The following is a 72,089-nucleotide window of genomic DNA, read 5'->3' as shown; positions in this document are numbered from 1 at the left end:
TGATTTTGATCAGCAATCTGGTTAAGAGACCTTGGCTGAGGGGGCAGGTCAGGACCACAGGAGTTTCCTGATCCAGGGAGGAAAGACAGCTACTATTTTTTTTTTTAAATATATTTTATTGATATTTTTACAGAGAGGAAGGGAGAGAGATAGAGAGTTAGAAACATCGATGAGAGAGAAACATCGATCAGCTGCCTCCTGCACATCTCCCACTGGGGATGTGCCCGCAACCCAGGTACATGCCCTTGACCGGAATCGAACCTGGGACCTTTCAGTCCGCAAGCCGATGCTCTATCCACTGAGCCAAACCGGTTTCAGCAACAGCTACTATTTAATGGAGCATATTGCTTACAGGGGACTAGCTCCAGGTTCTTCATGTTACTAGCTGGATTTACTCTTCATGACAACCCTGATGGTAAGATATCACTATCCTCTCCTGAGCACACACTTGGATGGCAAAGAGTTTGACTGCTCCCCGTGCCACTGGCAGAGCCAGGGATGGAAACTGGCAACCTGGGCACCTTTAGTTACTGGTGGCAGAACTTTAGCAAAGGGACAGAACATGTACTGCTGAAGTGGTTAATCTCTGCTCTCCCCATGTTTACCCTCCCTGCAGCAGGGAGCCAGGCCCAGTGCCTCTTCCCCCTGCCTCAGAGGAGGTTGGGGAGGGAGCTGGAAGCAGAAGCTGTCTGAATCCTGTGTTTTTTCCATCCTCTGTGAAGACTTAAACTTATGGAAATGTACCTGGTAGGGAGGAAAGGGCCTCTGAGGACAGAGAGATGGAAGGAAGATTTCTTCCAGACAGGGATGAGGTTGGAAGTCTACAGGTCTGTTCAAGAGTAGCGACCTGAGTACTATTCCATATCAACACTTAGGTGGATCCATGGATGGTTCATCGAGGCTGGGCATCCAGTCATGACAGATTTTTTTGTGTGTGGATCCAGGGATAGATGGAGCAGGAATACGATTCCAGCGTTTGCCTTAATTACAATATAGCGTGCATTCTCAACAAAGGTGACATCACCCCAAAGGGATTCTTGAGGGCAGGGTTTCCACAGATATTACAATAGTCTGCGAACCTCCAAAGGGCCACAGTATATAAATAGATAAACTATATCTGTGACATTAAAAATTTCACATTTATCTGGGGGATTGGGGATAGGGTGTTTAGGCAAAAAAAAGTCTGAAAAGGCTCCTGGGATTTGATAATGAAAGAAGTTTAACCTACACTTATACTAGTATAAACAGTGACCTCTCATGTAGATGAGGGGCCACCGGTAGTTAGGGACAGGTCATTTAAACTTACTCATGGTTACTTATTTAACAAACACTCTTGGTGTTGGCAATGGTGATGATGATCGAAATGAAATCCTGCCCCTCCCCCTCACTGGCGTCAAGAGAATTTGGTCTAGGGATTATGTGAATTGACTGGTTTTTAAGATGGTAGATAGAAAGGGATCAGTCAGAACAGGTGTTTTCTCTGAGAAAGATAATATGGAGGATAGAAAATTAATGTTTACAAAATTAATCTACACAACTGGTACCCTAAATTATATCTCCCTTAAGCTTAACAATTATTCAAGTTACCTATTTAATCCTATAATTCAGACCAGGGTAGGATGTGAGGCGAGGTTAAGTAAGGGAAATTGCTTTCAATACCTGCTCAGTAGTGAGACTTGATATTGATCTAAAGCTTTTCCCATTGTGTCCTGGAGTCACCAGTAATCTCAATGCTCTAATCTCTCTGGACACTGCCATTTGATACCCCCAGGGTATTGTTTAATTATTAATAATGACCTATATTACTTTTAAAGTAGAATATTAGTCCAAATTTTAAGATACTATGCATGGCAAAATTTCATTCCCACTGTTTCCTAACCCCAATTTGAGACACATGGAGATCTAGGGAGGAAGTAAATATGAAGACACATCTGAATGGGTTTCTAGAAGCATGGCAGATACTGGAAAAATCACAGCAAAATATAACATTGACTGGTGGAGCTTTCACTAATGTAGGTATAGTAGATATCTATGTAGATTATATGTCAAGGAAGACATTAATACATAAAGCAAATATAGCATAAGGGAAGAGAGAAGACCTGTTAAGGTGAGGTTTCTATATATCCACTGAAGTGGTCAAGTACTGATTCTAAATACATAGATTGTGAAAAGTAAGCAGATAGTTTGTAATCCATAGAGCAAAAATGTTATACAAAGAGATATATTCAAAATCACAATACAAAAAGAAAAATGGAGTACTAAAAACCATTCAAAAAAGCCAAAGGAAGGCAAGAAAGGGGAAACAGGATAATGAAAAACAGAGGGGACAAACAAAAAATAAATAATAAAGTGGTAGGTCTAAGTCAAAGCATATCAATAATTACATTAATTATTAGTGGCTTAAATACATAACCAAATGACTGAGATGGTAAGAATAAATGTAAAAAAAAACAACAAAAATAAAAAAATAGTCCAACTATATGTTGTCTATAAGAAACTCATTTCAAATATAGTGATATGGATAACTAGAAAGTAAAAGGATGGATGAAAATATACCATGCAAACACTGATCAAGTGAATGTGGGAGTGCCTTTATTATCAGACAATGTAAACTCAAACACAATTACCAGAGATAGAATCAGTCAACTCACCAACCTTAACAACCCTTAACAAATTTAAAGAATTGAAATCAAACAGGATATGTTATCTGACAAGGAATAAAATTAGAAATCAATAATAGAAAGATAACAGTAAAACCTCTAAGAACTTGAAAACTACACACAAATCTAATTAATTCATAAGTCAAAGAGGAAGTCTCAAGAGAAATTAAAATAGAACAAAATTAAAATGAAAATACCAAATGAAAATCTACAGCTATCAAAATTTGGGGGTCAGAAAATAAATAGGCCATTGTCAGGGTTGGGGTAGAGAGAATGGGTTGACTACAACAGAACACAGAAGAATTTTTAGGCATGGTATCTCAATTGTGGTGATGACTACCCACTCTATGCAGTTCTCAAAACTCAGAACTGTATACTAAAAGGAATGAATTTTATTTTCTCTAAATCACACCTTAATGAAAATAATTTTAAAAGCATGTAGTTTAAGAGAAAAACATAAGTACCAAATCAGTATTATTCTGTAATTCCAAATCCTATCTAATAAAAGAGAAACATGGTAATTGGTGTACGACCGCTACCCTTCCCATTGGCTAATCAGGGAGATATGCAAATTAACTGCCAGCCAAGATGGCGGCCGGCAGCCAGGCAGCTTAAACTGAACATGAGGCTTGCTTGCTTCAGTGACGGAGGACTCCAACGTTCCCCGCCTGCCTTGCCGGCCTCTGAGCTTGCAGTTTAAGAAACATTGTAACAAATATAGAAGCTAAACAAAACCCCAGAAACCATCTTTCAGCCGGCTGGGATCTCAGAGTTGGAGTTGATACAGAGTTTCGATTATAGAACCTAAACAAACCAGATACCTACTTTCAGCAGCTGAGGCCTCAGAGCTGGAGGCAAGCCTCAGAGCTAAAGCTGGCCCAGAATTAAAAAAGAAAAAAAAAAGAAGAAAAGGAGCAGTTGGGAGCTTCAGTCTCAGCCTGAAAACAGCCCTCAGCTCCTCACCCAGACTGGCCAGGCACCCCAGTGGGGACCCCCACCCTGAAGGGGGTGTGACCAGCTGCAAACAGCCATCATCCCCTCACCCAGGCTGGCCAGGCACCCCAGTGGGGACCCCCACCCTGATCCAGGACACCCTTCAGGGCAAACCAGCCGGCCCCCACCCGTGCACCAGGCCTCTATTCTATATAGTAAAAGGGTAATATGCCTCCCAGCACCGGGATCAGCGTGACAGGGGGCAGCGCCCAAACCCCCTGATTGCCCTGCAGCTGTGTGTGACGGGGGCGGGGCCACAACCTCCCTATTGGCCCTGCTCTGTTCGTGACAGGGCAAGGCGCCCCAACCCCCTGATCGGCCCAGCTCTGTGCCTGATAGGGGGGAGCTCCCCAACCCCCTGATCACCCTGCGGCTCTGTGTGTGACAGGGTGCGGCACCCCAATCCCCCCACCCCACGGGCCCTGCTCTGTGTGTGACGGGGTAGAGCCATAACCTCCCCATCGGCCCTGCCCTGAGTGTGAGAGTGGCGGCGCCCCAACCCCCTGATCGGCCCTGCTCTGTGGGTGATAGAGGGTGGCGCCCCAACCCCCCTCCCACGGGCCCTGCTCTGTGTGTGATGGGGTAGAGCCATAACCTCCCCATCGCCCCTGCCCTGAGTGTGAGAGTGGTGGCGCCCCAACCCCCTGATCGGCCCTGCTCTGTGTGTGACAAGGGGGAGCTCCCCAACCCCCTGATTGATCCTGCTCTGTGCGTGACAGGGGTGAGCTCCCCAACCCCCTGATCGGCCCTGCTCTGTGCGTGACAGGGGGCAGTGCCCCAACCCCCTGATTGGCCCTGCTCTGTGCGTGACAGGGGGTGATGCCGCAACCTCCCCATCGACCCTGCCTTGAGTGTGACGGGGTGGTGCCCAACCCCCCAATCGGCCCTACCCTGAGCGTGACTGAGGGTGGTATCGCAACCTACCAATCCGCCCTGCTCTTTGCATGACAGGGGGCGGCGCCCCAACTCCCCAATCGGCCGTGCTCCGAGCCCGATCAGGGGCTGCACCTAAGGATTGGGCCTGCCCTCTGCCACCCGGGAGCAGGCCTAAGCCAGTAGGTCGTTATCTCCCAAGGGGTCCCAGACTGCAAGAGGGCACAGGCCGGGCTGAGGGGACCTCCCCCCCCCCCCGAGTGCACAAATTTTTGTGCACCAGGCCTCTAGTTTGTATATAAAAAGAAATAAACCATTTCACAAATAGACCAATGTATCCATTCATGTATATGTATTTCTATATGCATAGAAAAATGTACTCCAAGTAGAAATCAAATGATGGCAGTGGTTCCCTCTGAGGCATGGGATGGGGGAATATTGTTTAGGAAAGAGCCATTTACTTTCTCTGGCTGTGAGGCATTTTAAACCACACATGAATTATTTATATTTACAATCCATTATGAGAGAAGATATATGGAAGATATTCTGATAAGCAGGAAGGGTACTGAGGGGAATAAAAATCATATTCAATATACACTTAAAAAACATTTGTCTAACTCTTTGTCCCACTAATATTAATGTGGAAATGATAATTAGCTCTATGTGGTTTATGATCTAAAAATGCAATAAATAAAATCATGTTCAGTGGATACAGTTAAAAATCCAAATAAATGTAATCTGTGTTCTTTCTGAATTATAGTTCATTAAGGGAAAATGTTATGTCCTGAGTATCTTTTAAAGAATATCAAATATTGCCCGGCCAGCATAGCTCAGTGGTTGAGTGTTGACCTATGAACCAGGAGGTCACGGTTAGATTCTGGTCAAGGGCACCTGCCCAGATTCCAGGCTTGATCCACAGTGTGGGGTGTGCAGAAGGCAGCCACTCAATGATTCTCTCTCATCATTGCTGTTTCTATGTCTCTCCCTCTCCCTTCCTCTCTGAAATTAATAAAAGCATATTTTTTTAAAAAGCAAAACAAACCAAGAAGGAAGGAAGGAAGGAAGGAAGGAAGGAAGGAAGGAAGGAAGGAAGGAGAAGGAAGGAGGGAGGGAGGGAGGGAGGGAGGGAGGGAGGGAGGGGGGGGGGGGGGGGGGGGGGGGGGGGGGGGAGGGAGGGAGGAGGAAGGAAGGAAGGAAGGAAGGAAGGAAGGAAGGAAGGAAGGAAGGAAGGAAGGAAGGAAGGAAGGGGAGAGGCGAGGAGACACGGAGACACCATTGCCCTTGGCCCCGCCCTGGTGACTCGCCAAGAAGAGAGGTGTGGAGTCTCGCGCCAGGCTGGCTGCAACTGGATGCGCGGTTTTTTTCAATCAGAAGGGGATGCAGACTCTCAAATCCACTGAGCTTGTTTGGGGCGGGATCCTGAGGTCGCAGATCCCTACAAAGAGAGGCAGGATGGCCTAGCAACGGGCCAGAGAGCGAGAGTGGCTGTCTCGCGGAGCTGCTCATCGGCACTCGGGGATGCAGAGATGTGGAGTCTCGGAGAGGTGAGGAGTCGTGGAGACACCATTGCCCCTTGCTCCACCCTGGTGATTCCCAGGGGACCCTGCCCTACTCAATTAACATCCCCACCCAAGCTGTGCTAGTAGCACAAAGAGAACCACCGGTGCTTTTGCAGCCCAGCCCAGCCCAGCAGAATGCAGATTTCAACTCCTCGCATACATAAGGGACACACTCAAGAAGCAGAATCAGGTTCAGAGGAAGCTGGAGCTGGATCCGGCTGGGCCGGCGATGTGGAATCACTGTACCAGCAAACACACAGGCAGGTCCACCAGATCCAGTCTCACATGGGACGCTGGGAGACAGCAGACAGGCAGTCTGTGCACTTGGTAGAAAATGAAATCCAAGCAAGCATACCAGATATTCAGCCACCAGGAACGCCTGGTGATTTTGTCCAGCAAGGAGCCGCCCAACAAAGGACAGAATGCCAAACTTCGAGTTGCTGAGACGGCCCCCGTGAGGCCGAGATGGCCCCTGTGAGGCCTAGGCGGGCCCCATAGGGCCAAGGCAGTCCCGGTGGGGCTGGGACGGCCCCTGAGAGGCTGGGATGGCCCCGGTGGGGGTGGGATGACCCCGGTGGGGTTGAGACGGCCCTGGTGAGGCTGAGACAACCCCTGTGAGGCTGAGATGGCCCCAGTAAAGCTGGGACAGCCCCAGTGAGGTTGAATCAGCCCCAGTGAGGTCGAGACGGCCCCGGTGAGGTTGAAACGATCCCGGTGAGGCTGAAATGGCCCCGGTGAGGTTGAAACGGCCTCAGTGAGGGTGAAACGGCCTCAGTGAGGCTGAAACAGCCCATGTGAAGTTGAGACGGCTCTTGTGAGGTTGAGATAGCCCATGTGAGGCTGAGACGGCCCTGGTGAGGTTGAAACGGCACTAGTAAGGTCGAGACGGCCCCAGTGAGGTTGAATTGGCCCCGGTGAGGCTGAAATGGCCCCGGTGAGGCTGAGACGGCCCCAGTGAGGTTGAGACGGCCCCTGTTAGGCTGAGACGGCCCCTGTGAGGCTGGGACAGCCCCGGTGAGGCTGAGACGGCCCCGGTGAAGCTGAAACGGCCCTGGTGAAGCTGAAACGGCCCTGGTGAGGTTGAATCGGCCCCGGTGAGGTTGAGACGGCCCCGGTGAGTTTGCGACGGCCCCGGCGAGGTTGAAACGGCCCCTCTGAGTTGGAGGTGGCCCCTGTTAGGCTGAGACGGCCCCTGTGAGGCTGGGACGGCCCTTGTGAGGCTTGGACGGCCCCTGTGAGGCTGAGATGGTCCCTGTGAGACTGAGACGGCCCCTGGGAAGCTGAGAAAAATACCACATGAACTCACTCTTTTATGGAGAATAAGGACCATTATAGACTGATGTACAAAAATGGATACAGAGGCAGAGCAGCATTGAGCAGAATGTCAAACTACAGTGGGAACATTGGGGAGGGTTGGGGGTGGGTAGGAGATCAACCAAAGGACTTATATGCATGCATATGAGAATAACTAATGGATACAAGACACTGGGGGTGGGGGAAGCTGGGGGAATGTCAAGCGGGGGATAAAAGGAGGCATGTGTAATACTCTTTGTAATACTTTAAGAAATAAAAAAAGGAGAAATGCAAGTAAAGCAGATGGCACAGTACCTCGAACATTGCACATATTCATTCCTGGTACAATACCCTCATGGATCTGGCTCTCTGGTGAAATTCTCTTGGTAGCTGAGGAGAGGAGAGAGAAAATTACCATATTTTCCATGTATAAGACACTATTTTTTTCTAAAATCATTAGACTGAAAATCGAGGGGCGTCTTATACACAGAAGTCAGTTGAGGAAGGAACCCTTGGGTGCATAGCTGCCCATACCTTGTCAAACAGGCTTCCTCCAATCATGAGCCTTATTGTTATTGCCATCAGCTGATGCCGTAATTGAAGGTGGAGGTGGAGAGTGTGTAGATGCAACAGGGACCAGAGCATTCTGAGCCCATAAAGATGTCAAAAAATCCTATCTAATAAATAGGTAATATGCAAATGGACCATCACTCCAACACACAAGATGGTCACCCCCATGTGGACACAAGATGGCCACCACAAGATGGCCAGCAGGGGAGGGCAGTTGTGGGCAATCAGGCCATCAGGGGAAGGCAGTTCAAAGGGACCAGGCCTGCAGGGGAGGGCAGTTGGGGGGGACCAGGCCTGCAAGGGAGGGCAGCTGGTGGCAACCAGACCTGCAAGGGAGGACAGTAACGGGAGACCAGGCTGGCAGAGAAAGGCATTTGGGGAGACCAGGCTGGCAGGGGAGGGCAGTTAGGGGCAATTGGGCCAGCAGGGGAGCAGTTAGGAGTTGAATAGGCTGGCAGAGGAGTGGTTATGGGGTGATCAGGCTGGCAGGCAGAAACGATTAGGGGCAATCAGGCAGGTAGGCAGGTGAGCAGTTGTGAGCCTGCAGTCTTGGATTGTGAGAGGGATGTCCCAGATTGGAGAGGGTGCAGGCTAGGCTGAGGGACACACACACACACACACACACACACACACACACACACACCATGCACAAATTTCGTGCACTGGGCCTCTAGTAAAAATATAAGTACCGGTAAGCAATTGTCTTACTCTGCAAAATTCAAACTGAATATAATCAGCTGTGCAAAAGAGCATGGAAACAGAGCTGCAGAGAGACAATTTGGACCTCCTCCCACTGAGTGTATGATCAGACAGTGGAGAAAACAGGATGAATAACTCCTTAAGGTGCCAAAAAAGAAGAAGGCCTTAAGAGGAAAACCGGCAAAATGGCAAACTTGGAGCAGAGGCTTAAGACTTGGATTATGGAGCAACACCAGAGTGGCTTATGTGTGTCAACCGAGCTTATTCAATGTCAGGCAAGAATGTTTGCAAGCAAAATGAACATTGTTGATTTCACAGGAAAGGCATGGTGCTTCAATTTCATGAGGTGAGAAGAGTTGGCCATGAGAACACAAACAAAGTTAGCTCAGAAAAATGCCACCAGCTTATGAGGATGATCTCACATATATAGACAGTGACTCAGAAGATAGCAGTGATAGAATAGAAGTTGAAGAAATTGACATGTCTGGAACTAACAGTGATGAAGAAGAGAGCAATGATGCAACAGAGGCTGAATAAGTGATATGCTACATACTATCATAGGACTGGTGTGTAAACATTACCTGTGGTAATCCTATGTAATAAAAGCCTAATATGCTAAGTGTCCAGTCATCCAGTCATCCGTTCAACCAATCAAAGCGTAATATACTAGTGATATGCTAAGACCGTTCAACCGCTCACTATGACATGCACTGACCACGAGGGAGCAGATACTCTGACTGGTAGGTTAGCTTGCTGCTGGGGTCCGGATGATCAGGACTGAGCAAGATGGGCCAGACATGCCCTAGAGCTTTCCTGCAGTCCTTCCCAGGCTGGCCAACCTCCTGTGTCCCTCCCCAGCCCTGATTTTGCACCTGTTGGGTCCCTCAGCCTGGCCTGCACCCTCTTGCAATCCGGAATCCCTCGGGGAATGTCAGAGAGCCAGTTTCATCCCAATCCTGCATGCCAGGTCGAGGGACCCCACTGGTGCATGAATTCATGTACCAGGCCTCTAGTTACTAAATAAAAATGTGTTCTGTTTTATGTTTAAAACTAGTGGCACAGTGCACGAAATTCGTGCACAGGGAGGATGTCCCTGAGCCCAGCCTGCACCCTCTCCAATCTGGGACCCCTTGGGGGATCAGGCCTAAATTGGCAGTTGGACATCCCTCTCGCAATCCTGGACCGCTGGCTCATAACCGCTCACCTGCCTGCCTGCCTGATAGTCCCTAACCACTCTGCCTGCTGGCCTGCTTGCCCCCATCTGCCCCACCCCCCACCCCCCACCGGTCTTCTCACTCCCAACTGCCCCCTTTGCTGGCCTGCTTGCCCCCAACTGCCCCCCCACCTGCCTGATCACCCCCAACTCCCCCCCTGCCAGCCTGGTCACCCCCAACTGGCCTCCCCTCCTGGCCTGATCTCCCCTAACCACCTCTGCCTCAGCCCTGCCACCATGGCTTTGTCCCGAAGGACATCTGGAAGGTCTCCCGAAAAGTCTCCCAGTCTAATTAGCATATTACCCTTTTATTAGTATAGATATTGATTTCTTAATTTGGGGTTGGAAAAGTGGGGGCATCTTATACATGGGGGCATCTTATATATGAAAAAATACAGTACTCATCCAAGGTCCTGTCAACAGTGAAGCTCAGGCACTGAGACTCAGGCAGTGCTTCTGACTCTCACTCTAGTGTCCCTCCCTGCCAATCATGCCTCATCTTTCTGGAGCTCCAAGAAGAGCCCAAACTCCCAGCTCATTAGGTATAGGTAAATTGAACCTACTGGACCCAAAGAGGCCAGAACAAAGGCATAGTCATTCAGGAAAGACTGTTTTTCTCTCACCTCACTCCAACACACAACTCATTTTTGTGATAGCATTCTTTATTACAGAAATAGTCCTAAATCTGTTCCATAATATACATGAGTGTGTTGTCCTTTTTCTCTTAACATTCCCCAAATTTTCTCTAAGACATAGTGATAATTTTAAGGTTAAAACAAAAATCACTCTTAAAGAGGGGGAAAGATGGAATGGGAAGGAAACAAACATTTGTTGCTGGTCTATATGTTCTATATACTCTGTTATCAGGATATCCTTTTACAGACTATAAGAGTAAGGCTCAGAGAGGTTAAGGGTTGCACAGCTAAGAGAAAGAGCTGCTATCATAATCCTCTTGTGCTTGACTCAAAGGCCTGTGTTTGAAAGGAGGCACTCAGTCTCCTCCTTAGATGGACAATGTAGGACAATGGGAACCTCCATACACAACTAGTTGGATTGTGTCCTGGTACATCAACTTTGCAGAGCAATTTGGTCATATATAGCAGATTGCACCTATCTGATGACACCTTAAATGGATCCACAAGTATATACTCAGACCCCTGGCAGGTGTTCTCAGAGAGACCTATATAAGAAAGGTCTTTGCACTACTCTTTTTAAAAACACAAATTTAAAAAAAAACACAAACATCCATCAACAGATTGTTCTGGATAAGTAAATCATAGTACCATCACACAGCAAAAAAACAATATACCAGTCAAAATGCATAAACTAGGGCTATAGCAACTAGAATATAGATGAAGCTCTGAAACAAAATGTGTGATGAAAATTGCAAATTACACAATGACACTAGTTAAATCCATGTATACATACTGGCAAAGACTTTCCTATAAAGTTTTATTAAAATACAGATGTTTAGGACCTACTCTTGTTAACATAAGAAACATTCAAACCTGTAAAGAATTTTTGAGAGTTTATTTGAGCCAAGCTGTTGGCAATTTCCAGGAAGCGGAATCTCAACACATTGAAACAATGCTCCTGAGAATGGTGGTTTTTCACCTATTTTTATAAATTACCATCAAAGAGGAGACATTATTGGGTTACATGAAAACCATTGGTGACAGATTAAGGAGGTGGGAGAAAGCAAAGTGTGTGTGGGGGAAACCTCTGGGATTGGATAAAAAGTAAAATGATAGACATGCTTCTTTTACATAGGTGGGTATAGGATGGTTAACAGTCAACAACTAACATGATAACAATAACAATGAGGGAATTTGTGGTCTGTGCCCCAGAGGTCTGTGCCTTGCAGGGTCTGGAAAAATAACGGAAGTTACAAGTTACCTTGACATTCCACAGGTAGGTTATCTTAGATGCAAAAAGACAGTAGGCTCAGTAAAGATTGAAGTTGACCTTCGTCAGGGAAGATACTGGCCTAGGATGTGACTACCTACTATCAACTGCTTTTTAATTAAAAGGTTTTAATTTCAGACCATCCTTGTGGTTACTTTAGGTCTGAGTTTGCAAGACCGCCACGCAGGCCCTCCCTGAGTTAGTCAGGTTAGCATGTGGCCCCTTTTTGTCCTCACTCCAGACTTAATAAATCTCTTTGACTTTATTTTGGTATAGATTCTTACTGAATGCTTGGTATATTCATGGTATATTATGTACATTATATGCCTGGATTTTTCTATGTTATATTTTGGGATTTTTTTCCTTCATAAAAATTGTTCATGTATTTTTTTGTAATTGAACAATGGGCCTTGAAAGGACTGGCTCCATCCTGTCCCTTGCCCTCCATCTGAACCATAGGCACTCCATCTTGTTCCCGTAAACTCCATTTTGTAAGAACTGCCATTTAAAATTTTCTACTAAACACAGGTGGTCCTTTGTTCTGTTAATTCCAGGAAGTAACTAAACCAGATAGCCTCCCTGATAGAAGTAACTCTGTTATTTCTAGCTTCTGTAAGCACACTTGCTAGAATAATGGGGAAAACAAGACATTTTTGGGGAAGGGCTAGCAATCTGAATCTGTGTCAGTAACCTAATGTACATTCTTATCAGCCTAGTCACTGTCTCCTCTTAATTATCTGGTCCTACAAGCTGCTCTGCAGGCTTGGGGGTCTGGTCAGTCCTTGGTTCCTCCCATGCCAGGTGTCTTCTGGTTATCTGAGCTGTGCTCAAGGCTGCAAGCTTTCTGCAAGGTATCTGCTAAGAACACTGCCCCCATCCCGGCACATGGTTTTTTTTTGCCTTTATAAGCTAACCCATAAGTTCATTCGGGGCTGTGAGAATTTGAGAGACCCAAGTACTCCCACGGCCTCCGGCTTTTGAAATAAAGACTCCAAATTTGGCTCTTTGATTATGGCGCCTTCTGTTTAGCTTGCTGAATTTCCAATATAGCATAATCAAATATAACATTTATTGTCTTTGTAGAAAATAGGCATAATAATAATCCTAATACATTTTCTATTGATTAAGTTATTACATATGTGTCCTTATCCCCACATTACCTCCATCCCCCCCACTCATGCCCTCACCCCCCTGTTGTCTGTGTCCATTGGTTAGGCCTATACGCTTGCATATAAGTCCTTTGGTTGCTCTCTCCCCCTTCCCTGCACCTGCCCCTACCTTCTCTCTGAGGTTTGACGGTCTGATCGATGCTTCCCTGTCTCTGGATCTGTTTTTGTTCATCAGTTTATGTTGTTCATTATATTCCATAAATGAGTGAGATCATGTGATATTTATCTTTCTCTGACTGGCTTATTTCATTTAGCATAATGCTCTCCAGTTCTATCTATGCCAGTGGTTGGCAAACTGCAGCCCCTTGAGTGTGGCTCTTCCACAAAATACCACATGCAGGCACACACGTACAATGCGATTGAAACTTCGTGGCCACACTCAAGGGGCCAAAGAGCCACATGTGGCTCGCAAGCCGCAGTTTGCCGACCACTGATCTATGCTGTTGCAAATGGTAAGAACTCCTTCTTCTAATACATATTTTTGTCTAAAACTTTATGAATTGGTTTTATTATCATTGTATTATCATGCCACAGAAAGAACAAAATTTCCTTGCCAGTTATTCTTTTTATAAGCTCATCAGCTCTTTCACTTCAGAAATTACCATCAATAAATTAAACACAGCCATTTTAAGCCTATGTCATCTTCTCCAATCTGACACTAATTCCGAAGTATTTTTTTCCATACCACCCAGCAAGTCTCTGACACAAGCTAGTTATCCTAGAGTTCAACTCAATTATGACACTGTTTATCTGGACATAGTGTCAGATACCACAGGTTAAGTAAGCACTCAGTCCTACAATACTCTTCTCACCAATTGAAAGTCCTGTGCTTCTGACCCATCAGTTATAGATATAAGCGTTCTGTAACTGGACAGCCAAGGGGTCTGGGCTGCCTACGACTACTTGTGCCAATTAAGCAGAGACAGGGTTGAACTGCATGGGAGAGCAGCAGGTCATCCACACACACACACACACAAAAAAAAAAACAACAAACAAAACTGGTCTGCTTCTCCTGATAAGCCAGCTGCTTATATTGGGTAGAAGGACAAAGATTACATGGGAAAGTAAGAATTACAGGCATGGGGAGATAGGCACGGGATAATCATTACAGGTTACAAGTCATGTGGCCTGGAGGGGTTGCAGAAGGCAGGCACCTCTGGGACTAGATTATTTCAGCCACGAGGTTGTAAATCTTTCCATAATGATAGGCAGTTTTGGGGACAGGAGGATGGACTGTGTTCTGTCCGATGTTAGCTCCCATGTCCCCGGGCGTACAACTCTCAGCCAGGTTAGAATGTGCTTTCTCTAATCAGAATAAAACCATCACAGTTAACAGAGCATGGTTAATATTTCTTATCATTGTAGCTGGTCCCCAATATTCTATTTCTGCCTCTAACTGTTCCAATGACCCCAACTTAGGTTAGATTAATTTGCTATGGTGGCTCACAGAATTCAGAGAAACATTTTCTTACTACCTCCTGGTTTATTTAAAAGGCTGTAACTCTCAAACAGCTAGATGGAAGAGATGCATAGTGCAAGGTATGTGGGAAGGGGCACGGAGCTTCCTTGCCCTCTACAGGTACACCACTCTCCCCGAATCCTCACGTGTTCACCAATCTGGAAGCTCTCTGGCCCCATCCTTTTGAATTTTTATAGAGGCTTCAGCACGCACAACCCCCCACTGCCCAAGGCGCATGATTGATTAATCCATTAGCTATTGGTGCTTGAATTCAATCTCTAGCCCCTCGCCCCTCTCCGCAGATGGGGGGAGTGGGTGGGACTGAAAGGTCCAACCCTCTAAACCAGTGGTTCTCAACCTTCTGGCCCTTTAAATACAGTTCCTCATGTTGTGACCCAACCATAAAATTATTTCCGTTGCTATTTCATAACTGTAATGTTGCTACTGTTATGAATCGTAATGTAAATATATGATATGAAGGATGGTCTTAGGCGACCCCTGTGAAAGGGTTGTTCGACCGCCAAAGGGGTCGCGACCCACAGGTTGAAAACCGCTTCTCTAAACACTGGGCTGGTTCCTCTGGCAACTAGCTCATCCCTGTTACCTAGAGGCATCCCAATCCAACCCACTAACATAACAAAAGCCACCTTTTTTTGGGGGGGGGGGCTGTCATCACTTAGGAAATTTCAAGGGTTTTAGGAGCTTTGTGCCAGGAACCAAATACATATATTTCTAATTATAAATCCCAATATCACATCTACGAATTGTTTTTGTTTTACTCTGGTGCTTGCCTAAAGACTTGAAATCATCCGCAGGCCAGAGATTGTATTTTCAAGAAAGAACTGTCTCAGAGTCCCTTGGAAATGGATGTCAACACATAGACAAGATGATAGATTTGGTTAGTAAAGAAAACAATGAGCCCTTTTCAGATTCAGACAGTGCATTACATAGACATTAGAAGGATGAGTAGCCAAAGGTAGTTCCCTTGTCCCTAGTAATGGGAAAAACAAAAGGGGCCAGATGACTGCAGAATGGATAATAGGACATTCTGTTTCTGAGGTGTCAATGCTGTCCTGCAGCTGAAGTTGTGTAGCCTACAACTGTGTCTCTAAGGAGAGAGGTAGAAAGTCACATCCCATCAGAATCCAGGAGGCAACAAAGAAGAAACTCTCTGGGTAACTTCCTGCTAGATAGGCAAGCGGGTGGTGAGTGTGAAATGTTGTGGTGGTAACAGCTGCTCAGAAGCCTTGCTTGCTCTCATGCTCTGGGAAGACCAAAAGCATTCTTCTGTTGTAGGTGGCAGGAACTGTACCAGATGTCTGACCGGTGGGGTCAGACCAGATCTGGGTTCAGCAACCTTGGTACTTGGGTTCTGACTAGGAAAGAATTCAGAGCCAAGACCCAAACTGTAAGAGAACATTTATTTAGTAAATCATAGAGGTAGAAGTAATTTCTAGAAGAAATGGACTCAGGAAACAAGTTATAGAGGTAAAGGAAAGGCCTTTGGAGCTTGAGAGTGAGGAAGCTAAACGTAATGTGCCTGGGACAGGGAGGAAGAAGGGAAAGGGAAATTCATGGGCATGCTCTCCGGAGGGAGAGCCCAGTGGTTCTCAACCTTGGCTACACATTAGAATCACCTGGGTATCTTCTTAAAATCCTGATTTCTGGGCCTCATCCTCCGGAAATTCTGTTTCTTTGTTATGGGGTGAGGCCACAACATTAGTAAAAAAGAAACAGAATTTCCGGAGGATGAGGCCCAGAAATCAGGATTTTAAAAAGATTCCCAGATGATTCTAATGTGCAGCCAAGGTTGAGAACCACTGGCCCAGAGGGACCTCAGCATTAAGGGTTTTAAGGGTGGAGATTTTAGGGGAGGTCCCAAGGGAAGATCTAATAGCATATTCAGCAGTTTTCCAGGTGTGTCCTTTCAGGGTTATGGTCTCCACTGATTGATTGGCCAGCACTGAGGCAGGGGGTCATTATTCAATGCAGCTGGTCCTGAGGTCAGCTTTGGCTAGTTCTGTTGCTTATGTGGGCCTGGAGCTGAAATACAATTGAGGTCTAAATGTTATTTCTAGGAAAGAAATATCAGGGGGTCCAAACAGCATGACCAGGGATATGCTAATGTTGTAACGTACCCCGTGAATCGCACAAAGGACGCCTCAGGTCAAGAAGTCGAATTAAGGAGTCATTTATTCAAAAGCCGGCAGCTATGAGGGGGCTTTAGCTCTCCAAATCTCACAGCCCCAAATGGCAGGAGTATTAGGCTTATAAAGGCAAAACTCACAAAGGCAGCAATTACGTCCCTAGCATTGGAATGAGGAACTATTTTGGTACAGAAGCTAAATTGAGCAAAGTTAGTTATCTAAAGATTAATTACAGTTCTTGGAGTCACTGAGTCAACGGAAAACATTCCCGGAGCCATTGAAGCAATTAAAACAATTTTTGCGGTTCTGGTTCTCAGGTACAGAAGAATGTCTTTTGTAAAGACCACAATGGGGTATACAACTGAATGGAGTGATTTACATGAGTTCCAGGAGATCAAAATAACCTCTCTATTATTTAAGCAAGCAAATGATTACAGAAGCCAGAATAGCAGGGTTAAAATTTAAACAGCAGTTTTTACCCGAGATGAATGCTACTATGCTTCACTAGGAGAGGAAAAGTCACCCTAGTGGGGAAGTTCCACCCTACAATTGATTGTCCATTGCTAGGCAGCTGGGGCTTTTTACCCTGGTGACCTTCTGTACCTGGCCCATTGTCCTTGTTCTGCTCATGTCTAACTGCCTACCACACTTCCATTACTTAGATGAGCAATGGTTCAACCTTTGCCTATATGGCCAACATGAATACATGCAAAAATGTTAGGGTGCTGGAAATATGCCATTATTACTGATTCAAGATGTTTTAGTGATTAGGATGCAAGGGTGATTTCTTTCCTGGGTTCTTGTCCAGATGGATTTGAAGAATGAAGCCACAGACAAAAGGTGGTAGGTGAAAAGTACAGAAACTTTATTGCAAATACTACCTCTAAAACCTTACTTCTAAATTCTAAGCTTAAGACTCTGTCCCCCTTGGCACAGGGGGTCAGAGGGGTCACCTAAGAAAGGTGTGCTCTAAGTTCCTAATCCTCAGACTCTGTCCCTCCTGGATGGACAAAGGGTCCCCTAAGAAAGGTGACCGCTGTTTTCTTTGTCTGGAAGCATTAAACAGGCTAGAGACCCTCCTTTTCTACTGTGGGACCTTAGCCCTGTAATTAGCTCCCATGACCCCCACATCCATACTTTTCCTCATTTGGTCATTTTATCTGTTTAGGTTGGAGTCACTTTTGATTTTATCGATGGCTTTCTCCCAGTTGTGCTGGCCTGGTGATGCTTTATCTTATAGCTCTCCCAGCTGATCAGATCAGGGCTACTTTTGATCTAACTTACGGTCACTTTGATTGCTCAGGCCAGAAATATCCCTGTCCTTGGTTTATGGCTATTTTAATTGCTCAGCCATAAATATTTCCATCTACCTGAACCCCTCCCTCCTAGGGCATTTCTCTATCCTCTGTACAAGTAAGATAAACACCCTGGCATCTTCAAGTCCCATCTATGCATTCCTCTCCTATGGGCCCTCTTTATTCCCTAAACCTTCCTAATTAAGCTAACTAGCTAGCCCTTTCATTACTGAGCAATGGCCTGCTGTCTGATGGGCAAAGGAGCCAAAAGTAAGACACAGGCCTCTGAGAAAAGAGATATTTATTTATTGCTGAGTCAGGAAACAGGGGATACTGCTCAAATCTGTCTTGCTGATTTGGGGTCTGGACAAATTTTAAGGGTTAGGGAGAACAGAGTGGCATGAGGTAATGCTGGTGGGTGAAGTTTTGATTAAAGCATTTTGGAACTTGGCCAGTTATGGTGTAGGGTCCAGGTGCAAGAGAAGGCACAAAGGAATTTCAATCTGTCTGGGTTTAATTGGTCAGTTCTGCATTTGTCCATATTTGGTCTAGGCACCAGATCTTTCCATTATTTTTCACTTAAGACAAAGAATACTTTATTTAAAACCATCAAAGAAATGGACAGGTTAGGTCTGTAACCAAATTTCATGCTTTAAAGCATAGGCCAATAATTGTATATGAGAGTATACACTGCTACATAGAAATTAACTGATCAGACCACAACTTTTCAATGTTTAAAACAGAATAAGCTTCTCTGTAAAAAGCAACATCATTGTGACATTTTAACTTTAGTATTCCTCTTCTTTCTCACCCTCTTTGTCAACAGAATCTACACCAACATCCTCATACTCCTTCTCAAGGGCAGCCATGTCCTCAAAGGCCTCAGAACACTCTTCTTCCTCCATGCCCTCACCCAAATACTAGTGGACAGAGGCATGCTTTGCATGTATCAGTTCAAACCAGTGGTCCGGTAGAGCTCAGGCCTCAGCAATAGTTGAAGTGTTGTTCAACATGCACACAGCTCACTGTGCTTTGACCAGGTCTCCATCAGGTACCACAGTGGGAGGCTGGTAATTAATGCCAACTCTGAAGCCAAGGGGGCATCAGTTCACAAACTAGATGATGTACTTGGTCTTGATAGTGGCAATGGCAGCATTGACATCCTTGGGGACCATATCACCATGGTACAACAGGCAGTAAGCCATGTATTTACCATGGCAAGGGTCACATTTCACCATCTTGTTGGCTGGTTCAAAGCACACACTGGTGAGCTCCACTACAGAAAGCTGTTCATGGTAGGCTTTCTCAGCAGAGATGACAGGGGCATATGTGGACAGAGGGAAGTGGATATGGGGATAGGGCACCAGGTTGGTCTGAAATTGGGTCAGATCAACATTCAGGGCTCCATCCAATCTTATGGAAGCAGTGATGGAGGACACAATTTTACTTAACAACCTATTCAGATTAGTATAGGTTGGGCTCTCAATATCCAGGTTTATATGACATATGTCATATATGGTCTCGTTGTCAACCATGAAGGCACAATAAGAGTGCTACAGGGTGGTGTGGGTGGTGAGGATGGAGCTGTAGGATTTAACTACAGCTGTGGAAACCTGGGCAGCTGGGTAAATGGAGAACTCTAGCTTGGACTTCTTGCCATATTGACAGAGAGATGTTCCATCACCAGAGAAATGAACCCAGAACCACTACCCCCCAAAGCTGTGGAAAAACAAGAATCCCTGAAGACCTGTACACTGGTCAGCCAGTTTCTGAATTCAGTCCAAGATAAGGTCAATGATCTCCTTGCCAATGGTGTAGTATCCAAGGGCATAGTTATTGGCAGCATCTTCCTTGACTGTGATGAGCTGCTCAGGGTGGAAGAACTTCAGACTTTGCTAAAATCTCTCAAACAAGCTGCAGCTGGTGACAGCATGCCCCAAACCTATCAATAAAAGGCCCAAGACTTGGCACTAGCGCCAGCCTGCCTTGCTTCACAGCTGGGCCTTGCCTCCTACATAGCAGCTCTCCCACTGCAATCACAGCCAATTGGCCTGGAGGTCAACTCCTCCCAGAGATGTTAACAGCAACCAAGGCTCAACTATAAGACTGTGCACACAGCCCACACAGGCTGCATGTAGAGTGCCCAGCTCAGGTAACTAGGGAGGTTGAGTCACTGGACCCTACAGGACACCTACTACCCAAAGCCACAATACCAATTCCAGGAGACATAGTAGCTCTACCTAATACATAGAAACAAACACAGGGAAGCGGCCAAAATGCAGAGACAAAGAAACATGTCACAAATGAAAGAAATGGAAGCAAGAAAACTACTGGATACAGAGTTCAAAACTATGGTTACAAGGTTACTCAAGGATCTTCATGAGAGCTTCAAGGGACTTAGTGAGACTTTCAAGGACCTTAGTGAGAATTTCAATGACATGAAATAGAATGTCAGAAATTAAGCATACACTACCTGAAATAAAGAACAATTTACAAGGACTCAACAGTAGAGTAGAGGATTCTGAGAATCAAGTCAACGATTTGGAATATGAGGAAACCAAAACAAAACAAAAGAAAAAAACAACACCTAATCAGAAGAGCAAAAAGATAAAAGAATCCAAAAATATGTAGATGGTGTAAGGAGCCTCTGGGACAACTTCAGGCATACCAACATAGGCATTATGGGGGTGCCAGAAGAATAAGAGAGAGAGCAAGAAATTGAAAACCTATTTGAAGAAATAATGACAGAAAACTTCCCAGACCTGGTGAAAGAAATAGACTTACAAATCCAGGGAGCACAAAGAGTCCCAAACAAGAGGAACCCAAAGTGGCCCACACAAGACACATCATAATTAAAATGCCAAGGGTTAAAGACAAAGAGAGAATCTTAAAAGCAGCAAGAGAAAAGCAGTTAGTTACTGACAAGGGATCACCCATAAAACTGTCAGCTGACTTCTCAACCGAAACTTTGCAGGCCAAAAGGGAGTGGCAAGAAACATTCCAAATGATGAATAGTAAGGACCTACAACCAAGATTACTCTATCCAGCAAAGCTCTCATTTAGAATTGAAGGTCAGATAAAGAGCTTCATAGAAAAAGGAGTTCATCACCACCAAACCAGTATTATATGAAATGTTGAAGGATATAGAAGAAGAAAAAGAAGAAGAGATAAAAATATGAACAATAAAATGGCAATAAATACATATCTATCAACAATCAAATCTAAAAATCAAAATAAATCAATAAGAAATCTAATGAACAAAATAAACTGGTGAATAGAACAAAATCAGAGGCATGGAAGCATGGAACAGACTGATCAATCTCAGAAGGAAGGGGGAAGAAATTAACCAAAGATCTTACCTATGGACACAGACAGTAGGGTAGTGAAGGCCTGGGGCTGGGCAGGAACCGGGTGGAGGGGACAATGTGGGGAGGCACATCTGCAATAGTCTCAACAATAAAGATTTTTTAAAAAAGAAAGAAATATGAGTTCCCACCCAGCAAGTGTGGCTCAGTGGTTGAGAGTCAACTTTTAACCAGAAGGTCACTGTTTGATTCCCAATCAGGGCACATGCCCTGGTTGCTGGCTCGATCGTCAGTGGAGGCATGCAGGAGGCAGCCAATCAATGATTCTCTCTCATTGTTAATGTTCCTATCTGTCTCTGTCTCTCCCTCTCCCTTCCTCTCTGAAGTCAATAAAAATATATTTATAAAAAGAAATATGAGTTCCTCAATCAGGTATAAATGAAATCCATATCAGATAAGATCAGGTAGTTAGCACAGTGCCTGGCACATAGGTGGCATTCTCTAGAGGACAATACCACATCCTGTGGTATATGTTGTGTCCCACTACCCAGAGTAATATGGGATTATGACAGTTAATAATTATATTTACTGTGTATTGAGCACCCAACATAAAAAATAATTATTTTTCTAAACCAAGTATCCAAAGATACCCAAGGTAAACAAATGTACTAAGAAGATTATTTAACTAAATCTGTTCTGATGGACAATTTTGATGTTCCATTTCCCCCTATTGTAAACAAAGCCTACAGAATCACTCATGAAGCCTTAGTTTTAGCAAAGAATAAATGTATAAAAAACAATTGTTATGGGAATTTTAAAACATAAAATATTTTAAAACATAAGATTATATTTTAATGCATTATTAATTATCTCCCTGGAAAAATATTGGAAGTGGAATTACTGAACCAAAATATCAAATATTTTTATTTTGTTAATCCTCACCTGAGGGTATTTTTCCATTGATTTTTAGGGAGAGTGGAAGAGAGAGGGAAGGACAGAGAGAAACATTGATGTGAAAGAAACACATTGATTGGTTGCCTCCTGTAAGCCCTGGACCAGGGCCGGGGCTGGGGAGAAGCCTGCAACCGAGGTATGTGTGCCCTTTGTTCTGCAGGCCAATGCTCTATCCACTGAGACAAACTGGCTAGAGCAAATATTTTTGTTTTAAAACAATATAGAAAACTAGAGGCCCAGTGCACGAAATTTGTGCACGGGGAGGGGGGGCGGAGAAGAGTGTCCCTCAGCCCAGCCTGCACCCTCTCCAATCTGGGACCCCTTGGGGGATGTCTGACTGCCAGTTTAGGCCTGATTCCTAAAGGGGCAGTCGGACATCCCTCTCACAGTCCAGGACTGCTGGCTCCCAACTGCTCACCTGCCTGCCTGCCTGACTGTCTCTAACCGCTTCTGCCTGCCAGCTTGATCACCCCCTAACCACTCCCCTGCCAGCCTGATCGACGCCTAACTGCTCCCCTGCTGGCCCAATTGCCCCCAACTGCCCTCCCCTGCTGGCCTGATTGCCCCCAACTGCCTTCCCTTGCCAGCCTGATCGCCCCCAACTGTCCTGCCCTGCTGGCCTGGTACCCCCAAGTAACCTCCCCAGCAGCATGGTTGTCCTCAACTGCCTTCCCTTGCCACCCCGATCGCCTCCAACTGCCCTCCCCTGCCAGCCTGGTCCCCCCCAACTGCCCTCCCCTGCTGGCCTGGTCCCCCCCAACTGCCCGCCCCTGCTGGCCTGGTCCCCCTAACTGCCCTCCTGTGCCAGCCTGGTTCCCCCCAACTGCCCTCCCCTGCCGGCGTGGTCGCCCCCAGCTGCCCTCCCCTGCAGGCCTGGTCACCCACAACTGCCCTCCCCTGCAGGCCTGGTCCCCCCCCAACTGCCCTCCCCTGCAGGCCTGGTCCCCCCAACTGCCCTCCCCTTCAGGCCTGATCACCCCCAACTGCCCTCCCCTTCAGGCCTGATCACCCCCAACTGCCCTCCCCTGCAGGCCTGGTCCCCCACAACTGCCCTCCCCTTCAGGCCTGATCACCCCCAACTGCCCTCCCCTTCAGGCCTGAACACCCCCAACTGCCCTCCCCTGCCGGCCCAGTTACCCCCAACTGCCCTCCCCTGCCGGCCATCTTGTGGCTACATGGGTGCAGCCATCCTGTTACCACATGAGGGTGGCCATCTTGTGCTAGGGTGTGATGGTCAATTTGCATATCACCTCTTTATTATGTAGGATTGCCCTTCAGAAAAATTTTACCAACACACTCAACAAGGGCAGGGAAAAGTGCATGTGTTCCCTAATCCCTCAACAAATCTATTACACAGTTTCTTGTAATCAAACCTATCACTGTTGTCCTTTTTTTTTTATCCCTCACCCAGAGGATATTTTTCCATTGATTTTAGAGAGAGTGGAAGAGAGAAGGAAAGCCAGAGAGAAATATCGATGCCGGCTAGGGCACTGTTTTCCTTAAGTGTTCATCTCTGTTATATTTTTAAAAGCCTTCCACACAAAAAACTTATGTGGAAATGGTGGCTACTTATTCTGATCTTGTTATAACAAGAGAGTCGGGCACTTTCACTTGTGTTTGGCAAACTTAAAGGCAGGCAGGGGAATAGGAAAGCTTTAGAGTGGAAACAGGGAAGGCTTCAGGTATTCTGATTAGAGGTCATTGGCATGGGGAACCTGGAGGAACTTAACTAGAAGCAAGGCATTTTTTATGACTGGGTTGGCTGCAGTCATTGTTCAAGTCCTGAAGTTTGAAGCAGAGGCTATTTGGCTTCCTGGGCTGCTTGCTGTAGAGGTTGCGGATCACAGTTCTATTGTCATATATGGTCTTGTCATTGTCTGTGTTATATTCAATCATTGTTTTATTCTGCTTCAAGTATAATTCCATTTAGATTTAAATACCAATTCATTAGAAATTTTATGTTTGTGCATGTAAGGAAAAAAGGAACATTTCAGCCGAAACCAGTTTGGCTCAGTGGATAGAGCGTCTGCCTGTGGACTGAAGGGTCCCGGGTTCGATTCCGGTCAAGGGCATGTACCTGGGATGCAGGCACATCCCCAGTGGGAGATGTGCAGGAGGCAGCTGATCAATGTTTCTCTCTCATCGATGTTTCTAACTCTCTATCTCTCTCCCTTCCTCTCTGTAAAAAATCAATAAAATATATTTTTTTAAAAAAGGAACATTTCATTTTGAGGGAAATATTGTTCCTATTTTTTTCTAAATGCAACATTATGCTCTTTGTACAACATTAAAGTTCACATTCTTACCATTTTATGGGGGTTGATCTTCGTTCTTTCAATGGAATTGAAGAGCAACATTCTTAAGACTCTTTCCCTGGACCGCCCAACTCACTGAAGAAAAAAAAGTCTCTGCGGTTTTCATTAAAATTCTTTCTTTGACAAACTTCTCAAGAAGAGGTAAAAGACAAAAGGGCCCAGGGAGGTAAAGGGGGACCTGCGGGAAAGAGGCGGTGTGTGGCTGGCAGTCCTGGCTAGTGGGCGGGGCTCGGGGGACGCACGCTCACGTGATCTGCCGGGCGCAGCTGTGGGCACCAGTCCGGGTGCCCGCCTTCCTTCCCTGCGGTCCGACCCGAGCTGCTTGCGAACTGCTAATTGTTGCTCCAGGTTCTTTCAGGTCAGTGCGAGGGCCTTCCTCGCTGCCCGCGGAATACTGGAATGGGCGAGGAGGAATGGGCACGGAAAGGAAAAAGGTTGGGGATGGGGTCTGGGTGGAGGGAAGCCGGCCTGACTATAGATAGAGATGGCGGTGGGGAAATGACTAAGAGGGAGCGAGCGGCCGATGGGTGGAGGGTGGGGAAGGCGGACACCCCCAAGTACCCATACCCCCTTTCTCTGCACCCCCTTCTCGCTGCCCTCCGTCCATTTTGGAGCCGGAGATGGTGAACTGGGGGACACCCCAGCAGTGAGACAGTGGAGATTAACCCCCTCGTCTACTCTGTGCCTAGAGAAAAAAGTTGACCTTCATGGTGGGGAGGCGAGTTGCCTCAGGGAGAGAAGGACGCAGGGATCCAAAATTAGGGTGGAAAACGTCCTGATCTGGCGCCCCAGGCGTGAAAAGAAATGGCGTCTGGGGTGTGGGGAGCGGAGGAGATCGGGGAGGAAAACGTTGGGTGACTAGGGCCAGGATTCAGGAAAGGGATCGGAGTCCCTGTGCAACCACCGAACGCCCAGCTACTGTCTCCCCTGTTTGTCTGCAGGTCTGCGTGTCTGTTGTTCTCAGCACTTGGCTAGGCTAGAAAAGGAAGGAACCTATCCAGAATTCCCGCAGGTCAGTTAAAGGAGGGGTGTCCCAAAGGGGCGGGGAGTGTGGGCGGCACGTCCCAAGCAGAATTTGGGGCCCCGCTGTCCTCCTCCAACACATTTACACACACACTGCGCCGAGCAAATGTAGAGAAAATGGCAGGGCCTGCCAGAGAAATGGTTGGCTCACGTGTGTGGAAGGAATGGTGAGGAAAGGGTGGCAGAAGGAGGGCGGGGCCCGGTTAGGGGAACTCTGAGAAGGGGCAAGATGCCAGTACTATCCAGACCTGCATTCCACCCCGAAGTCCTCAGTCTCCCTTGTCTCCTCTGTGTCTCCTTTTTCCCCCACCCCACCCCCAGGACAGGAAAAGGAGGGGACATCTCAACATGGAAAAACTCTGCAGTGTAAATGAAGGAATGCCTGAGAATCAAGGAAAGATGGAAAATGAACAGCCTCAGAATGCTGCAACGCCAGAAGTAGCTCATACTCTGGAAGACAAGGAAAAGTCAGAAAATGAAGGAAAGATAGAAAACAGGGGAGAGACAGAAAATGAGGAAATACTAGAGGATAAAGAGAAGCCAGAGAAGGAGGGAAAGCCAGTGATAGAGGGAAAGTCAGAGAGCCAGGGAAAATCAAAAGAAGAAGGAAAACCAGAGAGTGAGGGAAAGCCAAATGAAGAAGGAAAACCAGCCATGGAACCAAGGGCTGCAGGAAAGCGCCCAGCTGGGGATGATGTACCTAGAAAAGCCAAAAGAAAAACCAACAAGGGGCTGGCTCAGTGCCTCAAGGAATACAAAGAGGCCATACACGATATGCATTTGAGCAATGAGGAGATGATAAGAGAATTTGATGAGATGGCTAGGGTAGAGGATGAGGTGAAGAAAACCAGACAGAAATTGGGGGGGTTTATGTGGATGCAAAAAAGTTTACAGGACCCCTTCCACCCCAGAGGCCCTAGGGAACTCAGGGGTGGCTGTAGGGCCCCACAAAGGGGCTTTGAAGACATTCCTTTTGTGTAGTGCCCATGGCAGGCATTTGCCAGGCCCAGGGCTTTAAGCTTATGCTAATGTTTTGCTTTAGTTGTCACTCTGTTATCCAGCTGCAGCCCTCTATGTTTCAGTAGCAGATTTTTGTCCATTGCATGGAATAATGTTTATGATGCATTGTAAAATTAAAAAGAAAAGTTTGCAGAACCATATATATGGCATCAGTCCATTTTTGTAAAACTGCAAAGATATTTACTAATGATCTATGTACAGGAAGAAAAAAACTCTGAAAGCTGAGTCTACTAAAAGCTTAATAGTGGTTATCTGTGGGTAATTTTTTTGTTCATATTACTTTCATCATAAAAATAATGAAAGATAAAAAATAGGAAAACAATACCAAGCAATCAAAAGAACAGTTCAGTGCTTATGGAAAACCTGGGGACACTTAAAATTCTTATCAGCATGCAAAATGGTAAGTAAAACATTACTTCTGGGACTCAAAAGTTGTGGAGGAATCAACCTCATAGTTACATATGCATTGTTGCAAGGGATAGTCTTGTCATCTGTGAATTGGGGATAAAACGTGCCTTCCAGGACTGTGGAGAAGATCAGATGAGATACTGTATTGGGCTAGCTACTTCCCTCTCCCCTGCACTAGCAGAACCAGAGCCCCTGAATTTTCCCTGTTTTTGATGTTTGGGAGAGGATTAAGGGAGGTTCCACTTGTGTCCAGGAATAAGTCCAGGTAGCTAAGAGGTAGTTGCCACTCTCTCCTGATTACTGCCATGTCTCTTGGGCATTGTGCCTCGTCTCATGGGTCCTGCACCCTCCTAAGGCCCCTATTGCTAGTGGGCCGGAGATCATGATGGACTAAAGCAGTACAGTATCTCAACAGAAGGGTGGAGAATTCTCTGTCTACAATAGAGTTAACCCTAACTCAGGTGGGTAGTACCCATTTGTCACTTGGACCTTAATATTTTAAAAAGTTCCCAGAAAACACTCCTTTCCAATTTTTTTGTTGGTTTGTGTGTGTTTTTGCATACAGCAATCTTCACTGGATTTAGATACTGGAGATTGAACCAAGAGAAAAATCTGACTGACCAGATGCTGTGCTATTCTCACCTGTTAATCTCTTGTCTACTGACTCTTTTTTTCTTCGAAGGAATTGTCTCCCAGGAAATTTCTGTTAAGCCCCGCCTTACCATTTTAACAGGCCCATGTGGTCCCCCCACCCACCCTGGTTCTTAGCCTTTTGTTGGTTTTTATTGTTTTTAAAATAAAGTTATTTTAAGGCAGTCATAGATTTTTACAGAATTATTTCGAAGATGGTAGAGTTCTGTGTACCCCATACTCAATATCCCCTATTTTAAAATTGATTTTTAGAGAGAGAGAGAGAAAACATTGATGTGAGAGGGAAACATGATCAGCTGTCTCCTGCAGGACCCCTACTGGGGATTAAGCCAGGAAAGTCGGGCATGTGTCCTGGCTGGAATCAAATCAGCAACCTTTCAGTGCACAGGACAATGGCTAACCAACCTAGCCACACCCACCAGACTCAATATCCCTTATTATTAACATTTAAATAGTATGGCATATTTGCCACAATGAACCAATATTGATACATTATTATTTACCAAAGTATACATTGTATTCATATTCCTCAATTTTTCCCTAATGTCCTTTTTCTGTTCCAGGATCCCATCCAGGATAGATACCACCTTACATTTAGTCATTCTTGTCTCAGGCTCCTCTTGGCTGTGACAGTTTCTCAGACTCTCTCTGTTTTTGATGCCCTTGACACCCTTGAGAGGTACTGGTTGGGTATTTTGTATAATGTCCCACAATAAGCCCGGCTGGCATGGCTCAGTGGTTGAGAGTCGACCTATAAACCACGAGGTCACGGTTTGATTCCTGGTCAGGACACATGCCCTGTTGTGGGCTTGATCCCCTGTGTGGGGCATCAGTGGCTCTCTCTCATTGATGTTTCTATCTCTCCCTCTCCCTTCCTCTCTGAAATCAATAAAAAAATATATCTTAAAAAGAATAATGTCCCACAATTTCAGTTTGCTTGATTTTTTTTCTTGTGATTACACAGGGGTTAAGTGCTTTTAGGAAGAGGACCACAGAGATAAAGTGCCATTCTCATCACATCATATAAAGGATATATACTATCAGTATTATCTCTGTTGATGCTAACTTTGGTCACCTGACTGAGATAGTGTTTGCCAGGATTCTCCATGGTAAAGTTACTCTTTTATATCTCCTTTTCCATATTGTATATACTCTTTTGTTGTTGTTAATCCTCATGGGAGGATATTTTTTCCATTGATTTTTAGAGAGGATGTGAGGGAGGGGAAAGGAGAGAGAGAGGGTGGAAAGAAACATCAATCTGAGAGAGACAAATCAATTAGTTTCCTCCCGCCCCTGAGCAATGCTGGCCAGGGCTGTATGTACTCTTTGGAAGAAAGTCACTATGCACAGTCCACACTTAAGGAGTGTTCTACCTACTTGAGGGTAGAGTACCTTCAAAATTATTTGGAATTCTGCATGGGATATTTGACTTCTTCCCCTTTTATTAATTTATTCATATCAGCATGGTTTCATTAATATTTATTTGATACTTTAGATTATAATCTAATGCTACTTTTAATGTTTTGATTGCACTCATTTTAATTTTGGCCATAGGGAGCTCTTTCAGTTGGCTTTTGTATCTATTTGGTTGTGTGTGTGTGTGTGTGTGTGTGTGTGTGTGTAACACTTTCTTTCTGGCACTACAAGATACACTAGTTTTGCATATTTCTTGCCTAAGTTCTAGAATTAGCCATTTCTCCAAGGAGTCCTGATACCTTAAGTTGGAGAACAGTATTAAAAACTAGGATCTGGGTGCTAGGTGTACTCATTACTGTTGGGATATCATTGCTTCTAGGCCCTCAGAGTTGACAGAGTAAGGAGATATATGGATATATAATAATCTGTGTGTATATATACATATATGTATTACATATATACATCTTTATATATGTTTACTTCTTTATATATTTTTAATATTTATATACAGAGATAATTTTGCCTATAGTCTTATAGACTACATTCATTTCCAAACTTACTTATGTCAGCACCTTATTCTTCCCATCCCTCTCAGTAAGGTTGTTTCATATTTGTAATACACTTACATTCTGCATTTTAGGAGTACTGTTATAAACTATTTTTAAATTTCAAATTTCAATTGTCCATATCTGGTATATAGGAAAATAATTAACTTTTGTATATTAATCTTACATCCTGAAACTTTGTGGCCAGGAGTTTGTCAATGTTTTGGCATTTTCTATATAGACGATCATGTCCTCTGAAAATAGAGACAATTATATTTCCTCCATTCCAATCTGTATATATTTTATTTACTTTTTGGTCTTATTGCACCAGCTAGGACTACCAGTATGATGTTTAATAGGAGCAATGAGAAAGGACATACTTACGTTGTTCTTGCTCATAGGGTGAAGTGTCCTCTTGTTTAAGTTCTTTATTGTTTAAGTATTACATGTAGTACATATGTCTCCTTTTTTCCCCATTGACCTCTCCCTGGCCACCCCCACTGCCCCAGCACATGCCCTCACCCCCCTAGTGTCTGTGCCCCTTGGTTATGCTTATATGCATGCATACAAGTCCTTTGGTTGATCTCTTACTCCCCCCACCCCCCCCACCCCCACTTCCCTCTGAAGTTTGAGCATCTGTTGGATGCTTCTCTGTCTCTGAATCTGGTTTTTGTTCATCAGTTTATGCTGTTCATTATATTCCACAAATGAGTGAGATTGTGTGATATTTTTTCTTTCTCCGACTGGCTGATTTTGCTTTGCATAATGCTCTCCATGTCCATCCATGCTGTTGCAAATGGTAAGAGTTTTTTCTTTTTTATAGCAGCATAGTATTCCATTGTGTAGATGTACCACAGTTTTCTAATCTACTCATCTGCTGATGGGCACTTAGGCTTTTTCCTAATCTTAGCTATTATAAATTGTGCTGCTGTGAACATAGGGTGCATATGCCCTTTCTGATTGGTGTTTCTGATTTCTTGGGATATATTCCTACAAGTGGGATTACTGGGTCAAATGGGAGTTCCATTTTTAATTTTTTGAGGAAACTCCATACTGTTCTCCACAGTGGCTGCACCAGTCTGCATTCCCACCAGCAGTGCACGAGGGTTCCTTTTTTTCCACATCCTCGCCAGTACCTGTCATTTGTTGATTTGTTGATGATAGCCATTCTGACAGGTGTGAGGTGATACTGCATTGTCATTTTGATTTGCATCTCTTGGATGATTAGTGACTTTGAACATGTTTTCATATGTCTCTTGGCCTTCTGTATGTCCACTTTCGAAAAGTGTCTATTTAAGTCCTTTGCCCATTTTTTGATAGGATTGATTATCTTCCTTTTGTTAAATTGTATGAGTTCCCTGTAAATTTTGGAGATTAAACTCTTATCGGTGATAACATTGGCAGATATGTTCTCCCATGCAGTGGGCTCTCTTGTTTTGTTGATGATTTCTTTTGTTGTGCAGAAGCTTTTTATTTTGATGTAGTCCCATTTGTTCATTTTCTCCTTAGTTCCCATTGCCCTAGGAGCTGTATCAGTAAAGATATTGCTATGTGAAGTTTCCTCTTTTTAATCAGCAAGTATTATACTAGTTGTAGGCTTCTTGTAGATTTAAAAAAAAAAATCAAATTGAGGAAGTTCCCCTCTGATTCTAGTTGGAGAGTTTTGATCATGCAAGGGTATTGGATTCTATCAATTGCCTTTTATACATCAAGTGATAAGATCATATGATTTTTCTTCAGTCTGTTAATGATGGATTATATTGATTAATTTTCAAATGTTGAATCAGCCTTGGAAACCTAGAATAAGTTCCTCTGTTAGGTGTATGATTCTTTTGATACATTGTTGGATTTGATTTGCTAATATTTTGTTGAGGATTTTCTGTCTGTTTATAAGAAATTGGTCTGTAGTTTTCCTTTTTTGTGTTGTTTTTTATCTGGTTTTGGACTTAGGGTAATACTAGCCTCATAGAATGAATCAAATGTTCTCTCTACTTCTAAATTATGGAAGAGATTGTAGAGAATTGGTATTATTTCTTCCTTAATGCTTAGTAGAATTCACTGATTTCTAAATGTTCATTGGTGATCCTTAAATGTTTGGTAGAATTTTGTCCTGATGATGCCTATCTTTGGAAGGTTATTAATTATTTATTCAATTCCTTAATAAACAGATGGCTATTCAAGTTATTTATTTCTGTGTGAGTTTTAGTAGTTTGTCTTTCAAGAAATTGGTTCATTTCACCTAAGTCAGTGGTTGGCAAACTGCGGCTCAGGAGCCACATGCGGCTCTTTGGCCCCTTGAGTGTGGCTCTTCCACAAAATACTACGTGCGGGCACACATGTACAGTGCAATTGAAACTTTGTGGCCCATGCGCAGAAGTCGGTATTTTGTGGAAGAGCCACACTCAAGGGGCCAAAGAGCCGCACGTGGCTCGCGAGCTGCAGTTTGCCGACCCACCTAAGTTATCAAATATGTAGGCATAGAGTTAGTCACAGTATTCCTTCATTATCTTAATGTCCATGGGATCAGAAGTGATGATCCCACCTTAATTTCTGGTATTGTTAATTTAGGTCTTTCTTTTTTCTTGGTTACCCTGGCAAGAGATTTATAAATTTTCTTTATCTTTTCAAAGAACCAGAAATGTTTTGTTAATTTTGTTTTCTTTTTTTCACTTTCATTTTTTTTCTTCTCTATTTCATTCTTCTGCTTGCTCTAGGCTTAAATTATTCTTCTTTCTTTAGTTTCCTAAGAGAAAGCTTAGGTTATTGATGTTAGATCTTTCTTCTTTTCTCATTTAAGCTAGAAATTTCCCATGAAGCACTACTTTTGCTACATTCCCCAAATTGTGATTTTTTTCATTTAGTTCAAAATATTTTTACATTTCTTTTTTATTGTTGTTGTTTTTCAGTTTGTTTGTTTTTTGTTTTGTTTTGTTTTTTTATCTTCACCCAAGGATATTTTCCCATTGATTTTTAGAGAGAGTGGAAGAGAGGGAAAGACAGAAACATCGATGTAAGAGAAACACATTGATTGGTTGCCTCCTGCACACGCCCTACCAGGGCCCCGGCTAGGGGAGAAGCCTGCAACTGAGGTACGTGCTCTTGACTGGAATTGAACCCAGGACCCTTCAGTCTGCAGGCTGACACTCTATCCACTGAGCCAAACCTGCTAGGGCTACATTTCTTTTTTAAAATATGTCTTTATTGATATCAGAGAGAGGAAGGGAGATGGAAAGAGAGAGAGAAACATCATTGATGAGAGAGAAACACTGCCCCCTACTGGGGATAAAGTCCACAACCTGGCAATGTGCCCTGACCTAGAATCAAACCAGCACCTCTCAGTGCATGGGACTATGCTCAAGCAATTGAGCCACACAGGCCTGGCAGCGCTGGAACTTAAATAGTTTTGCTCCAGACCTTTTGATTCATTCTTTTTCAACTTGCATTAATAAGATAATATTATTGTCTTATATAGCATTAACTTAAACTTGCATAGATATTTATCCTTTTAATTGCTATTTATCCCTTCCTTCATCTTCAGTCTTCCATCTGTAATCATTTTCCAGTTTCCCTGTATCATTTAGTATTACTTTTGGTTCATGCCTGCGGCTGGCAAACTCTGTGTGTTTCTATTTATTTGTAAAGGTCTTTATTTCACCTTTATTTTTGAAGGGTATTTTTGCTGGTTATCAATTTCTTGGCATTTATTTTCTTTCAGGACACTAAAGATATTCCACCAACCTCATGCTTCCATTGTTGCTCTCAAGAAGCCAGAAATCAGCCCAACTTTTGTTCTTTTCAAGGCATACTCTTATTTTTTCTGGCTACTTTTGTTATTTGTCTTTGTCTTTGATTCTATGCAAGTTCAGTATTATACATCTATGCATGAGTTTCTTTTTATTTATTCTGTTTGGGGTATGTTGGACTTCTTGGATCTGTGGATCAATATCTTTCATCAGTTCTGAAAAATCCTCAGCCATTATATCTTCAAACATTGCCTCTGAACACTTCAATTTCTCTTTTCCTTTCAGAACTCTAATTAAACATATGTTAGACCTTCGGTGGTGAATACACATTATAATATACAGATGATGTATTATAGAATTGTACACCTGGAACCTGTATAATTTTTTAACCAATGTCACTCCAATAAATTCAATAAAACAAAGCATGTTAGACCTTATTATACCCTCCCATATGTATTTTACATCTTTTTTTACTACCTGTTCAGCCTTATAGATGGTTTCTTCTGAATATAATTTCAAGTCCTTTAATTCTTTCTTTTTTTTTGTTAATCCTCACCTGAGGATATTTTTCTCATTGATATCTTAGAGAGAGTGGGAGGGTGGGAGCGGGAGAGGAGAGAGAGAGAGAGAGGGAGAGAGAGAGAAACATTGATGTGAGAGAGACACATCAGCTGAATGCCTCCTGCACATGCCGCAATGGGCTGGGGATGGAAGAACCTGCAACCCATGTACATGCCCTTGACCAGGAATCAAAGTGCTTTGGTGCAGCAGTCTGGACTCTTAACTACTGAGAAACACCAGCAAGAGCTAATTCTTTCTTGAGCTGTATTTATTTGGCTGTTAAGGCCATGCATTGAGATTCTAATTTCAGCTAAGATATTTTTTAGTTTTAGAATTTCCTTTTTTTTTTTCTTTTTTTTGCTTCTAGTTATCTGTTGAAATTTCAAGATTGGATTTTATCTTAATACACTAAGTATTTTTGTTTTTATTTATTTTCATTAAATTTATTGGGTTGACATTGGTTGATAGGGTCAGATGTGGATTTCTATGTTATGAGACTGTGTATTGCACTGAGCATTATGGTTTAATAGTCTGTATCCAATAATTCAAACCTAATGGATCTGTTTGTTACCTGTTATCTCTACTGCTTCTCACGTAATTATGTCTTTTTTCTTTGTGTTTCTGGTTATTTTTGGGTGTCAGCATTGTACATGAACATTTGTTTATTGAAATAACTTGAGAAATAAGTTAACAGTATTTTACTCCAGAGAAGATTTTGTTTGCTAGTCCAGTAAGGGTGATTCCTGTATGGAACCACCATAATCTATGTTCAGAGGCCACCTACATGTTGCAAAACCAAGCTTAAAGACTTTCTGAGGGCTAGTTTATTTCCAGTTTGTAATTACCCTTAACCTGAAACATTTTGGTTCCCAGCATTATATGAGTGACAGTTTGTTAGAAAACTACTCCTCTTTCAGTAGGCCTTTGGTGTTGATTTTTTACAAATATATTTTATTGATTTTTTTTTTTTTACAGAGAGGAAGGGAGAGGGATAGTTAGAAACATCCATGAGAGAGAAACATCCATCAGCTGCCTCCTGCACACCCTCTACTGAGGATGTGCCCGCAACCAAGTTACTTCCCTTGACCAGAATCGAACCTGGGACTCTTCAGTCCCCAGGCCAACGTTCTAGCCACTGAGCCAAACTGGTCAGGGCTTGGTGTTGATTTTTGTTACTCTAGTACCTTGAGTCAGCTTTAGATTCAACTCATTTTGGTGCTGGTTTACTCCTTAACCTTTATTCATTAACAGATACCCTCAAGACAAATAAAAGAAAATATGGGTAAATTCCTCTTTGACCTCATGTAGAAAAAGTTCTTAAGTATGAATCAAAATCTAGATGCAAAGAAGTATGATAAATTTGACTACATATTAAAATGTATGGCAGACAATAGACACATGAAAAATGCTCAAAGTCACTAATCATCAAATAAATGCAAATTAAAACTACAATGAGGTATCATCTTACACCTGCCAGAATGGCTACCATCAATAAATCAAAAAACAAAAGTGCTGTCAAGGATGTGGAGAAAAGGGAACACTAGTACACTGCTGGTGGGAATGCAGACATCAGCCATTATGGAAAACAGTATGGCAGTCCCTTAAAAATTAAAAATAGATCCGCTGTTTCACCCAGCCATCCCACTTCTGGGAATATATCCTAAGAATCCTGAAACACCAATTAGAAAGAATATATCCACCCCTATGTTTATAGCAGCATTATTTACAATAGGTAAGATCTGGAAACAGCCCAAGTGCCCATCAGTAGATGAGGATATACTAGTAAAACAGCTGTGGTACATTTACACAATGGAATATTATGCAGCTGTAAAATCGAAGGATCTCTTACTCTTTGAGACAGTATGGACGGACCTGAAATAAGCCAGTTAGCCTTATTTAATAAAGAACACTTGAAAATGAGGGGAGAAAGAACAACCACCCAATAGCAATATGTGGAAAGACATGTACATACAATTTACAATGATATCAAAATAAAATGCAATTGAGAAACTTCTCACCTATCATTTTAGTGGAAATTAAAAAGTGTCACACATGGTAGAAAGGGTGTGGGGGAACACACACTCCTGTATTGCTGGTGGGAAAGCAAAAACGGATCTGAGCCTCAGGGGAGGGACTAGCCTGGAGATGTAATTAAATTGGGAATCTTCTGTGCTTGGAGGAAAATGAACAGAGGTAACTCAGGGAGAGAACATGTGGACTGAGAAGAGAGGAGGCCCAGAAACATCTTAAAGTGGCAGCACAACTTCTGGCGGGCACCACCACCAGACTCCAGTCAGGCACAGCTGGTCTTGAAAGCGGGCTGTGGGGCTGAGTTGCTGAGCACTCTTAGTGATGTAGGGTACCCTCCCTGTGATTAGCTGTCACACCTGGAGATAATGGGTATCTCACAGGGATGGTGGGCGAGGACCTGAGATGCACCAGGTAAAGAACCTGCGGGCAGAAAGCTGCCTCCTGCTGTCAAAGATGTGGAGAAAAGTTTCAGTGAGTACCCCCATGGCCATCACCTGCCTCCCTCCCCCCATCCACTACCACCTCCGGTCTGCAGCAGCCAGGTCTCCCAGGATTTGGGTGAGGGGGGGTTCTAGTTGGGGGTGATGCGACGATCACGTGATCCACCGAGTGCCCACGTGGGCAGCAGCATCCGCCCCCAGACAAATCCCAGAGCCGTTCGCTCCCCTTGCCCGTGGGGTGCCACCTCCCTGAGATGCCCTGGCAGCAGGCGAGGGGCGAGTGGGCTTCCATGAGCCTGAGGAGGCGCAGGCCTGGCCCGGGCCCGCAGGTGAGTGTGCCGGTGGGCCTTGCCAGCGGCCTCGGTTGGGGTGAAGGTGGACGCGAGGATGAACAGCGGTAGGGTGGGGAAGCTAAAGAATCACGGAGATGGGGGAGGAGGTGGACCCAGCGCTGGCGCTGGCGCGGGCAGGTGAGGAAAGAAGACCCCATCACAGGCCCCGCCACCACCTCAACGCCCCACCTCTGAGCCCTCCATCCATTTTCGAGCCCGATATGGGAGGGGGCACGTACCGCAGTGCGACAGTGAAACGTAGGCATATTCTGGAAATAACTCCCTCCCCTCCCCCCACCTCACACGGGGCCTGTGAGGAAATACTGACCTCCACGAAAAAGGGGTGAAGGTGGGGTGGGTTAACTGCAGGGGAGGGGTACACAGAAGCACAAACAGTTTGGAAAGCTTCCTCATCTGGTGCCCCAGGCCTGAAAAGCGATATGGCCACTTGGATGCGGGGCAGGTAGGGGAGGGCAACGTTGGATGTGGAGCGCCCGGATTCAGAAAAGGAGCACCAGTCCACTGAGCGCACAGCCACTGCCCCGGTTTCTTGTCTGTCTGCAGGTCTGTGTGTCTGAATCCAGCACTCTGCTAGGCACAGAAAGGAAAAACCTGTCCAGAATCCCTGCAGGTCAGTGAAGTGGGGGTGAGGCACTGAGGTGGGGTGTGTGAGTGTGGAGGACACAGCTTGGGCAAAATCTGAGGGTTCACCTCCACATATAATATAAACACACCCCATCAGACTGAAGGATGATACAGAAGATACCAGGGCTTGCCAGAGAAATGGTTGGCTCTCGTGTGTACAGTGGGGAAAAGTGTGGCAGAAGGCCAGCTCAGGGGAACCCTGGCCATGGGCCAGATGCCAGTACTATCTGAGCCAGTCCTCACTCTTCCTTGTCTTCTCTTTCTCTCCTCCTCCCCCACCCCACCCCACTCCCTAGTACAGGAAAGGGAGGGAACATCTCAATATGGAAAAACTCTATAATGAAAATGAAGGAAAGCTGGAAATCGAGGGAAAGCCAGAAGATGAAGTAGATACAGAAGATGAAGGAAAGTCAGATGGGAAAGAAAAGCCAGAAGTGGAGGGGAAGCCAGAGCACGAGGAAAAGCTCCAAGACCAAGGACAGCTAGATGACGCGGGGAAACAAGGAAAGCAGAGCAAGTCCCAAGGTGAGGGGAAAGCAAGCAGTGAGGGCAAGCCAGAACCCCAGGCCAAGCCAGAGAGCCAGCTGCGAGCTGCCGAAAAACGCCCGGCTGAAGAGTATGTGCCCCGGAAAGCTAAGCAAAAAATGGACAGGTGGACGGATGATTCCCTCAAGGACTATCAGGAGGACTTACAGAAAAGGCATTTGGGCATTGAGGAGAGGATGAGAGAATGTGGAGATGTGTCAAGGGCTCAGGAAGAGCTAAGGAAAAGACAGAAAACGGGTGGTTTTCATTGGCTACAAAGAGATGTACAGGATCCATTCTTCCCAAGGGGCCAATGGGGTGTCAGGGGAACGAGGGGTGGAGGTAGGAGCCAAAGGGGTGTACATAATATCCCATATCTTTAAAGCCCTTGGACTTCAATTATGATTTCTCTGATGAGAATATTCCAACCCTGCTTTCCCTTGGGCAGGGAGGGGGGACGGTATTTTCCAGGCAATGTGCTTTAACCTTAAGCTGATACTTTGCTGTAGGTGTCTGCCATTCTTGTTACCAGCCACCTTTTGGTCCAACTATACAGTGCTCTCTGTTTCAGTACTGGATTTTCATTCATGTGCATGGAAGAGAAGGTCATGGTACTTTGTAAAACAATAAAACTGTTATTTACAGTGCCAGCCCAATTTTGTAAAAATGTGAATATGTTTGCATAATGCATTTATGCACAGAGAAGACTCTGAAAATGTATACACTAAAAAGCAGGTGGTGGTTTTTCCTGCATGGTAGCCAAAAAGAGGTCTTGCCTATACTCAAAAATAAGTCCAGTCACCTGATGGTTAGGTACCTCCATGCCATTCCTCTGTGGACATGACCATCCCTATGTCATCCCCTAGTTGTAACCATGTCAGTGGGCACTGATGTCCCATATCCTGGGTCCTCTACTGCTCTATGACTCCATCTGTGATTCTTTTTCTTTGCTTTGCTCACTAATCTCCACTTTTTCCTAAAGGATATGGATTATGTTTGTCATAATAAAAAAAATCCAAAAAAATATGAAAAAGAAAACAAAATGAGGAAATCAATACATGATAAACCATCGAAATGTTCAGTGAATTTATGAGGGCAATGAAAATGCTTAAAATTCTTGTCAGAATGTAAAATGATAAGTAAAACACATTATCTCTAGGGTTCATAGCTAGAGGAATCAATCTGGTGGTTTTAACAACTGCTGAGTGGATCAAATGAGGTACTACGTGAGCTGTGTTGGGCTGGCTCCTTTGCAGTAGAAGTAACCTGTATCCTGTCAGACACTTAGGTGAGAGTTGACCTGTGCCCAGAAACAAATCCAAGTAGCTGAGAAGAGGTACCATCCTTCTCTGGATATTACCATATACCCTCTGCTGACAGCTATTGATATGATGGAGTCCTCATGGTGACAAAGGTCCTCTGATTCCCTATAGTCTTCAAAGGGCCAAAACCCCTATTTGACTCCTACAGGAGTGTGGATAAAGCCCATGCCCCAATTTCAGAGTTATACCTACTCAGGTGATACTGCCCAGGGGCTGCTTGGGCCCCACTGTATTACATAGTTCATAGCAAATTAGTCATTACTATTTTTAGTTCATTATATATTTGCTTGTAATATCTTTTCTCTTCATAAGACCTAGATATTTTGGGTCCACTGGGGGCTGTGTCCTGAGAGTAATGTATGGACTAGACAATAGATGGTGATTTGAACTAAACACCACACTGCAGTACCCCAGGGAAATCATATCTAAATTTACATGTCTTTCTTAGTGTGCTTGCTTTCTAAAATGTCTTCTGGCTTGCTTGCTATACAAAATCAAGAGACTTGTCCACCCAGAACTGAGGGTTACACAACTGAGTTCCAAGCTGAAAATATCCCTTCCCGTTCCAAACCAATTCCAACTGAAAAGGGTAATAGTGCTCTTGAAAATATTAAAAACTCTCAATGTGAGACATTTTTATTTAACCAACCAGTATATTCCTTTCTCAAAAGAGACTTTTTAAAAAAATATATTTTATTGATTTTTTACAGAGAGGAAGGGAGAGGGATAGAGAGTTAGAAACATCGATGAGAGAGAAACATCAATCAGCTGCCTTCTGCACACCCCTAACTGGGGATTTGCCTGCAACCAAGGTACATGCCCTTGACCAGAATCGAACCTGGGACCTTTCAGTCCACAGGCCGACGCTCTATCCACTGAGCCAAACCAGTCAGGGCAAAATAGACTTTTCTTATTCATTCTGATATTCCTTACAGTGTAGTTGACACATTTACTTAATAAATTATGATTGAATTAGGAGTCCTGAGTTTAAAGAGATATACCGCTTATGGACTAAAGGCTGAATAGTGTTAATATGATAATTCTCTCCAAAACTGATCTATGAATTCAATACCATCCCAATAGAAATCCCAGCAAAACAGGATTCTAAAAGTTATATAGAAAAACAAAGGACATAGGATAACCAAAATATTTTGAATATGAAGAACAAAATTAGAGGACTCACTGACTGATTTCAAGACTATAAAGCTACAGTATCAAAACTATGTAGTATTGGCATAGGCTAGACCAGGGGTGGGCAAACTTTTTGACTCGAGGGCCACATGGGTTCTAAAACTGGAACGGAGGGCCGGAACAAAAGCATGGATGGAGTGTTTGTGTGAACTAATATAAATTCAAAGTAAACATCATTACATAAAAGGGTACGGTCTTTTTTTTTCAATAGTTTTATTCATTTCAAACAGGCCGGATCCAGCCCGCGGGCCATAGTTTGCCCACGGCTGGGCTAGACATATAGATCAGTGGGCTAAAACAGTTCAGAAAAGGCACATAGGTATATAGTCAATTCATTTTTTAAAAGGTCCCAAAGTAATTCAGGAAACGATAGATTTTTCAACAAGTGATGCTAGAACAATTGGATGTTGTCTTAATTCAGGCTGCTATAACAAAAAATACCACCAACTGCGTGGCTAAAACAACAAACACTTATTTCTCACAGTTCTGGAGTCTGGGAAGTCCAAGATTAAGGTGCCAGCATTTTGGTGTCTGGTGAGGGCCTGATACCTGGTTCATTAACATGTTTTCACATGGCAGAAGGGGCAAGGGAGCTCTCTGGTATCTCTTTTATAATGCGATTAACCCCATTCATTCAGTAGGGGGATCTTGGGATCTAAAGGCTACCAGTCCATATTCCCTTCTACATAGCCCATACTTATTCAGACAGTGAATGTATCCACTGAGGGCATCCATTATAGAGGAAACTGAATAACTGGGAGGAAAAAAATGACCATCTCTGTAGATATCATTCAGCCTTTCCTCACAGCAATCCCAGTGTGCTCAATGAGCCCATGTGCAAAGTGGACATGGAAGGAGAAATAGAGCTGTGCAAAAGCTCAACAATATTGACTCCCCTTACCAACCTTATCTAACTACTGTCACAGCTGAGTACAGAACCAATGCTGAGCCCCTAACATGGCACCATTTCTAGCGGGTACCAGTCATCAATTTGGAAAAAATGATTACAGGAGACCTCTTCCACATGAGAGAGACTACTTTGTCTTTAAATGGAAATAATCATGCTTTTTAAGATAGCAGTTTTATTGAGATACTAGAGGCCTGATGCACAAATTTCGTGTATCAGGCCTCTAGTTTTAGAATATCCTCATCATGCCCCAAAGAAACACTGTACATTAGCAAACACTAAATATTCCCCTCCCCCACTATTTTCCCCCAACCCAGTTACTGGCAACCACTAATCTACATTCTATATCTATGGATTTGGCTATCGTGGACATTTTCTACAAATGGAATAAAAATATGTGGTCTTTTGTGACTAACTTCTTTCACTCAACATGATGTTTTGAAGGTTCACACATGCTGCAGCATGTATCAGTGCTCCATCCCTTTTTACTGCCTAATAATACTCCATTAAATGGTATACCACATTCATTATCTGTTCATCAGTTAATGAACATTTGGGCTGTTTTAATTTTAGCTATTATGAATAATGCTGCTTTAAACATCTGTGAAAAAGTTATTGTTTGAACACATGTTTCAATTATTTGGAGTACGTGTACCTATGAATATAATTAGTGGGTTATGTGGTAACTAGGTTTAAAATTTTGAAGAATTGCTAAATGTTTTTATTTTTATTTTGTTAATCCTCACCCAAGGATATTTTTTCCATTTTTTAAATTTAATTTTTTAATATATATTTTTATTGATTTCAGAGAGGAAGGGAGAGGGAAAGAGGGATAGAAACATCAATGATGAGAATCACCAATCTTCTGCTTCCTACATACCTCCTACTGGAGCTCAAGCCCGTAACCCAGGCATGTGCCCTCAACTGGAATCGAACCCCAGATCTTTCAGTCCTCAGGCTGATGTTTTATCCACTGAACCAAACCAGCTAGGGCAAATTTAATTCTATTTTTTAAAAAATATTTTAAATATTGATTTCACAGAGGAAGTGGGAGGGAGAGAGAGACAGAAACATCAATGATGATAGAGAATGATTGATTGGCTGCCTCCTGCATGCCCCCTACTGGGGATTGAGCCTTCAACCCGGGAATGTGCCTTGATTGGGAATCGAACTATGACCTCTTGGTCATAGGTTGATGCTCAACCACTGAGCCACGCCAGCCGGGCTCCACTGAGTTTTTAGAGAGAGTGGGAGGTAGGGAGGCAGGGGGAGAGAGAGAGAAACATCGATGTGAGAGAGACTCATTGATTGCCTCTTGCACGTGTCCTGGCTTGGGCCAGGGATCAAACCTACAACCCTTTGGTTTGTGGGCCGACGATCTAACCACTAAACCACACCAGAGTGCTAAATGTTTTTAAAAGGGGCTGTACCATTTCACATTCTCACCAACAATGTATGAGGTTCCAATTACTTAATATTCTCACCAGGACTTATTCTTGTCTGTCTTTTGAAAAATCTATCTTAGTGAATGTGAAGTGATATCTCATTGAGGTGTGATTTGCATTGCCATAATGGGTAATGATATCAAATATATTTTCATGGGTATACTGCCCATTTGTATATCTTTTTTAGAGAAATATCTATTCAACACATTTGTCCATTTTAGAATTAGGTTATTTGCCTTTTTATTGTTGACTCATAAGAGACCATTATATATTCTGGATACAAGCCCTTATCAGATATATCATTTGCAAATCTTTTCTCTCATTCTGTGGGTTTTCTTTAACTTCCTGGATGGTGTCTTTTGAAGCACAGTTTTTTATTTTGATTAAGTTCATCTGTTTTATCTTCATTGACTATACTTTGGTATCATCTCTACGAAACCATACCCTACCTATGGTAACCAATATTTACTCCTGTTTACTTCTTCTAAGTTTTATTTATTTATTTTAAAATATACTTTTATTGATTTCAGAGAAGAAGGGAAAGGGAGAGAGAAATGGAAACATCAATGATGATAGAGAATAATTGATTGGCTGCCTCCTGCATGACCCCACTGGGGATCGAGCCTGCAACTCAGGCATGTGTCCTTGACCAAAATCGAACCTGGGACCTTTCAGTTCACAGGCTGATGCTACATCCACTGAGTCAAACTAGCTAGGGCTACTTCTAAGAGTTTTATAGGTTTAGCGCTTACACTCAGAACTATGATCTGCTTTGAGGTGTTTTTATTTTTAACGTTTTTATTAGTTTTAGAGAGGAAGGGAGAGAGAAACATGGATTGACTGCCTCCCACACACCCCCTATCAGGATGAGGCCCACAAACCAGGCATGTGCCGTAACTAGAAATCAAACTGGCGACCTCTTGGTGCATGGTCTGACACTTAACCAACTGAGTCACACCGGCCAGAGATCACTTTGAGTTTTTGTATCATGAAAAGTAAGGGCCCAAATTCATTCTTTTGCATGTAGATATCCAGCTGACCTGGCACCATTTCTTTAAAAACGATTCTTTCCTTATTAAATTGTCTTGGTATATTTGTCAAAAATGCATTGAACTGCCATAGCCAGGTGGGGGTAGCTAAGTTGGTTGAAGGGTCGGCAGTACACCAAAAAGGTTGTGGGTTTGATTCCTGGTCAGGAAGGGCACATACTTAGGTTGCAGTTTCCATCCCTGGTCAGGGCATGTGCAGGAGGCAAATGATCAATGTTTCTCTCTCACATCAATGTTCCTCTCTCTCCTTTCTCTCTCTAAAATCAATAAACATATTCTCAGGTGAGGATAAAAAAATAATAAATGCATTGACCATAAATATGAAGGCTTAGTTTTAGACTCTCAATTATGTTTTATTGATCTATATGTCTATCCTTATACAAGCACCACACTGTCTTGATTACTGTAGCTTTGTAATGAATTTGGAAGTTGAGAACTGTGAGGCCTGATTTCTACTTTTCCCTCAAGATCATTTTGGAGATTCTGGGTTACTTTGGATGTCTATGAATTTTGGTATCAGCTTGTCAAGTTCTGAAAAAATATCAGCTGGAGTTTTGGTACAGATTACAATGAATGAGATCAATTTAGGAAGTATTGACAATTTAACTATATTAAGTCTTACAACCCATGAAGCAGCATATGTTAACATTTATTTACGCCTTCTTTAATTTCTTTAAACAATGGTTTTTTTTCTCAGCATACGAATTTTGCACTTCTTTGATTAAATTTTATTCTAAAGTGTTTTATTCTTTTTGATGCTTTTAAAAGAATCATTTTCTTAATTTTCATTTTCAGATAGTTCATTGCTAGTGTACAGAAATATAACTCATTTTGTATATTGATATTGTATTCTGCTACCTTTCTGAATACATTTATTAGTTCTAAAAGCTGTTTTTTTTCAGTGTGGATACCTTAGGAGTATTATCTACAAGATCATGACTATAAATAGAGAAAGAATTACTTCTTCCTTCCAATCTGGATGCCTTTTATTTATTTTTCTTGCCTAATTGCCTTAGTTAGACCTAGAGTTCAATACTGAATAAAAGTAGGGGGATTAGACATTCTCATCTTCTGATTTTAAGGGAAAAACATTAAATCTTTAACCATGAAGTATGATGTAAGTTATAGTTACATTTGGGTATATCCTTACCAGGTTGAGGAAGTTCCCATTTTGTCAAATGCTTTTTCTGTGTCTAGTGATATGATCATGTGTTTTTCCTTTACTGTGTTAATATGGCATTTTATGTTGATTGATTTTCAGATGTCAAACCAGACTTAAGATTCCTGGAGTGAATTCCCCTTGATAATGGTATCCTTTATATATGTATATGATGTTGGATTATTTTTGTAGTATTCTGTAGAGGAATTTTGTGTGTATATCCATAAGGAATATTGTTCTGTAGTTTCCGTTTTTGTAATTTTTTTCTGTTTTTATATCAGGGTGATGCTCACATCATAGAATATATTGAGACATGTTCTCTCTCTTTTTTTCATGTTCTCTCTTTTATTTTTTGGAAGAATACTAAAGGTTTTTAAAATATATTTTTTTTATTGATTTCAGAAAGAGGAGAGAGAGATAAAACATCAATTATGAGAGAGAATCATTTGGTTGCCTCCTGCATGCTACACACTGGGGACAAAGCCCACAACTCAGGCATATGCCCTGACTGGGAATTGAACCGTGACCTCCTGATTCATAGGTTGATGTTCAACCACTGAGCCATGCTGGCTGGACTGTTTGTTGTTAATTTTTCTTTAAAATTTTGGTGTAATGAACCAGTGAAGTTGTCTGGGTCTGGGCTTTTCTTTTTGAGGTTTTTGGATTACTCATTCAATCTCTTTATATAGGTCTATTCCAATTTTCAAATTCTTCTTTAATCAGTTTCAGTACAGTATATCTTTTAAAAAAATATTTTTATTGATTTAAGAAAGAAAGGGTGAGGGAAGATAGAAACATCAATGATGAGAGAGAATCACTGATGGGCTGCCTCCTGCATGCCCCCTATTGGAGATCGAGCCCGCAACCTGGGCATGTGCCCTGACGGAGAATTGAACCATGGCCTCCTAGTTCATAGGTCGACACTCAACCATTGAGCCATGCCAGCTGGGCCAGTATGTCTTTTTAGAAAATGTACATTCTTCTAGGTTACCTAATTTGTTAACATGTAGTTATTCATATAATTCCTTTATAATTCTCTTTATTTCTTTAATGTCAGTAGTGATGTCCCCATTTTGTTCCTGATTTTAGTAATGAGTGTTCTTGCTTTGTCTTAGTGAGTGTAGCTAACACTCACTATACTCTATTATGTTTTCCTATACTCTATTATGTTTATTTCCACTCTAATCTTTATTATTTCCTTCCTTCTGTTTGCTTTCTATTTTTCCCAGTAATTATGTCAAGCCATAAATTAAATCTCAAAATATTTAAAAGGATTGAAATAATACAAAATGTTTTACAATCAAAAGAGCATGCAATTAGAAATCAGTATCATGAGGACATCTGGGGCTTTCACAAGTATGTGGGAAATAAAAAATACACTCCTTAAAAACTATTGGGTTTAAAAAGAGAACAAAGGTAAATTACACATTAATTTGAGATGAAAGAAAATGAAAACACTACATACCAAAACTTATGAGATGCAACTAAAGCAGAGCTTAGAGAAAAAAAATTATAGCTGTAAATAACTATATTTTAAAAAAGGAAAAAGATGTAAATAACCTAATCTTCCACATCATGAAACTATGAAAAGAATACAAACTTAACACAAAGCAAGTAGAAGGATGCAAACATTAGGAAATTAATGAGATAGAGAACATGAAAACAATAGAGAAAAATCAATGAAACCACATTTTTGTTTTTGAAAATAACAAAAGTAACAAATCATTAACTACACTGACCAAGAAAAAGAGAAAAAAGTGAGAGGATTCACATTACTAAAATCATGAATGAAATAAGGATTGTAAGACAATACTATGAATAAGCAATTTTCAACTGGTGTGCTGCAAGAATTTTTAAAACATGCAATACCTGACTATTTAGTTAGGGGCATTGGCCTCTTTCCTCTTAGATTGTCAAATTTAAAAAATGACAAGACAATATTTGTCTATTGTGAATAAATCAAAATCATACCTATTTTTGTCATATTGGCAAAATAATTTTTTTTGGTTTGCTGCAGAATTTTAGTAATTCGTTTATGTCTGCCATGAGATGAAAAAGGTTGCAATTTGCTGTTATAAACAATTGTATGACAATTAGATAACCTAGAAGAAATAAACATTCCTAGAAAGACACAAACTACCAAAAATGAGTCAAGAAGAAATATAAAGTCTGAAAAGACCTATAACAAGTAAATATGCCCTAACCGGTTTGTCTCAGTGGATAGAGCGTCGGCCTGTGGACTGAAGGATCCCAGGTTCGATTCCAGTCAAGGGCATGTACCTTGGTTGCGGGCACATCCCCAATGGAGTGTGCAGGAGGCAGCTGATCGATGTTTCTCTCTCATTGATGTTTCTCTCTATCCCTCTCCCTTCCTCTCTGTAAAAAAATCAATAAAATATATTAAAACAAACGAACAATAGATGAAATTAGTTATTTAAAAAAAAAACACTTGATAGGTTAACGCCGGAGTTTGCTGCTCTGAACAACTACTTCAAAAGTGAAACCAAAAAACGGAAGGGACATCACCCAGAACCACAGGAACGCTGGCTGAGTGGAAGTCCTACAACTAGGAGGAAAGAGAAACGCATACGGACACTCAGAGGAGGCGCAGTGCTGAAGTCAAATTCTGAGGTGCGAGAGCGGGCTGGCGGCGGAGGGCGCGGTTGGCGTTTTCAATCGGGAGGGAGTCGCAGACTCTGAGCTCCAGATCCGGGAGAGTCTTTAGGGACCCAGACTCAAACGGGAGAAGCGGGACTGTCTGGCTTCGGTCAGAGCGAGTGCAGCTTTCTCTCTGAGCTTTGCAGCGGGTGCTGGGACTCAGAGAGGCAGAGCACCTGGGGACAGGACTGAGAGCCGCCATAACTGCTCTCTCCGGCCCACCCTGTTGATCCTGTGCGACCCGCCCCGCCCAAGCCCTGCACAGAGGCTTTTGCTGGATAGCCTCAGGCAAAGGCTAGATTAGCACCTCCCTAGAGGACAGAAGTTCTCTCACTGCTGACACAGCTGATTCTCATAGCCACTTGGCCTGGAGGTCAAACCCTCCCTGGAATTAGCTACAACAATCAAGGTTTAACTATAAGACTGAGCACAAAGACCACTAGGGGGTGCACCAAGAAAGCATAACAAAATGCGGAGACAAAGAAACAGGACAAAATTGTCAATGGAAGATATAGAGTTCAGAACCACACTTTTAAGGTCTCTCAAGAACTGTTTAGAAGCCGCCGATAAACTTAATGAGATCTACAAGAAAACTAATAAGACCCTCGATCTTATATTGGGGAACCAACTAGAAATTAAGCATACACGGACTGAAATAACGAATATTATACAGACTCCCGACAGCAGACCAGAGGAGCGCAAGAATCAAGTCAATGATTTGAAATGCGAGGAAGCAAAAAACACCCAACCGGAAAAGCAAAATGAAAAAAGAATCCAAAAATGCGAGGATAGTGTAAGGAGCCTCTGGGACAGCTTCAAGCGTACCAACATCAGAATTATAGGGGTGCCAGAAGATGAGAGAGAGCAAGATATTGAAAACCTATTTGAAGAAATAATGACAGAACACTTCCCCCACCTGGTGAAAGAAATGGACTTACAGGTCCAAGAAGCGCGGAGAACCCCAAACAAAAGGAATCCAAAGAGGACCACACCAAGACACATCATAATTAAAATGCCAAGAGCAAAAGATAAAGAGAGAATCTTAAAAACAGCAAGAGAAAGAAACTCAGTTACCTACAAGGGAATACCCATACGACTGTCAGCTGATTTCTCAACAGAAACTTTGCAGGCCAGAAGGGAGTGGCAAGAAATATTCAAAGTGATGAATAGCAAGAACCTACAACCAAGATTACTTTATCCAGCAAAGCTATCATTCAGAATTGAAGGTCAGATAAAGAGCTTCACAGATAAGGAAAAGCTAAAGGAGTTCATCACCACCAAACCAGGATTATATGAAATGCTGAAAGGTATCCTTTAAGAAGGGGAAGAGGAAGAAAAAGGTAAAGATACAAATTATGAACAACAAATATGCATCTATCAACAAGTGAATCTAAGAATCAAGTGAATAAATAATCTGATGAACAGAATGAACTGTAGATTATAATAGAATCAGGGACATAGAAAGGGAATGGACTGACTATTCCTGGGGGGGAAAGGGGTGTGGGAGATGCAGGAAGAGACTGGACAAAAATCGTGCACCTATGGATGAGGACAGTGGGTGGGGAGTGAGGGCGGAGGGTGGGGCGGGAACTGGGAGGAGGGGAGTTATGGGGGGAAAAAAAAGAGGAACAAATGTAATAATCTGAACAATAAAGATTTAATTAAAAAAAAAACAAACACTTTCTGCTGGGCCAGTGTGACTCAGTGGCTGACCTATGAACCATGTCACAGTTCGATTCCTGGTCAAGGCACATGCCTGGGTTGTGGCCTTGATACCCAGTGTGAGGTGCGCAGGAGGCAGCCGATCAGTGATTCTCTCTCATCATTGATGTTTATATCCTCTCCCTCTCCCTTTCTCTCTGAAGTCAATAAATATCTTTTTTAAAACTTTCTGAAGAGAAAAGCCTAGAACCAGACAGCTGCACTGGTGAATTCTATTGTGATATTGTTTTTTTCTTTATAATAAGAAATATATATTTGATCTTCATCCTGTTCTTGGCACAGAACTCCTAGAACGCTTGGAATTTCCTAAGTGATGAGAACAATAAAGGTGTTGTCTCGTTATACATAACAAGCCCTTTTCAACAACATCAGAGTTTATATTAATGAGGTGACCTTTGCGAAGCCCCAAGTAACCTAAGGATGGCAACTGGTTGCCAAGGGGAAAACCATAATTAGAGAGGTGGATCTTTCAGTTCCTCCCCACTTCCCTCCCACCACCCCACCTGAGGGGAGGGGACAGGGGGTGGAGGTTGACCTAATCATCAATGGCCAATGATTTAATTAATCATGCCTATGTAATGAAGCCTTCATAAAAAAAAATCTCTGAAATGTGAGGTTGGTAAACACATGGAGGTGCTAGAAGACTCACTCTTCCAGAGAAGGCATGGAAGCTCCATGCCCCTTCCCACATACCTTGCAGCTATTCCATCTGGCTGTTCCTGAGTTATATCCTTTTATAATAAACTGATAATCTGGTAAATTAAAAGGTTTATTGAGTTCTGTGAGCTGCTTTAGCAAATTAATCAAACCTGAGGAGGGAGATCATGGGAACCTCCAATCAAAAGCACAGGCAATCTGGGACTTGCAATTGGCATCTGAAATGGGGGTGGAAGCGGTGTTGTAGGACTGAACACTCTACTTGTGGGATCTGATGCTATCTCCTGGTAGATAGAACTGAGTTAAAACCTAGCTGGTGTCACAGAATTGCTTGATGTGAGGAAAACCTGCATATATGGTGTCAGCAGTGAAGTACTGTGGGAGTAGAGTATTGAGAGCAGAGGATACACACAGGATTGTGTTTTTCTTTCCATCTACCAATATTTAAAGAAGAATAAACACCAACACTTTACAAATTTCCCAAAGTATTATTAAAAGACTAGAGGCCCGGTGCACAAAATTCGTGTACAGGTGGGGTCCCTAAGTCTGGCCAGCGATTAGGGTCAATTGGGGCTAGGCCGATAAGGGCCAGGCTGGAGAGGAGGTGATGGTCACCGGGCTGGGAGTGGAAGGAACACACACCAGACGCCGATGCCCTCTGGTTCCTCGCCAACCCCCCTCCTCCTTCCTTGCTGCCACCACAGTGGATGGGTAGTGGGCCAATTGGGGCCTGCCGGCTGGGGGGAGAAACAGGGCATGGGGGATTGGTCACTGGCCCCGAGGGAGCTGGCCCTTGGCACCCCTGGGAAAGGGACCGTGTCCACTGCCACCCATCCCTGGTTCCCAGTCCCAGCCCTGGGGCCAGGTGGTGGGACTGCGGGAGGTTGGCTGTGGGAGTGCACTGACCACCAGGGGGCAGCTCCTGCATTGTCTGCCCCCTGGTGGTCAGTGCGCATCATAACAACCAGTTGTTCCAGTTGTTTAGGCTTTTATATATATAGATAACTGAAGCATATTAAATTTTCAAAGAGTTTTTAAAAAATCTTTATTGTTCACAGGTAAAAAAACAACTTCATTGTTGAAAGTATTACATATGTCCCCATTTTTTTTATCCACTAACCTCTTGTAGCCCACCCCTGCCCCCCACCACATGTCTTCACCACACTATTTGTGCATACAAGTTCTTTGGTTAGTCTCTTACCACCCAACACCCCTGTGCCGGGAGCTGGTCCATCCTTGCTGTTTCAAGGGACCTGGCATATATGGCATACTGTTCTTAATATGTTTGCTCACCTTCTTGGCACTATGTGTTTTAACCAAGGTCACCTCTCTGAGAAAGGTTGTTTCCCCAGGTAGGGATTTTCCCCTGAAGTTAGGGAGGGCATAAAACCCCTTAACTAAGTGCCAGGCGGGTAATTAATCACTTTAACTACGAACAATCATGCTTAAGCTACATAATCTTTACTCCTTGGAATGGAGATAAGAAACGCCCTAACCTTTGGAATAGAGATTGATAGGATTGGAATCAACTGGTATAAAAACAGATGTAACAAGACAACAGAACCAACTCAGAACCTAGAGACAGAACCTGGATAGAACATGGCAAGAGAACCTGACTAGAACCTGGTGACCGAACCTGGCTGGAGAACCTGGACAGAACCTAGCGAGGGAACATGGCTACAGAACCTGGCTGGAAAACCTAGCAAGAGAACATGGACACAGAACCTGGCTGGAGATCCTAACCAGAACTTCGCTGGAGATCCAGACCAGAACTTGGCTAGAGATCCTGGCTAGGCTGCTGATCAACTGAACGCTGTCTCCGTGTCATTCCTTCTTCACTGACTCCGTCCACACCTTTGGGGACCCCTGGACCTGCTGGGGTGGACCCCAGCACCCCTGCCCCTCTGAGATTTTACAGACAGGCTTGTTCCATGCTTCTATGTCTGGATATATTTTGTTCATCAGTTCATTTTGTTCATTAGATTACACATATGAGTGAGATCATATGATACTTGTATTTCTTTGAATGGCTTATTTTGCTAGCAGAATACTCTCCAGGTCCCTCTATGATATCTGAAAGGGTAAGAAATGCTTCTTTTTTACTGCTGCATAGTATTCCATGGTGTAAATGTACCACAGCTTTTTTTATCCACTTACCTGTTGATGGGTATTCAGGCTGTTTCCAGATCTTTGCTATTGTAAATTGTGGTCTATCTTTGAGAATGACCCATGTGCACTTAAGAAGAATGTATATTCTGCAACTTTGGGGTGAAATGTTCTGTAAATGTCAATTAAATCCATCTTATCCAGTGTGTCATTTAGTCACTGTTTCCTTATGGATTTTTTTGTCTAAAAGATCTACCCAGTGAAGTCAGTGGGGTTTTAAAGTCCTCTACTATGACTGTATTATTGTCAATATCTCCCTTAAAGTCCTCCAGAAGTTTTTTTAGGTGCTCCTATATTGGGTACATGTTTACCAGGATTATATCATCTTGTTGGATCAATCCCTTTAGTATTATGTATTGACCATTACTGTCTCTTGTGATGGCCTTCATTTTGAAGTCTATTTTGTCAGATATGTGTATTGGTACCCCATTTTTTTTTGTTTCCATTTGCATGGAAAATTTTATCCCATCCCTTCACTTTCATCCTGTGTGAGTCTTTTCTTCTCAGGTGGGTCTCTTGTAGAAAGCATATATTTTGGGTCATGTTCTCTTACCTATTCAGCTACCCCATGTCTTTTTTTTAAAAAAATGTTTTAGCCCTAGCTGGTCTTAAAAAAATCAATAAAAATATATGAAAAATAAATAAAAATATTTTTTATTGATTTCAGAGAGGAAGGGAGAGGGATAGAAACATCCATGGTGAGAGAGAAACATTAATGGGCTGCCTCCTGCACACACCCCACTGGGGGTTGAGCCGGCAACCTGAGCATGTGCCCTCATCGGGAATTAAACTGTGACCTCACAGTTCATAGGTTGATGCTCAACTACTGAGCCACACCAGCCAGGGAACCCTATGTATTTTGATTGGAGCATTTAATCCATTTCCATTTAAGATTATTGGTACATACTATTTATTGCCATTTTAATTCTTTATGCCTATCTCTCCCACCCCTACTCTCTCTTTCCTATTATTATTACAGCAGTCCCTTTAGCATTTCTTACAATGCTGGTTTGGTGGTTATAAATTCCTTTGGCTTTTTTTTGTCTGGGAAGCTCATTTTACTATCTATTTTGAATGATAGCCTTGCTGGATATAGTAGTCATGGTTTCAGATCCTTGCTTTTCATTACCTTAAATACTTCATGCCATCCCCTTCTGGCCTGTAGAGTTTCTGATGAAAAATTGCTGACAGCCTTACTGGAGCTCCTCTGTAGGTAACAAATTCCTTTTCTCTTGTTGCCTTTAATATTCTTTGTCTTTAACTTTTGGCATTTTAATTATGCTGTGTCTGGGCGTGGGCCTGTTTGGGTTCTTCTTACTTGGGACTCTCTGTGCCTCCTGAACTTGTGTCTTTTTCCTTCACCAGGTTAGGGAAGTTTTCTGCCATTATTTCTTCAAATATGTTCTCTATCCCTTTCTCCCTTTCTGCTTCTTATAGCTCACCTACTATTCAAATATCATTGTTTTATGTTGTCCCACAGCTCCCTTAAGCTATGCTCCTGTTTGGTTTTTTTAAATTTTTTCTTCTTTTTGGTTCTCTGATTGAGTGATTTCTTTCTATCCTGTCTTCTAATTCACTGATCCGATCTTTGGCTTCCCATAATCTGCTGTGTATTCCTTCCAATGTGTTATTAGTACTATGTCATCCTTCATTTCCGATTAGTCATTTTTCATAGTTTTTACGTATTTTCTCATGCTGTTGAGTATCCTTGTAATCATTATTCTGAACTCTATATCTGATACACTTCTTTTAAAAAGTATACATATATATATATATATATTGATTTCAGAGAGGAAGTGAGAAACATCAATGATGAAAGAGGATCATTGATCGGCTGCCCCCTGCACGTCCCCTACTGGGAATCGAGCCCACAACCCAGGCACATGCCCTTGACCAGAATAGAACCTGGGAGCCTTCAGTCCATAGGTTGATGCTCTATCCACTGAGCCAAACTGGCTAGGGATATCTGATACTTTTCTTATCTCCATTTCATTTATCTCTTCTTCTGGAGAATTCTCTTGTTCTTTTATTTGGGGCTTGTTCTTTTCTTGTCTCTCCATTTTGGCTGCCTGTTTGGGTTTGTGTCCATGTATTAGGTAGATCTGCTAAGACTTCTAGTCTCTCATGCAGGACAATTTATGATGGCTAAAATGGAAAGGGTGGAAAAGAAAAAGTTTTGGTGAGGGTGATGAGAAACAAGCCCTCTAACATTGCTGATGGGAATGTAAAATGCCTTGCAAAATGGACTGGCAGTGCTTCAAGATGTTAAATACAGATTTATCAAATGACCAAGCAATTCCATTCCTTGGTATATACCCAAGAGAAAGGAAAAGATATGGCCACACAAAACTTAAACACAAATGTTCAATAGCCAAGGAAAAAAACCCAAATATTCATCAACTGAGGTTAGATAAACAATATGTGATATATATCATAAAATATATTTGGCAATTAAAAGAAGTACTGAAACATGTTATAATATGGATGAACCTTTAAAACAATATACTAAGTGAAAGAAGTCACAAAAGACTATGTTTTATTATTCGATTTGTAAGAAATTTCCATATTAGTAAATACATAGAGACAGAAAGTAGATTAGGGTTTGCTTGGGGCTGGCAAAAGGGTAGGGATAGGAAATTATTGCTAATGGATACGAGGTTTCTTTTGGGGGTAATGAAAATGTTCTAAAATTAGATTGTCTGATGGCTGCCTAACCCAGTGAATGTACTAAAAACCATTGCTTTGTACTCTCTTTTAAAAAAATATGCTTTTATTGATTTCAGAGAGAGGAAAGGAGAGGGAGAGATAGAAACATCAATGATAAGAAAGAATCATCAATCGGTTGTCTCCTTAAGGCATCCCAACTAGGGATTGAGCCTGCAACCTGGCCATGTGCCCTGACCGGGAAACAAACCATGACCTCCTGGTTCATAGGTCGATGCTGAACCACTGAGCCACACTGACTGGCTTATTTGTACTCTTTATGTGGGTGAATTATATGGCATATAAATTATATCTCAATAACACTGTTAAAGAGAAAAAACGTACAATAATAACAATGTATTGTGGAATTATAACACATGTACAAGTAAAATATAAAACAACAATAAAGAAAGAATGAGAGGGGGAATACACAGTTGTAAAGTTCTTCCATTATCCACAAAGTCACAATATTTAAAGATATACTGTGATAATATAAAATAAATATTTTAAACTCCAGAGCCATGACTTGGATATTTTACCTAAGGAGAGAAGCAAACTATAAAACAGATAGCTCTAAATCTTCCCAAAGAAAATCACTTCATTTGTACAGTGTGGAGATCAAGCCTAAAGTTGCTCTTGAAAACAGTGGAGGTTGTGGTATTTGGTATAATAAAAATATGTATTTGATTTTTGTCTCCAGTTCCTGGCACAGAGCTCCTAAAACCATTAGGGTTTCCTAAATGATAGAAGTGTCTTTTTTATTCACAAGTCTCTTTTGATCACATCTGAGTTTATTATTAACAAGGTGATACATGGTGGGACCCCCTAATATCAGGATGGGGGCTGGTTACCATAAAGATGAAACACAAATGATTAAAGAGTTAGAACTTTCAGTCTCACCATACCCTGACCCCCAACCTTTAGAGAGATAAGAGGGGCTGGAGATTGAGTTCAATTACCAATGACTAATGATTTAATCAATCATGCCCATGTGATGTAACCCTGTACCACTCCTTCCTCCCAATGCCTTGCCCTGAGCCTCTCTTCCATTTAGCTGTCCCTGAGTTGTATCCTTTAAAATAAACTGGTATAGTAACTAAAGCACTTGGAGTTCCCTGAGTTGTTCCAGTAAATTATCAAAATTAAAGAGGGGAGCCCAGCTGGCGAGGCTCAGTGGTTGAGCGTCGACCTATGAACCAGGAGGTCATGGTTCCATTCCTGGTCAGGACACATGCCCAGGTTCCAGACTCGATCCCCAGTGGAAGACGTGCAGGAATGATTCTCTAATCATTGATCCTCTCTCATCAATGATGTTTCTCTCTCTCCCTTCCTCTCTGAAATCAATAAAAACATATTTTAAAACAATTGAAGAGGGGATCATGAGAACTCCCCAAATTTGTAGCTGGCTGAGCAAAAGTGTGAGTACCCTGGGTACTGCATTTGTGGCTGGTGGGGGCATTTTTGTAGGATTCACCCCTTAACCTGTTGGGTCTGCATTAATTTGATGAATTGGTATAAGAACAGAATTGAGCCCTGGCCAGGTAGCTCAGTTGGTTTGAGCATCCTCCCGAGGGACCACGGTTGTGGATTCGATCCCCAGTCAGGGCACATGCAAGAATCAACCAATGAACCCATGAATAAGTGGAACAACAAAAATTTCTCTCTCTCTCTTCTCTCTCTCTCAGCAATAAATAGAAATGTAAAACAAATAATTGAATCGAGTTGTAGGACACCCAGTTGCTGGAGAATTAGAGAACTGGTTGGTGTTGAAGAACACAACACTTTTGGTGTTATAAATAGTGTCAGATAGCGCCACACATGGTGAAAGGCTATTGAGAGGACAATGGTAGATTCATTAGAGATATAAGCTAAATTCTAGGTCAGCTATTTACCTGAGAAAACCTGGGAAAGAGAGAGAAAACTAGGAGACCCAGGAGAAGAACTAATCTTAGTCACTAGAACAATTTATGCCTCAGGGCACTGTTAAAAATAATAGTGCTTACTCAGCAGGTGTGGCTCAGTTGGTTGAACACCAAGAGGTCCCGGCTGAATTCCTGTTCAGGGCACATGCCAGGATTGTGGGCTCAATCCCCAGTAGGGGGCGCACAGGAGGCAGCCAATCGGTGATTTGCTCTTATCAATGTTTCTATCTTTATCCCTCTCCTTTCCTCTATAAATCAATAGAAACATATTTAATAAATAAACAAACAAATAAATAAATAAATAAATTCTATTAAAAAACAATAGTGCAATCAGCAGACAATTAGTGGCATTTAAAAGCTCTTTGTGGTGCTGGCCAGTTTTGTTGAGTGGTTAAAGCTTCAGCCTGAGGACCAAAGGGTCACAGGTTTGATTCCTGTTCAAGGGCACATACCTTGTGGTTTCAACCCTGGCCCTGGTTGGGGTGCATCTTTCTCTATCTCTCTCCCCATCCTCCCTTCCATCCACTCTCTCTAAAAATCAATGGAAATATATCCTCGGGTGAGGATTAACAAATAAATAAATACATACATACATACATACATACATACATACATACTATGTGTGCTCAGGGAAATAGTCAAAGAGAGCCCTGACAAAACCACCTGACTGTGAACATACCTAAAGCTGTGTCCACTGAGGAGCAAAATAAGAGGTGTCATACTGTATGGGCACAGATATTATTTGTTTAGGGACAGTTGGAATATCTAAAATAAACTAAATTATCTAAAACAACACACATGTCAACTCTCGCCAGTTTAGCTTAGTGGATAGAGCTTCACCCTGCTGACTGAAGGGTCTTGGGTTTGATCCTGGTCAAGGGCTCATGTTCAGGTTTCAGGCTCAGTCCCCAGTAGGGGATGTGCAAGAGGCAGCCAATCAGTGATTCTCTCTCATCATTGATGTTTCTATCTCTCTCTTCCTCTCTGAAATCAATTAAAAAAAATTAGAAAAATAATAAAAACAAGCATGTCAAACTCAAAGGCTAACATGGGCCAAATAAACAAGGTTTAAGTTTATGTGGGCCGCAAAAAAAACAAAAGCTTCAATTTTCATAGAAACGTAGGTTTATTTTGAGAGACATGCTGAAATACAAAGGGCTGAAATAAGTGAGTAATCATTAACATAAAATAATACAACATTTTAATATAAAAGATTTTCTTGAACATTAACTTACCAGACACTGAATGACTGCACAAATTAATAAGTGTAACGCAAATAAACCTATTTTTCTTGTTCTCCGAAAGTGAAATATTTCCTGTTGCACACACCAAACAAGTCAGTCCAAGACTAATAATGTGGCAATTGGCTGCTAAAATATTCACTGCTAGTATTAGAAATGGTGCGCCTGCATGTAAAGGAAAAGAATGCAACACGAGAGAGAGAACAAGATGGCTGCAGAATAGGTAGACGTGTCCCAAGGCTTGTCCCAGAGCAGATAGAATGAACAGCTGAAGCTAATAACACCCACCCCGAATTGGCGAAGTAGACTCAGCTGGTGAGACAGTTTGCAGCTGGGAAGGGCAGAGTTCCTCTGGAAAGGTAAAAAACAGGGTTCTGGGCAGGAAAGTTTGCCAGATCTCTGGGCCCAGAGGGTCAGAGGGAGACCGCGCGGCACCCAGCCGCATCCCTTTGGACAGGCATAGCCTCTGACGGGGGGAAAGGAGATCCTCAGGACTGTTGGCGCTGGGGGATTTGAGATCTGGGTGCCATAATTACCAAAGATTGAGCCCAGAGGGGGCAGCCTGAAGCACTGACCAGGCCATGCAGTGCTGGTAAGAGAGGAGCTCATAGGGACTCAGTCTTCCCCGTTTCTGCGGCCAACGTTTGTTTGTTTGTTTTCACTGAACCCTGTTCATAGGACATTTCAGATACACACTCACCCATGCTGAGGAGCAGGAGAAGGTGCGGACGAGTGGAATCTGGGAAGAGGCTGGGGAGAGAAGGGGGGGCCAGGAGAGGTGGCAGCAAGTTGAGTGCTGAGTCACGCCTGAGCCCATGGACATTGAGAACAGTGTGGTGATTGCAGGGGTGGCGGGGAATGTGTGGAGGGGAAGTGGTTGGAGGTGGAAGAGGGGATAAATGGTGATGGAAAAAAAGGAAAATAAAATAAAGGGAAAAAAAGAATAAAATGACAATAAATACATATCTATCAATAATGGAATCTAAAAATTAAAATAAATGAACAAGGAATCTAATGAACAAGATAAACTGGTGAATAAAATAGAATTAGAGGCATGGAAACATGGAAAAGACTGAAATCTCAGAGGGAATGAGGGGTATGGGGTTGGGAAGAGATTAACCAAAGTTTTTTAAGCCTATATGCATTACCCATGGACACAAACAATACAGTGGTGAAGGCCTGGGGTGGAGTGGGATCTAGGTGGAGGAGGACAATGGGGGGGTGGCGAAAGGGGCACATCTGTAATACTCTCAACAATAAAGATTAAAAAATAAAAATAAAATAAACCTAGCCCAAAGGAATTTTACCTAATAATAGACAAACATGTAAACTGACCGTCCCTCTGCTATGCTCACCAGCCAATCAGGAGAGTATGCAAATTAACCCAACAAAGATGGCCGTTAATTTGCATATGTAGGCGTGAAGCAGCGGAGTGAAGATTGAAGGCTCTGGCTGGAGCAAAGGCCTGGGTTCCGGGTGCCTGAGGAAAACCGGTGCCGGCAGCCAGGGGAAGGGAAGGCCTATTGCACGAATCTCTTCGTGCAATGGGACTCTAGTATGAATATATATATTCATATGTATGTGTATGTGTGTGTGTGTGTTTGTGTATAGTTATATAAAGTAATAATTATAATGGTATATTGTTGGGTTTGTAAGATATTTAGACATTATATATATATATCAAGAAAATCACAAACAGAGGGGGAGAAAAAAGAGCTACATAGGAGTTATATTTCTGTATCTCACTAGAATTATGTTAGTATAAATCTGAAGCTTATTCTGATAAATATGTATATAGTAAGCACTGGTGCAAATACTAAGGATATAATTTTAAAATATAGCAAAAAATCATTAATGAAATTAAAATGCAACATTAGAAAATATCCACTTAATGTAAGAGAGGAATAGATATGAGACATATAGAAAACAGTGAAATGTCAGAGGTAAATCCAACTATATCAGTAATAATATAAAGTGTGAATGGCCCTGGCCGGTGTGGCTCAGTTGATTAGGTGTCGACCTATGCACCAGGAGGTCACAGGTTTGATTCCTGGTCAGAACACATGCCTAGGTTTTGGGCTTGGTCCCCAGTTGGAGGTGTGCAGGAGGCAGCCTATCAATGATGTTTCTCTTCCATCGATGTTGTCTATCCATTTCAATTTTTAATAATGGCTAGAACAACTAGGCAGAAGATCAAGAAGAAAATGGATGACCTGAACAATACTATAAAGTGACTAGACCTAATAGACATCTATAGAATATACTCCAGGATACACATTCTTTGGAAGTGCACAGGGAATATACTCCAGAACAGACCATATGCTAGGCAATAAAACAAACTACAATAAACTACTATAAATAATGCTAAGTATGTTTTCTGCTAACATGGAATGAAAGAAGAAAACAAAAAGAAATTTGGGAAAATCACAATTATGTGGAAATTAAACAACGCACTCCAAAATGACCAAAGGATCAAAGAAGAAATAAAAAGGGAAATTAGAAAACATACTGAAATGAATGAAAACAAAGACACAACATACCAAAACTTATGGGACACAGCTAAAGCAATGCTTAAAGGGACATTTACTGCTAATGCCTATATTAACTGTCTGTATGAAAAAAGAAGAAAAATCTCAAATCAACAACCTAACCTTCCACCATAAAACCCTGAAAAGAGAGGAAACTAAACCTAAAATAAACAGAAGGAAGAAAGTAATAAAGACTAGAGAGAAACTAATGAAACAGAGACTTAAAAAACAAAACCGGTTCTCTGTAAATATCAACAAAATTGGCATACCTTTAGATTGATTATCCAGGAAGAAAAGAAAAAAAAAACAAAATTACTAGAGTCAGAAATGAAAGAGGACATTACTACTGACTTAGAAATAAAAGGATTATAAAGGAATACTATGAATAATTGTATGCCACTATGTTAGATAACTTAGCTCAAATAGACAAATTCCTAGAAAGACATGAATTCTACCAAATATGTAAAGAAGAATTAATACCACTTCTTCAAAAACTTTTCCCAAAAAATAGAAGAGGAGTGAATAATTATCCTGTTACCAAAACCATAGTAGGGCCATGAAGGAGGCAGCCAATCAATGATTCTCTCTCATCATTGATGTTTCTATCTTTGTCTTCCTCTCCCTTCCTCTCTGAAATCAATAAAAATGTTGGTTTGATATCTAAGAATCAATCAATGTAAAACACATATCAATATTAATATATAATATTACATATATTATTATATATTATATATAATATATAATATTATATGTAATATTATATATTAATATAACATATTAATAGAATAAAGAACAATCTCAAAAGGTGCAAAAAGCATTTTAAAAAATTCAATACCTTTCTATAATAAAAACACAGCAAACTAGGAATAAAAAAGAACTTCCTCAACTTGACAAAGGGCATCTATGAGAAATGCACAGCTAACATACTTAATGGTGAAAAACTGGATATTTTCCCCTTAAGATCAGCAACAAGACAAGGATGTTTACTCTGTCCACTTCTAGTCAATACTGTGCTAGTGGTTCTAGCCATGGAAGTTAGGCAAGAAAAAAATAAAAGGCATCAGACTGAAAAAGACAGAAGTAAAACTATCTGTATTCATAAATGACATGATTTTATAGAGAAAATCCTAAGGACTCCACTAAAAACTACTAGAACTAAATTGGATTTTGCTACCTTGTTCAGCAGAATACAATTTCAATATACCAAAATCAATTATATTTCTATATGCCTGCAATGAACAATCCAAAAATGAAATTTACAATAGCATAAATAATAATAAAATACTTAAGGATACATTTAACAAAAGTGCAAGAATTGTACATTAAAAACCAAAAAACATTGTTTAAAGGAGATATAAAAATGGAAAAACATCTCATGTTCATTGATTGGAAAACTTCATATTAAATTGACAATAACCCCAAAACTGATCTATAGATTAAGTGCAATCCCTATCAAAATTCCTGCAACTGTTTACAGCAGCATTATTCATAATAGTCAACAGGTGAAAACAACCCAAATCTCTCTCAACTAATAGGTTAAAGAATGTGGTATGGAATATTATTTGGCTAAAAAAAAAACCAATAAAGTACTAATACATGATACAACATGGATGGATTTGAAAACATCTTAAGTGAAAGATGCTAGTCACAAAAGACAACATATTACATGGTTCCATAGATACAGAAAATAGATTCGTGGTTTCATAGGGTTAGGGAGGGTAGGGGAGAATAAGGAATGATAGCTAAAAGGTATAGGCTTTCTTTTTGAGGTGAGGAAAATGTTCTAACATTGACTGTGGTTGCATATATCTGTGAATATACTAAAAACACTGAATTGTACACTTTCAATATCACAACAAAGCTGTTAAAATGAAAAAAAAAGGAAGGGGACATCAATATAGATCCTCCGAATACTTAAAGTATAGGCATATTATGATCAACTGTATGCCAATAAACTCAATAATATAAAACTGACAAATTCCTTGAAAGACACAAATTATCAAATTCACTAAAAAGAAAAAAAAAAAACCTGAACAGAAGAGTGGTATTTAACCACCAGTTCTCTAGAAGAAAATAAAACCCCTGATTCATAAACATACCTAATTTCTGTGGTGCAAACCATGGCCAATTTTAAATTACTATCAATTTGACATCACTCAATGAAGACTGGTTAAGAGATGGTAACAATCAGCTCGTATTAACTGGTATAAGTCAGTTCTAGCATGCCACTACCTGTATCTAAAAAAGAAAATTAAATTGTTATTAAAAACCTTCCAAGAGCCCTAGTCATTGTGGCTCAGTTGGGTAGGTATTGTCCAGTGAACCAGGAGGTTGCCAGTTCAATTCCCAGTCAGGGCACATGCCTGGGGTTTTGGGTCCCATCCCCCGTAGGAGGAATGCAGGAGGTAGTTGACCCATGTTTCGCTCTCACATCAACTGTTTCTCACTTTCTCCATCTGCCTTCCTCTTTTTCTGAAAAGCAATAAAAAAAAAAAACCTTTTAAAAAAAGGAAGACATTTATGGGGAGAAAAAAGGAGACATATGTAATACTTTCAACAATAAAGAATTTAAATAAAGGAGGACATTTAAAACACACACACAAATTTCCAAGAAAACTCTAGGCCCAGATGTCTTCATTAGTGAATTCCATCAAACATTTAAGGATGATATAATACCAATTTTAACCAAACTTTTTCAAAAAGTAGAGGAAGAGTTCTCCTCTATATATAATGGAGCCAGAATTACCCTGATACTAAAACAAACCCACTACAAGAAAACTAAGACCGCCGAAACCGGTTTGGCTCAGTGGATAGAGCGTCGGCCTGCGGACTGAAAGGTCCCAGGTTCGATTCCGGTCAAGGGCATGTACCTGGGTTGCGGGCATATCCCCAGTAGGAGATGTGCAGGAGGCAGCTGATCGATGTTTCTCTCTCATCAATGTTTCTAACTCTCTATCTCTCTCCCTTCCTCTCTGTAAAATATCAATAAAATACATTAAGAGCAACTAAGATGGCGGCATAGGTAAACACCGGGAAATTATTGCCTCACACAACAATTGAAAATTACCCCAAAGGACTGAGCAAACATCATCCAGAACAACAGGAAGGCTGGCTGAGTGTAAAGTCCACAACTAGAAGGAAAGAAAAGCACGCTGAGAGCCAGAGGCGCTGCGGAGGTGAAGTGCAGAGGTACGGCGGCGCGTGCGCGCGAGGAAAGGGGGTGGCACCTGAGGACGCGGCTGTCTTTTTGAATCACAAACTCCCGACGGCTCTGAACTCCGGTTCCGGGAAGTCTCTGGGGACCCAGGTCTCACACGGGGAGAAGCTGGTCTGTCCGGCAGCGAGCGAACTTGAGGGCGGCTTTCCCTCAGAGGTGCTTGCAGCCGTTACCGGAACACTGAGACGCGCGACTCCGGGCGGAGAATCGGCCATGGCCGCTTTCTCCGCCCTCTGACTCCCTGAGACCCCGCCCCACCCAGGCTGCCGCAGAGGCTTTTGCATGTGAATGTACCTAACTGCAGCCGAACCAGGCAGACCTGGAACTTCCAAGAGAAGGCCCAAGGCCCCGCAGCGGCTTGCATTGCTTCACAGCTGAGCCTCTTCGTGGCTCCTGCTGTGTGGCCTCAGGCAGAGGCTGAATTAGCACCTCCTTAGATCCAGGAGCCACTGTACCCAGTGGTCAGAGGGGGTCCATCCAGACTACAACTCCTCAGATCCATAAGGGACGCACTCAGGGAGCAGACTCAGTGAGCACCAAAGCCCCACTGAAGCAAGTCTTGCCCCAGAAGGGTGTCTTCAGCACAGAAGTTCTCCCACTTTAGACACAGCTGATTCTCACAGCCAATTGGCCTGGAGGTCAATTCCTCCCAGTGATTCTACAACAACCAAGGCACCAAGAGTGCACCAAGAGTGTCCACCCCAGGTAACTGGGGAGGCTGAGCTACTGGGCCCTACAGGACACCTGGCGCACAGGGCCACTCTATCAACACAGGGAAGCTGCCAAAATGCGGAGACAAAGAAACAGGTCACAAATGGCAGAAATGGAGGAAAGCAAACGATTGGATATAGAGTTTAAGGCCACGGTTATAAGGTTTTTCAAGAATTTTATGGAAACCGCCGATAAATTTAATGAATCCCTCAATAAGTATAGGGAGACCATGGAGGACATGAAAAAGGACCAACTAGAAATTAAGCATACACTGACTGAAATAAAGAATAATTTACAGAGATCCAGCAGCAGAAACGAGGATCCCAAGAATCAAGTCAAAGATTTGAAATACAAAGAAACAAAAAATACCCAACCGAAAAAGAAAAAAGAAAAGAGATTCCAAAAATATGAAGATAGTGTAAGGAACCTCTGGGACAACTTCAAGCGTACCAACATCAGAATTATAGGGGTACCAGAAGGAGAGAGAGGGCAAGATATTGAAAACCTTTTTGAAGAAATAATGACAGAAAACTTCCCCTACCTGGTGAAAGAAATGGACTTACAAGTCCAGGAAGCGCAGAGAACCCCAAACAAAAGGAATCCAAGGAGGACCACACCAAGACACATCATAATTAAAATGCCAAGAGCAAAAGATAAAGAGAGAATCTTAAAAGCAGCAAGAGAAAGACAGTCAGTTACCTACAAGGGAGTACCCATACGACTGTCAGCTGATTTCTCAACAGAAACCATGCAGGCCAGAAGAGACTGGCAAGAAATATTCAAAGTGATGAATAGCAAGAACCTGCAACCAAGATTACTTTATCCAGCAAAGCTATCATTCAGAATAGAAGGTCAGATAAAGAGCTTCACGGATAAGAAAAAGCTAAAGGAGTTCATCACCACCAAACCAGCATTATATGAAATGCTGAAAGGTATTCTTTAAGAAGAGGAAGAAGAAAAAGGAACTCTTACCATTTGCCACAGCATGGATGGAACTTGAGAGCGGATAAATACCACAGGATCTCACTCATTTGTGGAATATAATGAACAACATAAGCTGATGAACAAGGACTGATCCAGAGACGGAGAGGCATTGATTGGACTGTCGGGACTTGGAGGGAAGGTAGGGGAGGGTGGGGGTAAGGGGGAAAGATCAACCAAAGGACTTATATGCAAGCATATAGGCCTAACCAATGGACATGGACAACGGGGGGGTGAGGGCATGAGCGGGGGTGGGGGGGGGGTGGGGGGTAGAGGGTAACGTGGGGACAAGGACACATATGTAATATCTTAATCAATAAAAAATATATTTAAAAAAAATAATAATAAAAAATAAAATAAAATATATTTAAAAAAAAAGAAAACTAAGACCAATATATTTCATAAACATACATTTTTAAAATTTTGGGAAACTGGCCCTGGTCATCAGTTGGTTGAGCATTGTCCCCTGTACTGAGAGGTCGCCAGTTCGATTCCCAGTGAGGGCACATGCCCAGGTTGCAGGCTCAATCCCCAGTGGGGGTTATACAGGAGGCAGCGAATTGATGTATCTCTCTCTTTAATGTTTCTCTTTCTCTCTCTCCCTCTCCCTTTCTCTCTAAAATCAATAAAAAACATATTTTAAAAAATTTGGGAAGCTGAATCCAGCTGTATATGAGTATAATAAATACATCATGACAAAGTGAGGTTTATCCCATAAATGCAAAGTTGGCTGAGCATTTAAAAGTCAGTTTAATTCAACAAATTAATGTAATAAAGGAGAAAAATTATCCTAAAGCAGTCAATTATCTATTGACTGTCTCAACAGATAAAGATAAGGCATTTGAGAAAAGACAATAATACCTATTTATGATAAAATCTCTCAGGAGACTATAAGTAGAAAGGAAATTCCTCAGCCTGAAATAAGGCATCTATGAAAAAACTACAGCTGACATCATACTTATAATAGTGAAAGACTGAATGCTTTCTTCCTGTAATGATGCAAGGATATCTGCTCTCACCACTGCTATTCAACAATGTACTGAAAATCCTAGTTAGTGCAATAGGCAAGGAAAGAAAAGGCATATAGATAGGAGAAGAAGTAAAACTTTTTTGTTGTTTATCTTCACCCAATGATATTTTTCCATTGATTTTTAGAGTGTGGAAGGGAGGGGGAGAGACACACAGAGAGAGAGAGAAACATCAATGTGAGAGAGATACATCGACTGGTTGCCTCCCACATGCGCCTGAATAGGTGCCCTTGACCAGAATTGAACCCACAACCCTTTAGTCCACAGGCCGATGCTCTACCCATTGAGCCAAACCACCTAGGGCAAGAAGTAAAACTTTTTATTTGCAGGAATATCATGAGTGTGTAGAATGCCCTAGAATCTATAAAGTTATTAGAACTGCCTGGCCAGTATCTCTCAGTGGTTGAGCATTGACCCATGAATCAGGAGACAAGGGTTCCATTCCCAGTTAGGGCATGTGCCTGGGTTGCAGGCTCAATGCCCAGTAGGGGGCATGCAGGAGGGAGCCGATTGACGATTCTCTCTCATCATTGATGTTTCTCTCTCTCTCTGGAATAAAAAAAAAAATTTTATAAAATGTTATTAGAACTAATAAGTGCATTTAGCATGGTCTCAGGATTAAAGGTCAATATACAAAAATCAAATATGTATATTATATATAAATAATTAGAAAATGAAAAAAAATTAAATACCATTTGCAATGGCATTAAAAAGCATGAAGTAATTTGGAATAAATTTTATGCATGACATGAAGACTATGATATATTGTTGAGAATAATTATGGAAGACCTAAAAAAAATGGCAAAGTGTACCATGTTCACATATCAGAAGACTCAATAGTGTCAAAGTAGTAATTCTTCCCAGATTAATCTGTATATTCAATATAATTTCAAGTAAGATCCCAGCTGGCTTTTTGTGTGAGAATCGACAAGCTGATTCTAAAATCTGTGAGGAAATCCATGGGAATTGTGGCAGTTAAAACAATCTTTAAAAATAACAATATCAGAGGACTGACAATACCTGACTTTGAGCTTCCTATAAAGTTGCAGTAATCAAGACAGCATGGTATTTGCAAAAGGACAGAAGAAATGCAATATGTATGTCTGCCATTCTCATTGCCTCACTTGCATACTGCATTCCCCATGCCCCATAAGCGCAAAATTCCAATACACTCTTGATGTACGGGGAATCTGGCAACACTCAAACATGTAAATGGTAAGCCTATTACTTTTATGATTGCTGACAGACAGGAAAGGCCACCCTTTTGGTTCCATTCAGAACTTACTTCCAACACAGAATCTTATTTTAAGAAAGACAAATGACCAAGAAACCCAATCATATCATTTCTCAAATGTGTTACTTCCCCGTATTTGCCAACCACTTACGTTGAAAATGATGACAAAGAAGGGAAAGATAGAGCAACCACAGTTCCTTTTCCTTTCAGAATATGCACACGTGCATGTATCAAGAAGTGAAATAAAAACAGTTGAGTTAATTTTGTGCAGCATTTCCACTGTTCTGGTAAGAAGTAAATATGCATGTATGAGCTACAGAAATATGAGTTGTGCAAATCTGGTGATTCTGCATGAGTCAGATACTCTTATGTTTGCATTTAAAATTGGCATTGTAGGCCTAGCCGTTTTGGCTCAGTGAATAGAGCGTCAGCCTGCGGACTGAAGGGTCGTGGGCTCGATTCTGGTCAAGGGCACATGCCCAGGTTGTGGGCTCAATCCCCAGTAGGGGGCATGCAGAAGGCAGCTGATAAATTATTCTCTCTCATCATTGATGTGTCTATCTCTCTCTCCCTCTCCCTTCCTCTCTGAAATAAAAAAAAAAAATTAAAAAAAATAAAATTGGCATTGTACAATTAATTCATGTTAATAACTTAAAATTTTAATTTTTCTTTACTTAGAATAATATTAAATGATAAATAAAAAGCACCATAACAAGGGCAACATCAATGGTCATAAATCATATTGATAGCATGTAGCCTTGATATGATGTGATGAAATAGCACTTTATCTCTGTGCTCTTCCTCCCCAAAACCCATAACCCTAGTCTATCCAAGAGAAAAACACCAGCCAAATCCTAATAGATGGGCAATCTACCAATACCTGACTAGTATACTCAGAATTGTAAAGGTCATCAAAATCAGAGAAAGTCTGGGCCCTAGCTGGGTTGCTCAGTTGGCTGGAGCATCGTCCCATACACCAAAAGTTTGTGGGTTCGATACCTGGTCAGGGAACATACCCAGGTTGTGTGTTCGATCCCTGATCCCGGAGCGTGCAGGAGGCAACTGATCAATGTTTCTCTCACATCGATGTTTCTCTCTTTCCCTTTCTCTCTCTCAAAATCAATTAAAAAACATATCCTCAGGTGAGGATTAAAAAAAAAATCAAAGAAAGTCTGAGACACTGTCACAGCCAAGAGGAGCCCAAGGAGATGTGACAATTAAAAGCAACAGGGTATCCTGGAGAGGATCCAGGAGAAGAAAAAAAGGGCATTAAGTAAAAACAAAGGAAATATGAATAAAGTATAGACTTTAATAACAATATATCCATATTGGTTCATTAATTATAACAAATGTACCATACTATTGTAAGATGCTACTGGGTGTGGAGTATATGGGAATTATTTATTGCAGCGGTTCTCAACCTGTGGGTCGCGACCCCTTGGGGGGTCAAATGACCCTTTCACAGGGGTCGCCTAAGACCATCGGAAAACACATATGTAATTACATATTGTTTACAGTAGCAAAATTACAGTTATGGAGTAGCAACGAAAATAATTTTATGGTTGGGGGTCACTACAACATGAGGAACTGTATTAAAGGGTCGCGGCATTAGGAAGGTTGAGAACCACTGCTTTATTGTATCTTCTCAATTTCTCTGTAAATCTAAAACTGTTCTAAAAAATGAAGTCTATTTAAAAAAACATGAAAAGTCAAAAGAGAGATGATAGGAGAAAGAAAAACTTTATACTTGTATTTTAGTACTTTTGATGATATTCTTGTTTTTTAAAAAGTATTCCACAGCCTGGCCGGTGTGGCTCAGTGGTTGAACATCGACCTATGAACCAGGAGTTCACAGTTCAATTCCCAGTCAGAGTACATACTCGGGTTTCGGGCTCAATCCCCAGTTGGGATGCGTGCAGAAGGCAGCCCATCAATGATTCTCTCTCATCATTGATGTTTCTATCTCTCTCTCCCTCTCCCTTCCTCTCTGAAGTCAATTAAAAATATATTTTAAAAAGTATTCCACAATAAAGAGTTTATTTTTTATTCTTTTGGCTTTTGAACAAGAGGCCTCGCATTGTGATTTTACACTAGCCATGCAAATTATGTTGCCTACCTTGCCTCTGTCCCACCCTGTCACCCAGACATCAGATTGGTGTCTAGGCCCTTTTGAGTCTCTGAAAGGCTAAGAATAAAGCTGTGAGTGTGTCAGAGTCCAGCAGAGAAGGCCAGCATATGATGAGGTCTGTGCTCTGAGCTCTTCTAGATCCTGGGAAAGGCAGCAGCAGCCACAGAATACATAGGTTCCCACTCAGCCCTAATGGTGTTTCTACGAGAAGCCCCTCCTCACCACAGTGGACAGCATGGAGTTGTAGCATCCTAGAGCTGGAGGGGATCTCATTCACTTTTCTACCACAACTCCTTGCTCTACCTTTTAGAAAGGAGAACATAGAAACACAGAGAGGGGTAGAAGACTCCCAGGCCTCCAGAGCCCTCCAGCGAGTGAGTGACAGCCCAAGTCCTGCCCAGCCCAGAGCCTGGTATTGCCTCCCTTTGACCCAGATTGGCCCTGCTTTCCCCGGGCCTGAGTATTTCCTAGAAGCCTGAGTTGCTATCCCACATTTCCTCAAAGACCCTTCCTTGTTTCTCTGGGCATGTACAGGGTGTGTGTGTAAGCCCTGGTAGGATAAGGCCAGAAGCAGAAAGAGAAGGCTCTAGTCATTGCATTTCGCACTTGACTATTTCCCCTGGGGTGGAGGTGAGGGGAGGAGAGTCTGAGAGCCACAGTGTGGACAAGGCCTGGTGTAGCCCACATTAGCAAGTCTTGAGACCAAAGAACTGCCGTGGGTGTCACTAGGAAAGAATGCAGAGGCAGCGGCAGCAGGAGAAACTTCAGGGCTGGAGAGCAGAACTTAACTCCAGGCTGACTGGCCCTGAAAAGTGAAATCAGACCTCCAAGGAGTCTGTGCTGTAGAGCGGCTCAGAGGGAGGAGGGCTCTGATCATGCTGCAGAAGTGTAGCCTCACCAGGTTACAGGAATCCCTGAACTAGAAACCTGTGGGCTTCCTCAGATCCCTTATAAAATGGCCACGCCCCTGGAGACTGTTGTCATGGCAGCAGCTGCCAGGGCTGACTGTCTTTCCCCTGCACCCTGGCTGCCTTGCCAGCCTTCAGCTCCCGTTACATGCAAAGGCCTGTGCTGCCCACTCCAGCTGCACATAAAAGTGTCTGGAGCCCACTGCCCAGGAACAGTTTTTTTTTTTTTAATATGTATGTGTGTGTGTATGTAAATATATACATACATATATATGTGTGTGTGTGTGTGTGTGTGTGTATACTAGAGGCCCGGTGAACAAAAATTAGTGCACTCCGGGGGGAGGTGGGGTCCCTCAGCCCGGCCTGTGCCCTCTCGCAGTCTGGGACCCCCTCGGGAGATAACGACCTGCTGGCTTAGGCCTGCTCCCGGGTGGCAGAGGGCAGGCCCAATCCCTAGGTGCAGCCCCTGGTCTGGCTCAGAGCAGGGCCGATTGGGGAGTTGGGGTGCCGCCCCCTGTCATGCACAGAGCAGGGCGGATTGGGAGGTTGCGATGCCACCCTCAGTCACGCTCAGGGTAGGGCCGATTGGGGGGTTGGGGCACCGCCCCCTGTCACACTCAAGGCAGGGTCGATGGGGAGGTTGCGGCGCCACCCCCTGTCACGCACAGAGCAGGGCCAATCCGGGGGGTTGGGGCTCCGTACCCTGTCACACACAGAGCAGGGCCCATCAGGGGTTGGGGAGCTCCCCCCTGTCACACACAGAGCAGGGCCAATCAGAGGGTTGGGGCTCCGCACCCTGTCACACCCAGAGCCCGCAGGGCAATCAGGGGGTTGGGGCGCTGCCCCCTGTCACACTGATCCCGGGGCTGGGAGGCCTCTCGGCTCCGCTGATCCGGGGGTCCTGAGGCCTCGAGGTTCCGCTGATCCCGGCAGGGAGGCCTCTCGGCTCCGCTGATAACCCGGGCTGGGGGGCCTCTCGGCTCCGCTGATCCGGGGGCCGGGAGGCCTCTCGGCTCCGCTGATCCGGGGGTCCTGAGGCCTCCCGGCTCCTCTGATCCCGGGGCCGGGAGGCCTCTCAGCTCCACTGATCCCAGGGCCAGGAGGCCTCGTGGCTCCGCTGATCCTGGGCCGGGAGGCCTCTCGGCTCTGCTGATCTCGGGGCGGGAGGCCTCTCGGCTCTGCTGATAACCGGGGCCGGGAGGCCTCTCGGCTCCGCTGATCCCAGGGTCCTGAGGCCTCTCTGCCCTGCCGCTTCAGGGCTGTTTGGCTTCGCTCTGCTTGGAGCCTGAGTATGCAAATTAACCGCCATCTTTTAGCTTCTATAATTGAAACATTGTATCTTTTGGAGTTGTTGCTTCAGGAGCTCAGAGCCCTGCAGCTGCAGATGCGGAACCTTGGCTTCCTCCATCGCTGGGGCAACCAAGCCTCCTGTACTCAGCTGCCTGGCTGCCAGCCGCCATCTT

The 72,089-nt window shown here is 42.8% G+C and overlaps 2 protein-coding genes and 1 pseudogene across 6 annotated transcripts; 2 read left to right on the top strand and 1 right to left on the bottom strand.

Annotated features, from left to right (window-relative positions):
- Positions 1-18,623: 18,623 nt before the first annotated feature.
- Positions 18,624-24,451, bottom strand: LOC118653412 (annotated as a pseudogene).
- A 174-nt stretch (positions 24,452-24,625) lies between these two features.
- TCEAL4 (transcription elongation factor A like 4) lies at positions 24,626-26,592 on the top strand. 5 transcript variants are annotated; one of them, XM_036305851.1, is made up of 3 exons: positions 24,626-24,767; positions 25,351-25,421; positions 25,759-26,592. In XM_036305851.1, the coding sequence occupies exon 3, from the start codon at positions 25,781-25,783 to the stop codon at positions 26,411-26,413; it is 633 nt and encodes a 210-aa protein (XP_036161744.1). In that variant the 5' UTR covers positions 24,626-24,767; positions 25,351-25,421; positions 25,759-25,780; the 3' UTR covers positions 26,414-26,592. The 5 variants fall into 5 exon arrangements, with proteins under 5 accessions (XP_036161744.1, XP_036161742.1, XP_036161746.1 ...); XM_036305849.1 differs by having other exon boundaries at positions 25,754-26,592; XM_036305852.1 differs by having other exon boundaries at positions 24,702-24,843.
- A 9,993-nt stretch (positions 26,593-36,585) lies between these two features.
- Positions 36,586-39,803, top strand: TCEAL3 (transcription elongation factor A like 3). Its single transcript, XM_036305854.1, is given in 3 exon segments — positions 36,586-37,210; positions 37,521-38,048; positions 38,050-39,803. Coding segments are annotated over 2 exon segments (606 nt in total). The 5' UTR covers positions 36,586-37,210; positions 37,521-37,547; the 3' UTR covers positions 38,155-39,803.
- The last annotated feature ends 32,286 nt before the right edge of the window (positions 39,804-72,089 follow it).

This window comes from Myotis myotis, unplaced genomic scaffold (assembly GCF_014108235.1).
Source record: "Myotis myotis isolate mMyoMyo1 unplaced genomic scaffold, mMyoMyo1.p scaffold_m19_p_4, whole genome shotgun sequence".
Taxonomy (NCBI): domain Eukaryota; kingdom Metazoa; phylum Chordata; class Mammalia; order Chiroptera; family Vespertilionidae; genus Myotis; species Myotis myotis.
This window is presented reverse-complemented; position numbering and strand designations above follow the sequence as displayed.

Coding starts and splice junctions, on each gene's coding strand:
- TCEAL4 (XM_036305851.1), top strand. CDS start 25,781: ATGGAAAAACTCTGCAGTGTAAATGAAGGAATGCCTGAGAATCAAGGA.